The 72,089-nt window shown below is 38.0% G+C and overlaps 1 protein-coding gene across 1 annotated transcript; it reads right to left on the reverse strand.

The window, feature by feature from the left end:
• Positions 1-27,401: 27,401 nt before the first annotated feature.
• On the reverse strand, positions 27,402-48,831 carry LOC128868875 (serine proteinase stubble). The gene is made up of 8 exons (XM_054111431.1): positions 48,714-48,831; positions 46,350-46,545; positions 45,006-46,265; positions 43,738-44,268; positions 32,862-33,039; positions 32,645-32,797; positions 27,703-27,974; positions 27,402-27,568 (listed from the first exon to the last, which is right to left on the reverse strand). Exons 1-8 carry the CDS (start codon positions 48,801-48,803, stop codon positions 27,405-27,407), a joined length of 2,844 nt encoding a protein of 947 aa, XP_053967406.1. The 5' UTR covers positions 48,804-48,831; the 3' UTR covers positions 27,402-27,404.
• Positions 48,832-72,089: the final 23,258 nt, after the last annotated feature.

A 72,089-nucleotide genomic window follows, 5' to 3' on the forward strand; every position in this document is an offset into this window, starting at 1 on the left:
TTGTTCGCATGCCATAAAACGGCGTTCAACGTCTCTTGGCTTTAATTCATACGGCACCCAATGGCCTACCTTTCGGATCATTCCCATGGCTTTTAAACGTTTGGAAATGGTTGATTGATCAACTCCCAAAGTTTTTGCAACCTCTTCTTGCGTTTGAGCCGGATCTTGATCGAGCAATTCCTCCAATTCTGTATCCATGAACTTTGGCGGCGCACCCTCGCGTTCTTCGTCTTCCAAGCCAAAATCACCACTTTTAAAGCGTGCAAACCACTTCTGGCACGTTCGCTCAGATAGAGCATGCTCACCATAAACTTCCACCAAGATACGATGACTTTCGGCTGCTTTTTTCTTCATATTAAAATAATGAAGAAGAATCCCCCGCAAAAACACATTATTAGTAAGTAAAAATTACTGCAGGAATTTAAATTTCAGTACTAAAAATATCTGATGGACTGAGAACATTCAGCTGCTCCATTACTTGGCAGCCCCATGCTAGTTTATATTAGAGGTTCAAAGATGGACTGCGTGCGGAGCCGTCAAGTTGTACTCTACCTTCACTCTATGAGCTATTCATATAGAAAATAAATATTTGGAGCATGAACGACTGTGAGATGGCGAATGCATTTTTCATATATAAAAAAAATTATATACCTTCAACTGCATTGCCCAAGAAAATAACTCGGAGTCAAAACTTTGGTAATACAGATTTCCTTTTATATTCCAGTAGACAACCGAAATTCCAAGTATCAAACAAAAGCGCCCACTTAGATTATTAATTTTTCTCTTTACATAACTTTTCCAAGGAGATTGACAAAGCGTCTTAGTCAAAGATCCACGAAATTGGGTTTTGTTTTTGCTTGTTCACAGGCAGAATTCAGGCGCGCTTTCTGCATTCACTAAAAGATGCAGTTATATAGAATGTGGCAAAATAGCCGCGCAATAGCCGGTTAACGAACTAAGAGCTGGGCTTTCAGTTTTCGCACACGAAATTCGCTAACAAAAGACTTAAGCGAGGAACTTGTTTGCCAACAGATGACTGTGACCAGACTGTGGTGGCTGGTGCTCCATTGCGCAAAGGGCAGATTTTCAGTGGCAACTACTAACAGAAAAGCTAAATGAATTTTGCATGAAAAGTGAAACAAGTTCAGTGACAGCAAGCCCCTCTCTTCCTTCCTCACAATGCATGTATGAGTGGTGTGCGGAGGGATACAGCTTCCGCTACGGCGGCACATGGGCAGACTATTCGCTTTATTACCATGCTTTATTCGTTATTGTTATTGTTAACTCAATTTTACTTTACTACACTTGTTGTTTGTCTCTTTCTTTGGTATCTGTCCCGTGGCTTCCGATCAGCTGGAAAGAAAGTTAAGAAAGTGCAATTTTATTGATGTTGTCTGCTGCTTATTTCATACACACCTACATAACTGTACCTTATTGTTGTTGCCTGTGATGCATTATGTGATTCTTATTTTGGTTTGCCATAATTTTTTCCCACTAAATTTTTATCAAATGTGCGTTTATTTTTTGCTCACTCGCACTCTTCCGTTTCAGTAGGTGAGTAATTTCTTTTTAGTTGCATTGACCTTCGCTATTAAGTTTGCTGTATATATGTACTATAAGCAGCAACAAGTTTACATAAATATATTTCTAGGCTTGACCGAAAAATTAATTCGCGTAAAAAATAGTGGAGCGTCAGTGTACTTCGCCACTTTGGTCAGTGTGAAATTTTACGCTATGTTGCTCGTGTCAAAAGAAAAGATGTTGAAGAGTAACCGAAAACTGTTACTTGGTTGGTCTTTATCGTCCGAAAACAATAATAGTAGTAATATTAATATGAAAAGGTTTGTGAGGCATTGCTTTTGTTTTCTGCTACTTCTTTGTTCTGCGTAGAAAGTGAGTTTAACTTACAAGCGTGGCAAATCGCAAAATTTCATAACAAATATGCAATTTTGAACAAAGTTTAGGTATTTACATAATTAACTACATTTATAAAAAGAATTTGCGTATATGAAAAGAAAATTTGCTTTTAAAAATGTTATAAAAAGTTTTCGCTATGAAAGGTGTAATGAAATGATTTTCGGTATATTGTCTTTAATTGCAGTATTATTTAATGTACAAGGTGTCGCAAAAGTAACCTTGCGATGTTTTTTGGCTGAAATTAAAAAAAAAAAAATGAAAAACTTTGATTCTTCTTATGGATTATTTTTATTTGGTCTTTTAATTTTTTTTACATCAAGTCGAGAATATGATGTAATGTAAATGGCCGCCGCCACAGTTGATTGCCATTTGAGCCTTTTTTATGGCATTTTCCATCACTTTGGCCAAAACTTCCGGCGATAGGTCCTCACATTCTTGACGGATAATGCCTTTAAGAGCTGCAAGAGTCTGAGGCTTGTTGACATAAGCCCGCGACTTCAAAAAGACCCACAAAAAGAAGTCTGGAGCGGTCAAATCAGGCGATCTTGCTGGCCAGTGCAAGTCTCCAAAACGGGAGATTGGGCGCCCGGGAAATGCATCCTTCAGCATATCGGTTGTGGCACGGGCAGTGTGCGCCGTTGCACCATCCTGTTGCAATCACATTCATCAAGTTGCGGCAAAAAGAACTCGTTGATCATTGCTCTGTAGCGCTCACCATTCACAGTAACCGTTTGGCCCGCGACGTCTTCGAAGAAAAAAGGTCCGATGACTCCTCCAGCGAAAACAGCACAACATACAGTGACTTTGAGCGGGTGTAATAGCTCTTCGTGGGTTACACGCGGATTTTCAGTGCCCCAGAAGCGTAAATTTTGCTTATTTACGTACCCGCTAAGATGGAAATGGGCCTCACCACTCATGATTATTTTTGATGAAAAATCATCTTCCACTTGGTGGTGATTAAGGATGGCGTGAGCGTATGTTAGACGCGATTGGCGGTCAGCAGCTAACAGCTGATGCACCGTCTGGACTTTGTACGGAAAAATCTTCAAATTTTGTACCAAAATTCGCTGTAAAGACCGTCGACTGATACCCATTTGCGTGGCACGTCGTCTGGTAGATGTCGACGGCGCTTCCATGACATCCTCGGCTACAGCAGCAGTATTCTCTGCAAAACGGCTACTCCGGGGTCTGCCACGCCTGGCAGCATCTCGTGTTGTGCCAGTCTCTTCGAGGCGAGCGGCTAAACGTCGCAGTGTTTCACTAGTAGGCATTGGACGGCGAGGAAATCTGCGACGAAATTCACGTTGTGCCAAAGTCACCGACCGAATATTGGTCAAATAAATAGTCAGCATTATTCCGGGCATGAGCAAAAAATTGTTTCCAGCTCCTCCTCATTCCTGCAGCTACGACAGAAATCATGCGTGTAAATGCCTAATCTCCTTGCATGATTTCCTATGAGACAATGCCCTGTGAGGGCCTCTACTGAGGTCCTGATTTGAAGTCTACTCAGTTTCATAATACTCTTGGACAGACGTAAATTTAGCCTTGGCCATGTTTGCCTAGCAATTTTACAGGTGTTAACGCATCTTTGATTAGCAGAACTGATTACTGCGTCCTTAAAGAGAAGCTTGCAAGTTGCGGGAGGTATCTCCATAAAATTACTTATGTGTGGCATATAGGCACCTTCTCTTGCTAGCTGATCTGCCCTACAGTTCCTCGGTATATCTCTGTGGCCTGGAACCCAGCGTAACATAATACGGTATTGTTTGGCTATCTCATTTAGATATTGCCAACAACGTAATACCCTCATTGATGTTATTTGGAATGCATCCAGGGCTCATAGGGCACCAGTAACGATAGGGTTCAAAAAACTTTCATTTTCAAACCGCTGCAGCAGCTGAGAACACACATTCCCTCTCTGCTGAAGGTTGGCGACGGAAAGTCTATGTGAAACCCATTTGCCCAGCTTTGAAGCCTTTCCCAACCGAACTAGGTGCCTGTGAACTGTTCAATGCGATGAATTTAACCTCTGAGCTATCAAATCGACAGTGAAATTTGGCTCATTTGGTCGGAGTTAAAGACTTCAGGACGACCAGCGCGCGGAGCATCCTCCTCTCCGTGAACAGGGTTTATTTCTGCAGCAGCAGTTGTTGCATTTTTACCTTTTATAAAAAAAATACAAAATATGCCTCTTATACGCGTTCGAAGACTCCATTTTATTTTTGAACAACAACAACTTCAAATCTACGTTCAACTCATTGGCGAAAAGCCAGTTAGGTACATGCAAAAAACCAGCAAAGAATTATTGGATGACAGATGAAATCTTACAGCTTATGGATGAACGTCGCAATGCGATTGGATGCCGGAACACATCGAATCAGATGTAATGACGAGCTCGATTCATTGATGCACCATGAAAGTGCGATGCATTTCATTAAAACCAAAAAAAATAAGATGATTAAGGCATACGTATAGAATGCCTAAAAACAGAGCTGTCAATATAGTGTAGCAAGGCTACCGATGATCTTTGATATCAAATCCAAAATAATCCAAAGTACATTCAAAGAAACTTGTTGGATACTTTTTTTACCGATGGGTCCAAGAATAAAGTTGGCTCTGGAGGAGGATGGTACTTAAACGATTACGCTATGGGAGGAATGGCAAGTGTTTTCCAAACGACAAATTTTTGCCATTCTAAAAGTAGCAGAGCGAACAATTCAGAGTTGATGGAGGGGTAAGCAGATTTTCGTCTTTAATAACAGCCAGGCTACACTTAAGGCCCTGGAGAACGCGAAGCAAACCTCAAATATTGTTCAAGAATGTAAGAAGAAGCTTAATTTAGTGGCAAGATGGAATAAGCTTGTACTTATACGGCTTCTAGGACAACGTGGTGTTCAAGGAAAAGAAATTACTAATGAATTGGCCAACTGCGGTTCAGCGGTTACCCCACAGGGAATAGAGTCAATAAACGGATTCAGTTCTGCAGGAATCATGAACTGGAGCAGTGATTATGTATGAAGTTTACATAAAGAGCGTTGGTCCAGTTTAGAATGCCGCAGAACTGCAAAGAGTCTTGTGACAATCCCGAACAGGAAACTGTCGAATTTTCTTGTAAAACATGGTAGAAAAGACGTTCGGTTGATGGACGGTATTAATACAGGACACAAAACAATGTGGTCTGCATGCGATCACTATTGAAATCATTGAGGACCCGATTTGCCTGTCTTGCTTAGAGGAGGCGGATAGCAATTGCATTTGCTAAAGCAAGGCTACAAATTTTGGCTTCCTATGCGTGAGAACGAGTAAAATTCGTTCACTCAAACTGTAGAATATTTTCAGATTTGTCGAAGGATCTGCACGATTTCTTTCAGGAAAACTCATCTCTGTATTTGTACCTTATTCTATCCCACATATATCGTTCTTCATGCTACTTCTCTCCTTTCTTCCTTGACTATCTACCCTTTTACTTTCCAGAGCTTTGAATACGACGGACTTTTTAGCTTGAGTATTGTAGGAGTTACCAATCTCTTGGCCCATCTTGTTCAAATTTCATTTCCAACATTCTATTAGCTCTTGTATTTGTGTATACCTCCATGTGTACATATATAATTAAGTTTTTGTTTTTGTAATATTAGGATGTGAGTACCACGCAAATTACAGTTGAGAACCTTTTAACTAAAAAGTATACTTTGAAACTCTCTGTAACTCGTTTGCACTTATTTTTTAATATCATACAAAAAGCATTGAAGTTGTCTTACATTATAAAATAGGCACACACACCTACTTTCTGAGACTTCACCAGATGGACACACTATCGAGAAGAGGGTTCTCTCCTATAACTGCTATCGACCTACATTCATATGAATATTAACGCCGATAAATGAACACTCAGCTATAAGAAACTCCATAATTGAGGGGGAGAAAAAACGGACATGAAGTGGCCTACACTTTGTTAAATGAGCCAACTGTGTATTCAGTCGAGTTTTTAAATATCCTGAAAAATTCAATTAAAAGCTCTTCCCTTTCAAACATTTATTGCTGCTAAGTGTTTTATAGGTGTTGAATACACTAATTATTTCTCTTTATTCACAAGCGAAGCCGCGAGCACCTCGAAGCACGCATATATAGTGTATTTTAAGTTCATCATGGGTGACGTTTTTCTTCTAACTTTTTTTTATTCGAGGTGTTAATTATCCGAAAAATGTGTAATAATTTCACTTTTAATATATTTCCATTGAAGTGCCCATTGTACAATGAAGACGCATTCCTTATTCAATAAACATGTTTAGGTAAAATGTAAACAATTAAATTAGGTAAGTAAATTAGATAATAAACTAGAAATTTCTTTTCATAATGTATAATTACAGACATATTTATATACGCACTTTTTTATGTTTAACCAATAAAAGCCAAGTTAGTGGACATGAAGAAAAAAAATGTTTAAAAGAAAGTTCCATTGCAGTAGCCAACAAGAAGTGGAAAAAAGTGTTAAATGTGTGAGTAAAAGAGAAAAACCTGCACGACAATAAATTTGTGACAAGACCGCAACTTGTTTTAGTCAAAAAAGGTAAAACACGCGAAAAACAAACAAAAAACAATCCAAAAAATGTCGAATTTATTTGCGTTGTTAACTATGGAAAAAAACATACAATTAACTTTTGCTTTTTGGCGAAGGAAATTGGTAAGCCATAAATGAAAGTGTTGTCTATTAATTGCTTACATTTGGCAAAGCCAATTATATGGACATAATTTGTAAATATGTGAGCGCATTGTCCAGCGCGGATGGTATAAAAAAGCCTGCGTAATAATTGCACACTTACACTTTCAGCGAGCAGAGCACGTATGCGCATGCGCAGTGCAGTCACCGCCACGCCAGTAACAATCATGTATGTTCAATTGCTTCAATTACTTGGATAGGTAGTTAGACATGACGTTGCATGCCACAAGGCGGCAGCATACTTTCATGTACATCATAGCGATGTACCAACTTTTCGGTTCTTACGATCGCCAGATTTTTGGAATTGAACTTTAAAAAATTGCGGCAAAATGTTTGAGGAGCTGTTTTACCGCTAAATAAATAATAAATAAATGGCTTGTATTATACCTTCCTATTTGAAGTGAAAATTATTTCATTAGTACAATAATTAACAAAAACAATAGATAATTATTACAGGCATTGAATAATCTTTATTTGGTATATTGAATAATCTGATTAAGTACTATGAAGTTGTGATATGTTGTGCCATGTTATAGTTTATTAAATTTTTATTTTAACTTATCCTCCAGCAACCTCATACGACATATGTGCGCCACTAGCGGTAAGTAGGAGGCAGCGCAAACGTTCGCAGGTGTTATGCTGTATTATGTAGTGTTATGTTACAATTTTATTTTAAGTTTTCATAAGCAGTTTAAGTAGTTTAGTTGGAGGATGGTTCCATGTATAGAAGTCCACGGAAGTGGGGAAAGTTACTGATCGTCATTCACTTGGGAGTGGCCAGGACGATTCTTCTACACATGGTTCAAGCAGCTCACAACGTCCGGGACTAGCTCACGTATCCTCTGGGTAGCTTCCGAACACCCGTTCGGGAGTGAGCTAACGTGAGAAGGCGGAACATTCCAGGATAGCTGGTTGTGCTCTGGGTTTGGGACCCGCCACTTAACGGACAGAGGCTGATCGACTTCGCCGGGGCCCGAAACATGGTAGTCTGCAGCACCAGATTCCACCTTAAATAGATACACCAACCTACCTGGCTGTCTCCTGATCGAAAAACGCGAAATCAGATCGATCATGTTGTGATAGATGGAAGACACGCTTCTATTGTATTAGATTTACGTACGATCCGAGGACCCAACATTGACTCGGATCATTACCTTGTTGCAACCAAACTGCGCACACGAATCTGTGCAGCAAAAAACGTACATCTACCTACGCAAAGAATGTCCAACATCAAAAAACTGCAATCGCAACAGACAACCAGAAGATTCATGACTCGACTCTCACTCCTGCTCTCAGAGAGCACTACCCAACAAACCGGCATGCACGAGCAATGGAGCAACATTTCTCGTTCCCTACGTACCGCCGCCGAAGAAGAAATCGGATTTCGGCGAGCCCGAAAAAACAGTTGGTACGACGAGGAATGTCATGCTGCCACCGAGGGAAAGGATGTCGCCTATAGAGCTACGCTGCGATTGGGAGCAACGCGAGCCATGTGGGACCGCTACAGAGAGCTAAAAAGGAAGAGAGACGTATTATCCGAAAGAAGAAACGAGAGTCCAAAATACGTGAAAACGTGAAACAGAAAGTTCGGCGGCTCATAGAAGGTTTTAAGACCGGGGCGTTTTCCTGTAAGAACAAAGACAGCGAACTGACGTCCAGAGCAATCTTAAATTATGGAGGGAACACTTCTCGAACTTGTTAAACAGTGAGAGCTGCGCATATCACAGAGAATGTGAAGATCCCGATACCCCAATCGTCGACGACGGAATTGACGTTCCGCTACCCGACCATGACGAGGTGAGAATAGCGATAACGCGGCTAAAGAACAACAAAGCCGCCGGTGCCGACGAACTGCCGGCTGAGCTATTCAAACATGGCGGCGGGAAGCTGGTAAGGTGCGTGCGAAAAACCTTTGGGTCTCTTCGCGTAGGCAATAATGAGTTCCGTATCCGATGGAATAGCGAGCTGTATGAGTTATTCCGAGATCTGAACATAGTGAAGCGTATTAAAATACAGCGGCTACGCTGGCTTAGCCATGCCTCGAGAGAGACCCACTGGGGGACGTCGAGGAAGAGGAAGACTCAATCTCCATTGGGGAGATCAAGTGAGGTTTAACCTGGCAGCCCTCGGTGTCACCAATTGGCGCCAGCAAACACTTAAAGAGTAAAATCCATTAATACTCAAGACAAGACAACAATAGATTTTGAAAATAGATGCGACTAAAAGAAGAATCAACACAGCTATTCATTTCTTTTATACTAAACTCAATTAAAGATCTCGCGATTGGTTCGTTCAAGGTATAGTTAGATTTAGCTTCTTCCACAATTTTTCACCATGCATTTCTTCAACGTCGTCCACATTCATATTTCTCGCGGAGATGACCAGGACATCAGCAAAGCTACATATTTGGGAAGTTTTCGTAAATATAGTATCTGATGTATGAACATCTTTAATTGCATAGTCTAGGATCAGATTGAACACAAGAATAGACAACACTTCTCCCTGCAATACTGCTGTTGAATAAATCAGAGTTGAATAAATCAGACGCTTTGCCTTATACATAGCATAGCTTATAGCATAGATCTCAGCGAGTGTTAGAATTATTAGCGAAGTCATTTTTTCGCATTAACATAAAATGTGTTAACTCCAACAAAAGAGGGCAATTAGTGTTACTATTAAGGCTATCATAGATAAATTTAACGAGATTGTTCCTCTACTTTGAATGAATGACTGAAAATGAGGCTTGCACTTCGACCTCTTGTTCTTTTGTGCCCTCTACTCATCCCAGTCTCACCCAATCCCATATAACTTAATAAACCTAAGACCCGGCTGGATTGGGCTGAGTGTAAGTGCCTTTCTTGTGGCGGCCGAGATATTTCAACCTTCTTGGCGTTATAGTGTCACTATTAATCCCGGAATTTTCGGGACCTAAATACATCACTAGCACATATGTATGTCTTTAAGCAGGTATGTAGGTAGTAATGTGATTGTTAGCGGTAGTTTAATATATCACGATTTTTGCCATTTACCCAATTGTCAGCACGTAGTAATGAATCACTGAATGAGAGGTGGTCAATGTATTGAGATTTGTCAATGAAAGTTAAAGAGAAAAAACAAAACAGTGAAAACAAAGTAATCAACGAAAGGAAACTAACAAAAAATATGTGGTAATAATATATGATATTCCAAAGTTAGTGATTTTACTATTGTATTTGTATTGGTTTTACTATGGTAATTCACGTGGCAATGCATACGAGTATTAATCCAAGTTATGGCTGGAGGCGAGAATAAATAATATTGACACCCAAGAGGATGGTGGTCATCGAAGAGCTCTTTACAAAAACCATAAATACCAGATTAATACTGAGATTTTACGTGCCGAAAGATACTAAAAAAAATAAAAATAAGTAATCGTAAAAACATGAATTTTCATTGCATTCCACAAATAACTAAGTTATATATTTACTATTATACGAGGGGTGCCTTTTATATATCGGGATTTGGTAACCCTGGTGTTGCAATCTGGCAACTGACAGCTGTATCGCAAAGTTTGACATTTTTTGGCTTTTACGTACTCACAACGTTTTGAAATACCAGCGCTATTTGTGTTGTTTACAGTAACTTAAAAGGTTCATCTCGGTCCAAAAATGGAATTAAATCGTGAACATTTTCGTGCGATTATTTTTTACAACTTTCGATGTGGATTAACTCAGCAACATTGCATGGATGAGCTTAATTCATTTTTTGGCGATGAAGCTCCATCAAGGACCAGTGTTTATCGATGGTATGGTGAATTCAATCGTGGTCGTAGTTCACTCCAAAACGAATTTCGTGAGGGTCGTCCAAAATCAGTTGTTGTTCCGAAAACCATTAATGCTGTGCTCGAACTGATATTGCAAGATCGTCATGTGACCTATCGTGAAATTGAGACAATCTAGGCATTAGTGGGACCAGCATACGTTCAATATTGCATAAACATTTGACTGTCAAAAAAATTTGTTCGCGTTGGATCACACACAATTTGTCAATCGCTCAAAAAAAGGCTCGTGTCGATTGGTCGAAGGAAATGCTCAAAAAATACGATCGCGGGGCTTCGAAACACGTCTATGACATCGTGACAGGTGATGAATCATGGATTTACGCGTATGAGCCCGAAAGTAAACAGCAGTCGACTGTATGGGTGTTTCAAGATGAGCCAAATCCAACAAAAGTTGTTCGCGCACGAAGCACTTCCAAGCAAATGGTCGCCTGTTTTTTCGGAAAAACTGGACATGTCGCAACCGTACCACTAGAACAACGCAGAACAGTAAATTCTGAGTGGTACACAACCATCTGTTTGCCAGTTGTCTTCCAAGAAATCAAGAAAACCAATCGCCAAAGACGGATCACTCTTCACCAGGACAATGCGAGCTCTCACACATCGGCTCAAACAACTGCATTTTTGAGCACCCAAAACATGGGATCAATAGGTCATCCGCCGTATAGTCCTGACTTGGCACCGAATGACTTCTTTTTATTCCCGTCCGTAACAAACAAACTGAGAGGTCAATGTTTTTCGACACCTGAAGAAGCGGTTGCGGCATTCAGAATGCATGTTTTGGAGGTACCTCATTCAGAGTGGCAAAAGTGCTTCGACAATTGGTTCAAACGCATGCAAAAGTGTATAGATCTTCATGGAGAATATTTTGAAAAACAATAAAGTGATTTTCGATGATTAAAATTTGTGTTTGTTCTCTAATCCCGATATATAAAAGCACCCTTCGTATAAATGCATTGCCTATAAAGATGGGCCGATGTGTTGTATTTGAATACCATTTTTAGTCTTGGAGTAGAAAGTTATTATCGAGCTTCTTAAATGCATGTCAGGGTGCCCCCATTGCTCTGAATGTATTTGGATATGAGGTCGTCGATGAGCAGGCACGCAAAAGATTGGCAAAAGTCTTCATGGCACTCGAACCTCACTGCACCTTGACCCACAAGCACCTTATTTTTCTATCGTAGTTAAAAAGTCATGTAAGACCTAAATTTTGTTTATAGATAAAAATGTTTACGCTGGGTATTTTTTTTTTGAATAAAACATTTGTTTGACATCGGGTATTGTTTCATTCATTTTTATACTTTATGAAATTCAAAGGAAGAAGCTTCTGAGCCTGAGTTTCAGTCTAGAAACAAATCATTTTCTACATTACTTTGATAAATCTGTCCATTATTTTACATCAATGACCAATCTGGTTGTTACGCACATCATTAGTAGCGAAATAAAATAAATAATTAGTGCAGTGAAGCAGGATGGACGAACTCGACCACGAGATTGGACCGAGCGAAATAAGCGCATTGATTCAGCCACTTTACTACGCAAGTTAGGCAGTAGGTAACGTGTGTTCTCGCGTGTGTGGAGTCAGTGACAGAGGACATACGAATTTACCAATGCCACACGCAAGATATGGCGAAAAGTTAATTGATTAGTCTACCTTCCGGTCTTCACACGTGTACGATAATGATCCATAAGCTCATTCAAGCATTTCTTTGGGGCCTTGTTTTGTTTGATGTTTTTTGTTCCCTTGTAAGAGGTTCAAGTCGGCGTTTGGAAGCACCTGTAAGTCGGTATTGGCAAAAAATCTCCTTTCATACCTTTTCACTTTTCCTTTCATTATCTAAGTAAATTAAATAATATGGAGTGCATAAATTGCAATACCTGATGACCATAAAGTCATAAACTAATTCAAATAAAATTTAAAAATAGCAAAAATTGCTGCCATTACAGCAGGTGAGTTAACAGCGCGGCTTTTTAAAAGCATAAATTATGACTATTATTACTACTTTTATTATAATAAACCCACAAAGTAAAAGGTGGCCCATCAAGCGCAGTTCAAAAACTCTCGTTTTTCTAAACACCTCTTTTTGTGTTAACAATTTTACAATTACCTACATACTCGTATATGCGGTTTTTTAGTTTTACTTGCTCCTCTTCATTCAGCCATTTAGAGATGTTGGATGGTGGTGGTTTGCGGTGTGCGCGCATGCCCACAAACTGTAAGCTGGTTATTGTGTGAATTCTTTGTATTTTGTAATTTGTTCACTCTCATCTTCATTTGAATTCTTTTTAACTGCAGTTTCAGTATTTTTCTTTTATGAATTTTCGGTGAAGTAATGTAATAAAAATTACAAGAAAAAAATTTGTTTCACTTTCCAATTAAAATTCGCAATGAAAAAGAAAGTATTTTTGGTAAACGTGCCACAGCTTGATTAATTAAAGAATGGCCGAGCGTGCAATTGTTGTGGTTTTTGAATTTGAGAATTTGCAGAAATCAAAAGTTTGCTGGATTTATTTTCTGTCTTAATTTATTTCAAATCAAATGCGGTTGTTTCTCTTAGCTCAAATGAGGCTCCCGGCTATGAGAGTTTTAAAAAATATTTGTTCATAGGTTTGTTTTTCAAATTAACTTAAGTATTTTTTGCGGTCAATTTCAAGTAAAGATTTTTCAAGCTAAAGTACAGCGCAATGCTATATGTTAGGTCTATCCTACAAAAAATCGAGCATGGCAGAAAAGGCGTATCACCTGTGTTTGAGAAGAAATGGTAGTGGTACGAATTGAGGCCCACGCCTCATTTGAAATGGTGTTTTTCGGGTGTTTCTTTAAAAGCTTGTAAAACTGAAATGGAAAAAGATGTTTTATTTTTGTTGCACGTATTTTATTGCTTGATCTATTATTAAAAAATTAAATTGTTTTTTTGCCCATACGAGGTTCGTTCAAAAACTTGTCAGCCTTCAAAAAATGGTCTTCGAAAAAAGGTACGTCGCTGCGACACGGATTCCGGTGTCTGACTTCAAAACGAAAAAAAGTTCAGTACAGGGTGCGCCATCTTTTATGTCGATATGTAAACGCTGAATAACTTTGTCATTTACCAACCGATCGACTTCAACCTGCATGTTTTCGATACGTCAATTCAGTACAATTTCAACCATGGATCGCTTTACACCGAAACAACGGGAAATCGACGCTATAAAACCCGAAATACTTCACAAGATGATAACCAAACACCAAAGGGGGCCACTTGGTTGATATTATATTCAAAAAATAGCTTTAATACCTTGTAAATAACCAAACCAAATAGAAATACCTCACTTACACAAATCAGTTTTTTTTTCAAAGTTATTCATTGTTTTCATACCGGCATAAAAGATGGCGTACCCTGTATGAATGTCGTTAACGTGTGAATGAGGTGCGGGCCTTAAGAGCTGTTAGGGTAAGTAAGGTAAATGGTTTATAAATCTACATCTAAAATTGAAAAAATCACTGACGACCATTCGAAAATAGTCAATACAGAAATATTTTTTATAGAAATACCTGTGGGCAAAAAGTAAGGTGAATTTATTTGTCAAACTTCGCGGGATTCCAATTTCGCTCTAGTTATTTTTTTCATGAGTTGGCAGCACTGTTAATAACATCTGGACCAACTTTCATGTGAATGTCATTATCAGTAATATATTTACGCTTGTGTTTACCAAACGACAAATTTTTCGATTTTTACAATGCCTGATTTGATTGAGCAGAGAAGTGCCATTAAATTTTGTTTGCGGAATGAAATTTCGGCTGCGGAAACGTTTAGAATGTTGCAGAAGGCATTTGGTGATTCGACCATGTCGCAGAAAAATGTTTATAAGTGGTGCAAAGACTTTAAAGAGGGTCGAGAACGTGTTGATGACTTGGAGCGCTCCGGACGACCATCGACGTCAACAGATGACCAACACGTCAATAAAGTGAAGGAGTTAGTGCTCAAAAATCGCCGGTTGACTGTTAAAGACCTTACTGATATGATCGAAATATCAGAAGGGTCCGTAAAAACCATTTTGAAAGACCATTTGGGCCTACGAAATGTCACTCTCAATTTCTTGGAAAAAAGTCGTCGCGTTGATGTGTGTGAAACAATGCTTTCAGGCTATCGGGACAAGCTCAAATGCATCATTACGGGAGATGAGACTTGGATTTATGCTTACGACCCTGAAACAACCGACCAACCAAGCGAATATCGTGCTTAAGGCGAGGCCAGACCGAAAAGAGCACGTCAAAGTCGTTCAAAAATAAAGGTCATGATGACAGTTTTTTTCGATTTTCGTGGTGTGGTGCACTATGAATTCCTTCCACCTGGCCAAACTGTTAATAAGGAATATTATTTGAAGCAATTCGTCTAAAAAGACTAGAATTATGGGCCAAACACTCTTGGTTTTTGCATCACGATAATGCACCGTCTCACACTGCACTCGTTCTTCGTGACCATTTCGCCAAAAATTCCACGCATATCGTTCCGCAACCACCGTATTCACCTGATTTGGCTCCGTGTGACTTCTGGCTATTCCTAAAACTCAAGAGACCACTCCGGGGAACGTGTTCGAGTCGATTGAGGAGATAAAAGCTGAATCGAAGAAGGTGGTGATGGCTATACCAGAAAAGGACTATTTGGCATGTTTCGGGGATTGGAAAAATCTTTGGCATAAGTGAATTTCATCGAGAGGGCATTATTTTGAAGGGGATGAAATTAATTTACAAGAACAAATAAAGATTTTTCATTTTACAACCAAATTCACGTTACTTTTTGCCCACAGTAGTATGTGCCAATAGTTGTTGAATCATGAATTTTTATCATGTCGAATGGTCGGAGCTCTGTAAATACGTCTTCTACAGTGAGCCACACTCAAAATTGGACACTCCAGGGAGAGGAGCTTTTAGTTTGAATAAAAAAAAATCATTTTAGGCAGTTTCATGACCTTTCCGGCCAATGGGGCTGCTTCGTCTTTTTTGGAGCAGATTCACCGGGAGACATCCACTGTTTTGTTTGTTGCTGTTGTTGTTAGCTGTTAGCTGTCTAATGTTTAATGATGAATCCAGGCCTCACCAATGGTGACAACTCGACACAAAAATTCCTTCGGATTTCACTTATATTGCTCCAAACAATAATTCGAAGTTATCAGCCACATCCGCTTGTTGCCCACCGTGAGTAATCGCTGCACCAATCGGGGCGACAATTTTTTCATCATCAACTTATCATGTAAAATATTAATTGCCATTCCGGTCGTCACACCTATGACCTCTGTTACTTCGCATACTTTCGTTCGTCGATCACCGAGAATCATGTCGTGGACTTTTTGAATAATTTCCTCGGTAATCACTACCATTAGATTTACACATTAAAACAATCGCTGCTTGCAGCGCGGTGAGACTCAGAGACATAGGAAGCTGGACGTACGGTCACAGTAAGATCCTCCTACAGGGACCCTCGCTGTTCAAAAATAGATCAGTCTGCCCAGTCCCCGACCTTAACTTCAAAAAAGGCTTCACGGTACGTTTTCCACCGAGAGCCGAATGGAGCAAAGGGGAGGTGATTGGAAGATACGATATTGAAATCTACATTGACGAGTCTAAGATGAACTGTGGTGTGGGAGCTGGCTTCCATTCGGAGCCGTTCAACCTATCTCAGTCAATTCGTGCTCCTGACTATGTCAGCGTGTTCCAGGCAGAACTGTTGGCGATCAGAGAAGAATCCAAATCACTAAAACTCTACAAGGAAGTTGGTGCAAGAGTAGCTATCTTTCAGACAGCCAAGCAGCTATCAAGGCCGTAGACTCCAACTCCATTTCATCCAAACAAGTCTTACAGTGTGGAGAGAAACTAAAATTGCTTAATCATTGGCTTGAAATCACTCTGATATGGGTTCACGGTCGTAGGAACATACGGGGTAATGAGATAGCGCAGATGAGCTAGCAAGAAAAGATTCGACACTAGACTTAGCAGAGGCGGTAGCAGTCTTCACTCCACTGAACACACTAAAAGCATTCATTGCTTCACACTATCATACTTTAGCCGAAAGAAGATGGAAGCAACTAACTACGTGTATTACAGCAAAAGACACATGGCTGTCATACTAAATCCAAAGGACGAATCCCCTGTTAGGATGTTCTCTTCACTGCAACCCTTACAGGTCATTGGAAAGTAGGGGAGCATGCAGCCAGACTCAACCTCCCTTTCAATCCGATCTGTAGAAGCTGTCAAGCGGAAGGAGGAGAAGGAAAGACTTTTCCACTATTTATGTGAATGTGCAGGGCTACCTACGGCACGACTCCGCTCCTTCGGTAAGCCTTTCCTACAGCAAATTAAAGGAGATCTCAGACATCGAGATCAAAGATTTGTTGTTATACTTGGACCTCACCAAATGGATCTGACTTGGAAACAAAAAAAAAAACAAGACATCATCACACGAGATGGTAGTAAAGCAGTGCTGGTCACGAAATAGGATTGTTTCAGTCGAAATATTCAACTATTTCAACAACAACAACAACAACCACGTCTGCAGAGCGTCCTAGTCGCTCCTCATCAAAAACTGATGTTCCCTCACGTTTTTATAATTGTGATCATAGATGGCGAAGCTAAAACTAACGAAGCTTTCCTCGTTTATTAAAGCTACCGGATGGATTGAAAAGGAAAGGAAAAAAAAGAAAAAAAAATATTTAAATTTTGTTTTTGAGCATTCGTTGCGTGAAGAAAACAAAAAATGTAAAAAAAATGATCAAACATCAACATGAACTTTGAGCAACTTTCAACTGTCCCAATATTATGTCGAAATTAAAAAAAATAAAAAAAATAAATAAATAAATAAAATAACAAAAAAATAAAAAAATGGCCTACAAAACTGCACACGTACGATATTTTAAAAAATTCTGATTAGAAAATTAGAAATTTAGATATAAACTTGTTATGTTTTTAATTATTTAGTACAATAAAAGAATTAAAAAAAAAAATGAATAGAAAATCAATAAATATTCAAAACACAGGCATAGGCACTAACCTCAGCGTAGAAAAACTCTTGCTTTTCACACTTTCACCTTTCTTCTGAGTCATCGAAAAAGTCCTACACGCCTCTCAGACACACACACATGCGCGCTTTTTTATTATTCGTAACTCAAGATAGGTATGCATGAGCGCACTTACAAATATTTGTAGGAGTTATGCAGCATTTCACTAGGAAAATAAGTGCCGCTACATTGCCAAACAATTCTGCTTATCAATGCAATCAATAAAAACAAAATAATGAGTAATGAAAACATAAACCAAAAAAAAAAAACAAAAAATATTAACTAATAAAAAAGCGAAAAATAGAAGCAAAGTAAAATTGGAAATTACATTAAAACGCTCATTCATAACGCATACATGTACTCGTATGTTGGTATGTGTGTGTGTGCGTCAGCACGGAACAATAATGAGGCACGAAAAATTCACACGTACCTGTGGCAACTTATCGATAATCATGAGAAAGTGTTCGCGCCGCACATATGCACACACACTTCGCACATATGTGTGCATGTGTGTGTGCACATAATAAAAATAAGTGATGGCTCAAGTGCCGGAATTGAGATGCCAAAACTGCATTTCTTAGCCATTTGATGCTTGATGCCCGCATCCAAGTCGCATTGAGTCGTTTCGATTTTCGTTTGGTCGCACTTTGACCAGTACAATTCATCACTATGACGCCGTCGCTGATTAAGTCGATGATGATTATTTATACATAATCGCGTTGTAATGTTTTTGTTGTTCAAGTGGAGGTGCTTATTATGATTTGCCGTACAAATGTTGTGACTCGGACAAATGCTCGTATGTTATTGCTTTGTTGCACTCTGCGGTTGGGTTGCTGCTATGGTGGTATTGTGGAAATCTTCATAGTTGATTCAACATAAAGACAAAGTATTTTGTGAATGATAAATTGATGCTTGTTGCTTGATAAAATACAAATTATTATTGAAAAATTTAACTCACTTTAAAAACTATTAATAAAATGGAGAAGCAGCGGTGGGTGAGTGAGTTGTGAAAGATGGATGTAACCTTTGGGGTAAGTTTACGAGTTAAGATGTTGAGCTCTTAGGGTCACGTATTAAAGAGTTACAGATATGGCACTGCTTATATTTAGGCTTGAATTTTACGAGCAAACCTTAAGGCGGGGTCCTGGTTTATGAGGTCTAAAAATTGCATCTCTTTGCGATTTTTTTTTAAAGAAAAAATTAATTTAGCACTGCAAAGTTTTTTTTATCTTTTAATGAACATTTAAAAAGTATAAAAAATTTTTGCACTGGTTAAAATAAGTTGAAAAAATTGTTTAACATAGAAATTAGTAGAGCGCTGCAACGCTGGAGTTTCCAACTGGCGTACAAGATACGGCTCGTAATTATTATCTAAAGCAAAAAATTCAAATGGATTTCTAATTATCATGATTTTTTATTCTACATGAACTAAGAAAACTGAGAGAAATTCCAAAATTTCAACTCTTTGGAGGTTTTAAAGAAAAAAATGCCTTTCTATAAAAAAAAAATTCACCTCAATTTGGTATAAAAATCTTGAAAAAATTTTTTTTATCTATTTTGTTAGTTCAAATAGAAGATAATTTAATACTGAAGGGAACAAGCTATGATTCATTTCAAAAGGTTCATTAGTTTTTTTTTTCATTCATGTACGCCAATTCAAAGAAATCATAAAAATGAAAAGTCGAGAAAAGAAGATAAAGTTTGTACTCTAGCTGTCCGGTCACAGCGTAACTACCTAACGCTCGCCTACCTTTGGCTTTGTATCTACGGAAATATTGAGAATTAGGCTCTGTAACTTTGTGTGAATATTCTGAAATATATTAGGTATCACTTAAAACGAAAAAGAAAAATTGATTTTTTTGACCTTGTAAACCAGGCTCCCCCTTAAGGAGACCCAGTGGTCTAGAAATTTCCAAAAATCGATTTTTTTTGATATTTCGAAAGTGTGGTATCTTAAGAATATACTGTGAAATTTTCATGCGGAAACTCACAATATTATAGCTTCTCCAGCCCATTAACTAGGTATAGAGCGGTCCGCGCGCTCCTGTACCTCAACTTATTTAACTCGAAGCAACTTGAAATGTGAATATGTTGTTCACAGCATGTACGATTAACGTCGGAACTAGAATCATAATTTTATTTAAATAATTTCTTATTTTTTACACTAAAAAACTAGTGAAAAAATAACCGATTTTACGAGCTTTTTTTCAAAAGCGCGTCATTTTGTCAATTTTTAATTTGAATAAGAATCTTCTTGAATTGTGTGTTTCAGATGAGTAGAAGTCTCGAAATCACCTATGCCGTTCGGGTCCGATTTTTCGATGATACAATTTTTTTTGTATGCTCAGTAGATGTAGTAATAAACACAAAAAGTTGAAATATCCAAGTTAACACCACAGTTAACTCGCTCACCTGCAGCAGAAGCACACCTGTGTATTGAAATATGCTGACAGTGCGTCTGCTTAATGCAATGTGATCCACACGAGCATCCAGCAGACAGCAACTTCACCTGAAATGCACAACATCGTGGGAACCGCTGTGTCAGCAGAGTTAGGGTAGGAATAAGGCTAGCTTAAGTATAAAAGGTTCTGAGTGTGGCGCTGCGCGAGCAGTCTTGAACCAGTAGTATTCAATCGGGATTCTATTCAGCAAATATAATAAAATATATTGTTCAATACATACAATAAAAAAGGAGAATTAATTATAGGACGCAGAAAGTAAGTATAACGTAACGGGCCAAGGGGTTGGCCCGCAACTTTAATTTTTTAAACGATGTCCTGCGGGACACGTTAACTTCCATTTTTTAATTTTTAATGACAAAAAAAAAAAACAAAAATCGTGAAAATAGGTGAAATTTTCGTGCTCTAGACCACTGGGTTCCCTTAAGCAAATGTGATTGATGTACAATATTTTCTGAAATTAAAATTCATATTTTATACATTTTTAAAGTTATAGAAATTTGTATAAGAATGTTGTGCCAAAATTTCAAGAGAAATGGATCGCAACCTCCTTAGGTGACTTTAAATTCTCATCAATATAAGTAGTAGATTTAAGATAAGATAAGATATAAGATTTGGCTGAAGAGATTAAATACACGAATGCATATACGAGTACATAGGCATTGCCTTTATTTTACTTTACTTCGTATAGAAAATAAATTTCTAAATACCAGGTATTAGAAAAGCCTGAATACACCATTTTAAATCGATTCTAATAAAACCATATACAAAACAAACAAAATAAAATATATCGAACAAAAAAATGTGGTTCCAGTCCTGTGAGCCTGAGTCAAATACAGAACAGAAACTACGTTAAAGATTTGTCTTTCACGTCTGTGCCAAGAATGATAGAAACAACACTAACATTGCGCCCATCAGAGAATACGTAGCGTCACATTACCTGAATTGTGCAGAGTTACCAACCATTTGCTCTTCGCAATAAATTTAGTGATTTTTTTATACCCAAAAAGCGAAAATTTTTAAGTTTGGTATTTGTTTCGTTTTACTTTCAAGCTACCGAAACTGTAAATTAAAAAAACAAAACTGTATTGTTAAACAAAAGAAGGTTAAAAAAGGTCGCTCTGAGAAGATTTTAGTACTAAACAAAATTTGTTGATTTTTATAAAATTTGATATTTTGAAAGTGGAAATTTAAGTTTTTGCTCCTTTTAAGGTTATGCAAGAATATTAAATCTTTTTCCCTCAACTTTTCTTAACATTGGAAACCGTTTTACACATTTTAAAAAGGCTTTGAATGTACTGAATGCGAATTAAAACCATAGAGGTGTATTCGTTTCGTCCGGTCCTCAATACTTAGTGGGACATAAGGCATCAAGAGAACATAGTTAAAATAGGTAAAATAAGCAAAAACAAAAAAAAAAAAAACAAAAAAATACCACAAAATACTGAAGGAACCATAACTACATTTTCGCAAAAAGAGTTCCCTTTCTTGTTACATAACCTCAAATATAGCAAAAAAAGTCGTTCTCTTAACAAACAACTCATAAATTAAATTGTACGTAACCATAACACATTTATGTAAAAAACGCACATTTTAAAGACAATTTGTTTCGCATACAAAGTTCTTTAAGTAATTCCAAAAAAATTTCCTATTTTATTTCCTTCAAATGGGCATTTTAGTACGTTTTTGTACCCAAAGCTAAGCAACACTGTAGCAGCGAGAGAGACATGTGACTGTTGAAAAGGGAAGAACAGCAACAATAACTGCATTCGCGGGCAATGTGACCAGATGTTAAAAACAAGTAAACCTTAATAAAAGTGAGTGAACTATTGAACCAATTTTTGCAAAATGTATATTTTACAAAATTATAAACACTACATTTTAAAGAACAAAAAAAAGTTAAATCAAGTTACGAAAATGATAATCTGGACATATTGATCAATAATTGTGCTAATATGGCGTCACTCTTTGTCAAATTCGCTGACACCAATGTAACGGTACCACGATAGGCGTCATCTCATTATTCTTTCCACCATGCATCTGTGCTATTGCCAAATTTCTTACTGCACTTTTTAAACAGCCCATTTATTCAATTCGCCATGAACATGTGTTGAATCTGAACTTCTCTACTTTAGTGGTAAGTAAAAATCTGAAATCCATTCATTCATTCTTTTATATCATCACAATCTCTGATTTAACTTCCCTATAGCTCTCAAAATTTTGTTAAACCGGTTGCAAACGTGGCTATTACCAGTGGGCCCAAAGAAAGGCTCAGCCTAAAAGTAGGCAAGAATGTGTGATGCAGAAGACTTACAGTAGCGGTTGGCAAACTGAAGCAATTAAGATGCAGTGAATGATCGAAATTACATTGTATAATAGGTCTATTTATAAGTTCGTGCGGTTTTACAACAGATGGCGTAACTTGATTATTATTCCATCGATCCACATTTCCAAACATTCATTGGAGAGCTACTGTCGTAAGGCACAAACGTCAGTATAAGTTTTTTATTTGAAGCGTAAACAACAATATTTTTACCACACTTGAAAATGTCGAATTTCGTGCCAAATAATGTGTTTTTGCGGGGAATTCTTCTTCATTATTTTAATATGAAGAAAAAAGCAGCCGAAAGTCATCGTATCTTGGTGGAAGTTTATGGTGAGCATGCTCTATCTGAGCGAACGTGCCAGAAGTGGTTTGTACGCTTTAAAAGTGGTGATTTTGGCTTGGAAGACGAAGAACGCGAGGGTGCGCCGCCAAAGTTCATGGATACCGAATTGGAGGAATTGCTCGATCAAGATCCGGCTCAAACGCAAGAAGAGGTTGCAAAAACTTTGGGAGTTGATCAATCAACCATTTCCAAACGTTTAAAAGCCATGGGAATGATCCGAAAGGTAGGCCATTGGGTGCCGTATGAATTGAAGCCAAGAGACGTTGAACGCCGTTTTATGGCATGCGAACAACTGCTTCAACGGCACAAAAGAAAGGGTTTTTTGCATCGAATTGTGACTGGCGATGAAAAGTGGGTCCATTACGACAATCCAAAACGTCGGGCAACGTATGGATACCCTGGCCATGCTTCAACATCGACGTCGGCGCAGAATATTCATGGCCTGAAGGTTATGCTGTGTATCTGGTGGGACCAGCTGGGTGTTGTGTATTATGAGCTACTGAAACCGAATGAAACGATTACGGGGGATGTCTACCGACGACAATTGATGCGTTTGAGCCGAGCACTGCGAGAAAAACGGCCGCAATACGCCGATAGACACGACAAAGTTATTTTGCAACATGACAATGCTCGGCCACATGTTGCACAAGTGGTCAAAACATACTTAGAAACGCTCAAATGGGATGTCCTACCCCACCCGCCGTATAGTCCAGACCTTGCGCCATCCGATTACTATCTCTTCCGATCGATGCAACATGGCCTGGCTGACCAGCACTTCCGTAATTACGATGAAGTCAAAAAATGGATCGATTCGTGGATTGCGGCAAAACCGACCGAATTTTTCACAAAGGGAATCCGTGAATTGCCAGAAAGATGGGAAAAAGTAGTAGTAAGCGATGGACAATATTTTGAATATTAAATTTGTAACCATTTTACGTCAATAAAGTTTCAAATTTCGAAAAAAAACCGCACGAACTTATTCATAGTCCTATTACATTTTCTTTAATGTATTTATAGCAATTCGCTAACTCCCAAAAAGAGAACTCATGCGAGAATTTGAGTCATTGATTGGCCACCAGGAGGCAGAACCCGCCACAGGTAATGGTTTGGGCTACTTTTAACCGCAGATAGGCGCTCTCCAATCATTTTTATCGAGCCTTGCGTCAAGGTAAATGCGAAATATTATTGGGAAAATATTCTGGAGGTTGCTTTGAAGCCGTGCGTAGACAAACATTTCGGTGGCAGACCATGCACGTATCAACAGGACTCGGCAACGTCTCACAAAGCTCGAGAGATTCACCAGTCTCGAAGCGCTGAAAAAGCCACTGCCCGCGAGTAGGCCGAAATACCTGCAAGTCCATTTGGGCAGCTATAACCACAGTCAGATATTGGTTCAACGAATTTAAACGTGGGCAAACACCCGCTTTTGATGAGGAGCGACCAGGACACCCGGCAGACAAAAAGTCCACGACATGATTCTCGGTGATCGACGAACGAAAATCCGTGAAGTAACAGAAGTCATAGGTGTGACGACCAGAACGGCGGTTAGTATTTTACATGATAAGTTGATGATGAAAAAATTGTCGACCCGTTGGGCGCTGCGATTGCTCACGGTGAGCAACAAGCGAATGCGGCTGTTAACTTCGAATCAGTGTTTGGAGCAATTTAAGCGAGATCCGAAGAAATTTATGTGTCGAGTTGTCACCGTTGGTGAAACTTGGATTCATAATTACGCACCAGACAACTAATAACTAAGCCTGGTGAAGCTGCTCCAAAGAAGGCGAGGTAGTCCCATCGGCCGGAAAGGTCATGACGTCGATTTTTTGGGGTGCGAACGGCGGTATCCTCATGGATTTTTAGAAAAAGGAAGAACGATCACTGGACAATACTACAAAGAGTTATTGGACCGCTTTCACAAAAAATTGAAGGAGACACGGCCGCATTTGGCGAGAAAAATGTTGCAAGGCGAACTGAGTCTCACGATTTTGACAAGTCTGACGTCGGCTTAGTTCGCAATGGAAAACAAGTGAAGAAAAAAACAAAAATAGGAGAAATTACATGCTTGTGAAAATTCAGTGAATGGCTAGGTAATATTGAGATTTGTGCGATTTAAAGTAATCAAATTAATGAAAACCAAATGCAGTGTGTTAAATTCTGAAAGCACAAATTAATATAAAGCCTGCAAATTCAGTTGGTTTTCGTTTTTATGGCAAGAAAGTATGGGCGTGTGTTTATATAATTTCTTGTGTTTGGTTGTTTCCATTGCTTTTCCCTACTCTTCTTCTTCACAACCAAGTAATTCCTCTTCTTTTTGTTTGTTTATTCATCCGCTCTTACGACACGGCGAATTCGAAAGGCGCAATCGTTATTCTATCATTCTTGGGACAGATACTTATTTTGGAGAATTCGACAAATCTTATTTTTTTGAGGGGTACAAAAAAATGGCCGGATCATTGGTAGAAGGTTATTGTTCTAAACGGGGATTATGTTGAAAAATAAAATAAAAAGTATTTTTAAATGGTGACTTCATTTCTAACACGGGTACTTATTGAACCCCCCTCGTATATTACCTGGGTGTTGTTGTTTTAACAGTAATAGAAGCCCCATCAGTGTAGGGTATATCATAGGCCGTCTTCGTCTTGCTGTTTCGACAGGTTGGGTCCAGAGGGAGAGGGGTGTTAGATGAGTAGGTTTTAAAAGGCATGTGAAAAGGTGGTTAGTGTCGTGCGAGGTGCCTTCACATGTCGGACATATGTTTGGTCAAGGAATTTAACCTGCTACAGTATCCAGAACGCAATTGTGCCAGTGTTACGCGTGTCTCACGGGGAAGCTGGAGCTCTTCATCTGCTATAGGTGGTAGTTGGACTCCGATTACGGCATTCGGTGGTCGAGAGTTTAAGAAGGTGGTGACGGTGTCCCGGTGAATGTCGTTTAATATCTGTCTAAACACTGTCTGGTCCAGTAGATTTAGGCCAGTTTTGCCCTAGATCTCGTCGGCGTAGTTTAAAAGGTGTCTCCTGACGTGCCTAGGAGGCGGTCCTGGCTCAAGCAGGTGTCTGTAAGGGAGAAAAAGGTGAAACGGTAGTACCCTAACAGGAACTGCTTGCTGAGCAGTTTGTTGTGCTCCATTACATTGAGCATCTGTGCCTCATTGTGAAGGTGTTGAAGAGGGGACATCAAGAGGCAACCGGTCGCTATCCGAATGGCAGTATTTTGGCATGTCTGTAGCTTTATCCACTGCGTGTCACTGGTTCCAAGCGATTACACAGGCGCAGAGTTTAAAACCGGTTTATTACCTAGTCTTATTTGTTACTTCTGAACTTTTTTGAAAACCCTTCAAAGTCAAGAAAGTCAAAGGCAATATCTGTGTTAAAATTTCGTTTTACACTTTATTTGCAATAATTTAGTCAATATTCGTTGATGAGTAAATGCATTTAAAATTAGCCTTTCAACTTATAAGCTAATGATTTGTGTTTCTTTTTTTGTGTTTTTTTTTGTTTTTTTTGAAATTTTAGTTTGATTTTAATTAATAAATAACACGAAGGTGAATTATGACTGAAATATGTTTTTAGAAAACATTTTCAATGCAAATGCAATTAAAAAAAAAAATAAAAATAAAATACTAAGTACAAAGTACATTATTGCAAGATTTATGTAAGTATGTATAGAGATATTAATAACTAAATTTATAAAATTACTAAATATTTTAATATCGCATTAGAACTAAATTAATTTATTTAAATACAGCATTGGAATACTAATTAACAACTATTTTTATTTATATTTAAATATATACAACAAGGGTGTCTCTAAATGCCTTTTTTTGTTTGCTTTATGAAAATTTTTCGTGCATTTTCGGTTGCGACCAAGAATAACTTACGTAAAATATAATAATGAAATAAAAAATATGGATGTAAAAGCTATGAAATATCAACTAATTTGGGTGAAGCCCGAAAAAAACGCAAAATGCCAACAAATGCGCGCAAGTGTTGATTGGTTGAATTGGTTGGGCCAAGGAGCACCAAGAGATTTGGTGGCTCCTAAAACACTCAGGCTAAAAAGCCCATTGATTGGTTGGTAGATTGATTCATTTTTACTCGTAAATATATATTTATATGCTTGTTAAAAAAATTTTTTTTTTTTGTTCTTTTTGTTTTTTTTGTGAATGACATAAATTATGATTTAATGAACATTTCGCATCCACATCACATTTGCATTTATTAATTTATTTAATTATATGTAACTAAAACTATTCATTTAAATGCCTTTGTTTATTCTGAATCGAGCCTATAGATTTAATTCGAGGAGGAGAGGGGCGGAAATTGCTACAAGTCGTTGCTTTGATTATAAAACTGCGCCCAAGTGGCTATAAAAGCGCACACCAATGGCTGCGCCTATAACCAAAGCACGAGTTTTGTTATTTTTGTTGTTATGCTTTTCCACACACATACACACAAGTATGTTGCGCTAATTATAAAGAATTCGTATTTACTAACTGCATTACTCTACAAAAACCTTTTACCATTTTTTGTGAATTAAATGCTTGCATAGAAGCAGCAAATAATTATTTGTGTGCGTGTGTGTGTGTGCAAAGGAGAGTTACGTAGATGAGCAATAAAGTAAAGTGTGTGGGCAGTTGAACTACATTACATATTTAAAATTATTAAATAATACAAAAATCATTTTTACTCTATAAATACAAATACCCCAGTAGGTATGTGTGTATGTATGTATGTTTGAGTTTGAGTTTGAGTTTTCTACGTTATTGAAGTTTGCTCTATCCTGGTTTGAGTTTAGAATTGCAGAATTTGATTAATCCAGTCTCTAAATTCAGAGATGCGCGTGTAGACGCCTGGCTGATTGGCTTCCGCACAACCGATACCCCACGAAATGACGCCACCCAGTTGGAAACGTTTATCCTCCTCGCGCTGCAGCACCATTGGACCGCCAGAGTCACCTTAGCATGCGCGAAAAATGTAATTGAAGAAATAATTAATTGCCATTTTTACGCATAATTGTGATTTTTACTCATAATTGTAATTATTACTCATAATTGTGCATATTAATAAACATGTCCGTATATATACACACCTTCACAGGAATCGTAGCCACCTTTCTTCCATCCAGCACAGATAAAGATGTGTGGTATGTGTTCAATGAAGCCGGCCGCCCGATACATGGATTCGCAGATGGTGTTGTTGATGACTGGCACAGCAACCTCTTGCAGCACGCTTGGCAGCGGTCCATTCTCGTAGAGACGTCCCCAACCGGTGACGAAGGCCGTCTGGCCGACAAAGTCAATATCACTGCCGGGCACACAAACGGGTATGATGTTGGGTTGGAAGACTACTGGCTCATAGAATCTGAAAGTGAAACAACCAGTGTAGGAAATATTTAAAAATGCAGCGGCACTCGAATTTCGTTATGTTTGCAAATATTTCTTGTTGATATTAGAATATTTTTATACAAGTAAAGGGTGAGCAGACTGAAGGCATGTTTTCCAATATGCCTTTTTTAACAGATTACGCGTGACGTGACGCGTTTGATGTGACTGTCAAACTAAATAATGAATTCAGTATTCAACTCAACTACGTATGGAGGGACCTACAGTTCAAGCCGACTCCGAACGGCAGATATTTTTTATGAGGAGCTTTTTCATGGCAGAAATACACTCGGAGGGCGACTGTTATTAGAAAAATGTTTTTCATAATTTTTTCGTGTTTCACCGAGATTCGAATCTACGTTCTCTCTGTGAATTCCGAATGGTAGTCATGGACCAACCCATTCGGCTACGGTGACCTCAACTACGTTTACCAATCGTGCAATTGTTTTACGAAAATCGACGCTCTATGAAAGGTGTTCATCGCGCGCTCAGGCCAAAGCACAGTGGTCCGACCAGAAGGCGTTGGCGGACAAAATTCAAAAACTCATTTAATTAAGCTGAAAATATATATTTAGGGGTTTTAAGGATCAGTGATGACGAATCTGACCTTAGTTTTCGCAAATTTTAAATTCATTGAATACTATAAATACATTTTTACTTCCGTAATTAGCTGGTGAGTTCAGTTTTACATTTTTCACGATCCCAGAGAGTACCACGTGGAGGTTTACGGTAAGGTTATTTTCTCCTCATGTTTTTTTGTTTTTAGATTTTTTTTATTTTTATTTTTTTAAATTTTTTTTTTTAATTTTTAAATTTTTTTTTATTTTTAATTTAAAAATTTTTTTTTTTTTTGTTTTAGTTGTCTCTTAATGCTGATGGGGTCTGTGATGCCTTTTTCTGTCTTTTACCCAAAATTGCATAAGCCATATGTAACGTTTTGCCTGTGGGTAAATGCACAAAAGCTACATTATTTTTAATTTGCGCAACAGGTTTCAGTTTAAGATCATAGCTGAAATATGTGGCTACATCACTCATGTTGTTTTCAAGTGGACCGGGGTGGACCACTCGAAAAAATGATCTTTAAAAAAAAATTTCGAAAAATTTTAAAATTTCAAAAAAAAAAAATTGGATTTTGTACCACAACTTAAGAGAATTATTACTGTTTCCGGTAATATATTCAATTATCTTCTTTTTTCAATATTTGGTTAACAATCAAATGGTAATATTTATTTGCAGACATGAAAATGAAACTCTTGTATGAAGTACGATTTGCATACAATTTCATGTTTAAAGTCAAAAAACTACAATGAAAAATTTTTTAAATTAAGTAATATTTTCAGGAAATCTGCCTTGAATATTTAAGAAAACATCTGCATTATCAAATTTTTATTTCAAAAATGAATTTTGTCCGGCCGCCGGACCACTGTGCAAAGCGATGATACCCATTTTTGGCTTCATGGCTACCTCCATAAGCAAAATTGCCGTATTCGGGCTGTAGAGCAACCCCATTACAACTATTTAAAACAACTATTTAGTGCAGCCAGTTGACCGGAAGAATCATCAGTCCATACTTCTTCAAAGCCTAGGCTGGCGGCAATGTAACAGTGAATGGCGTTCGCTAATAAACGGCGTTTTGATGCCTGAAATTGAAGCCCACGCATTCATTCTTCACAACATTTGGTCTCAATAAGGCAGCGGATGGCGCTACTTGTCATACAGCCAGTGAAACAATGGATTTACTGCGTCGTCGTTTTGGTGAACAACTTATCACTCATCTCGGACTAGTGGGTTTTCCAACAAGATCGTGTGATATCACACCCTTGAACTTTTATCCGTGTGGGTATGTAAAGTCTAAATGTTTTGTGGATAAACCAGCTTCGATTGAGACATTGGAAGCCGATGTAAAGGAAAAATTAGTTATTAAGAAACGCATAACCTCATATCCTGGACAGTTCTAAGCTGCTTGAACTGCATGCAGAAGATCGTCCTGGCTACTTCCAGGTGGGTAGCGATCAAAGACTTTCCCACTTGCGTGGACTTTTACACACGGATCTATCTTGCGAATAGGTCTGGTGGTGAACGAGGACGAGACAAAGTAACTCCTATCGACAAACAAACAGACGGCGTACACGCGTATTGGCGCCCACGTCACTGTTTACAGTTAACATTTTGAAGTTTTACGAGAATTGTTCATTTGGTTTTTTCACAGGAACCAGTATTAACACCGATAATCATATCAGCCTTAAAATCCAACGGGGAATCTTTCTTACCAACAAGTGCTACTTTGGACAAAGCAGACAATCGATTGGTAAAGTGCTTTCGCGTTGAACAAAGCTGAATATCCTAATGAACTTAATAGCTTTTGCTGTCACACGGTGTAATACGCAGGATGTAGCCTTCAAAGGTTTATAATAATAAAAATAATTAGTTGCTATAGCGTCGTCTGGTGGGCGCATAGTGTCTTCACAAATGTTTTAAAATCGCTTTGGTTTTCAGCCTTTGCCTGGACATGAGACCACGTCGTATTAAGTTCGGTGGCGCTGATTTCATTACTAAGACTGCGTTTCTGTGAGCCCCGAAATCGTCCACTTCTGCGCAATCAGCTTGGATTTTAATCGAGATCCAATCTGCTTACTTCGGAAGCAAGTTTCCGTAGTTTATGGCCTATTCAACTCCATTTGCGCTCTCGGATTTACAAATGAATCAGCTGTTGTTTACCACCATTTCTTGGTTTGACACCCAAGTACTATCTGGCCACCATATACAGAAAATGACTCTGAGTCATCGATTGATGAATGCTTGAAGTTTTCTGGTGCTTGCCGCCGACATGTGCCATGTTTTGCCCCCATAAACCAAAGCGATTTCCCATTTGAATTGAAAATACGAAGTTTGGTCTACTTTGAAATATTCGTAGCGTACCATATTTTATTTAAGGAGGTAAAAAGCGCTTAGCTTTTCTTATTCTGTTCTTAATATCTTGATTTGCACTGCCATCTTGCGTATATTGGCTTCCTAGGTATGAAAACTCGTCTATTTTTCTAACAGGTTTGCCTAGATATGGCACAGTCTATGTGCTGCTGAGTATTCAAGTTCATAGATTTTGTTTTAGAAACGTTTATTTTTAATTCAGTGATCAGCTCATCGACCTGCTTCTGCATGTTTGCTCTGGGTTTGAACAGCAGAGCTGAGTCATCAGGGTGCCAAAGTATATAGTATTTATTTTTGGTTCTTTATCTAGAGCAGCATTTAAGATGTCGTCCATAACAACTAAAAATAGCAAGGCAGGAAATATGGGCCCCCTATACTTCAGCAGTAGTTTTAATTAAGTCCGACAAGGTGTTATTATTAAGAATTATGCATTTGATTTTTTCCTTGTTCACTCCTCTCGGGAGCATAGAGCCTCGACAAGACTCAGTCTTGCGTTGGATTCGTTAATCTATTTTGATTTTTGACAGGGTAGGTGATTAGCCTGCCGCTACCAGTCCTAAATAGCAGGAATGCCCACCTGTCCTTGCTTAGGAGCAATGCCTTCTCACTGCTTGGAGAGCCATCTGTGTTTCACATTTTTCTGCCAGAAGGATCGCACAGATGGTTGAGGACTTCGCTAAATTTGCTGTGTCTGTGCTATTATCGCGGTTGCCCACTTTCTCTGGCTGATGCCACTGATGCAATGTGTAACTGTGTGTTTTTCTTTGTTTCTTTTCCTTAACAGTCACAATGCAAATAAGGCGCTGACTATTGTGCAGGAATAAGGATGGAAGGAAAAGTTGTTCGGGTTGAGGAATGAGATTGTTGTTTTTTAGGAACAGCTAAATTTGGAAAAGTGCGAGGACCGTGCTGTACTTGGGATTCGAACCCATAACCTCTTGAGCTCCAAGTATTGTGTTTTAATTAGGTTGCATATTTTAACCGGTGTACCTCTGCGTTCAAGTGAATCTCATGTGCTTTTGCTTTTTCAAAACCCACAAAGATTAGGCGCAGCGGCTGTTGCAGTTCATTGGTTTAGCGTTGTTATTTGATCTATAGGCGCCTTGTTTTGATAAAACGCAGCTTGCTGTTTCCGTAAGGCGGCATGAGGTTTTGCACTACTTCTGTTTAAAATTACCCTACAGAGAACCTTAAGTATCGCGTAGAAAAGTATTACACCGCGCCAATTTCAACATAGAGCTGGATGTCCTTTTTTCGATACTTCATTTTAAAAACCTTGGCAACATTTTGATGGAAACGACACACTGTTCCATATTTTCTTGAATAGGTCATATTCAGAGGCATATACTCGTAGTAAAACTTCAAATGAATTTCTTGTGTCGAATATTTAAGCCCACTAGCTGCTACCTTAGATGATTTTATCACTCTTTTTTTTACAGAAGTTGACGAAAAGTTCTTAAAAAGGGCAATTAGAGGATTCCAATGGTCTATTTGTCTGCTTGTAAACTTTTTTTTTTCACCAGGGGTACCCGCAGAAGAAACACTTCTACAGATGAGTAACCTACTGAAAACCACCAGATCATATTTGAATATGGCCAAACCGGATTTCACCTCAAAATTCCATGTTTACTCTTTTTTAGATACATTCCAGTTGAAGCTTTTTAGATTTTTTCATAGGCTCCAGAAGATAGGTGCCAAGTACAAATATTTGAAATCACTAACCTCAGTAACGCCAAGTCATATTCAAAAGTTCTCGCATCGAATTGCGGATGTGAAGCCACAATTTGTACGCGTCGTTCCTGGTAGCCGTACGGCTCCTCTTCCTCTGCCAAATCGTATTCGCCCATGCGTAGCAACAGATCGGATGGTGGCACACTGAAAGCAATTAAATATTTGTATGCAATAAGAATTGTTTGTAAGTGAATTAAGCAATCATTACTTTTCCACACAATGCGCCGCCGTGATGGCCCAGTTCTCATTCAACAACGCAGCGCCGCATTTGTGTAAATAGGTTGACGTTCGCCACTGGCGCAGAGATATTTGCCACGGCCAACGTCCAAAGGCGGCATTCGAACCGCCCACAATGCGTGGTTCGGGGAACATGCGGCGACCGCAAACTGAAAATGGAAAAAAATAATAGAAATTATAAATATTTTTTTAATTTAATGGCAACAAATTTCTGAGGTGGATTTCATTAAGGTAGTAACACAGCTTTCTTCTAAATATGGTACTAAAAATTTACAAAAAAAAATGGGTTCAATTATTTTGATTTTTCATAACTATGCTTTGTACTGCATTGGCAAAAATTTACTATTCTTGCATTTCTAGAAAGAGTTGCTTCGCTTTTCCTCTTTTTCTATTTTCCGACTGGACGGAGATTACTTGAACAATATTACTAGGTTTGATATGAAGCTTCGCAAGTAGCCGCCCAAATACATTTTATTGCCATTATGCATAGATGCACACTTATCTATCTACTGGTTAGCGCTACGACCTTAAGATCTACTGCGCTCTCTCAAAGTTCCTTTGGTAAGCCCAAGTTGTTACTGGGCAGATTTAAGCGAGTTCACCTCTTTTCCGGTCTTACTTCAACTTCTCGATATGGCATTACATTCAAGAAACAGCTGTAATTGAGTTTCTGGGGACGGTTCGCATAATCAATCATTAGATTGCATCCCGAGACTGTGCAGATGACTTTGCAGTCTGCTATAACCGAAAGAAATGCCTTTGAGCATTCTCAATACGTTCTTAGAGAAGTTTATGATATTTGTGAGCCTCTTTGGATTGTACTCTAACAGTAAAGAATTGGCTTGGCGTAGTTCCACTGTGTGACACCAGCGTGAGATCTGCAGTCTTAGCTCCTCTTCTTTGAAAGTACTTATGAGTTATTGAATAGAAGCGATTTAGCAACTAACTTTTTCCGACGAAAATCTTACAAAGTTTGTCAACAGTGCACCATTTCTAAAAATATAGCTTGAAACCAAATATTTACATATTTTCAGATAGTTATGCGACTTTCAAACTCCTTCTATCAACTGTAATTACCTAAAAAATAATAAATGACTGCCTGAGACTTCTTAGCAAACTTCAATATAGTATAATTAGGTTGGGTTACTGGACACGAAGGACGTGAGAGAAACGAAATAGCAGACCATTTAGTTAAAAAAGGGCAAACATGCCCAATTAGTAGCCTTTCTGTGGACTTACAAAGACCCACATTATCGAAGAAAAGAAATTCGTTGAACACTGGTTTTCTTGACAGATCACTCGTGATCAGTCGAGTCAAATTCAAAATATAATTTTTTCAGTATTCATTCACATTGAATCATGGAAAGACTTACGCCTCAACAATGTTTACAAGTCCTGCAATTGTGTTACGAAAATCGACGGTCTGTGAAAAGTGTTCAAAGCGCGCTCCGGCCAACTTATGGTGTATGGAGACGAGGCCCGATTTCGGCCTAATGGCTACGTCAGCAAGCACAATTGCCGTATTTCGGCTGAAGAGCCACCCGAAGCCATTCAAGAACAGCCTTTACATCCATTGAAAACAACCGTTTGGTGCAGCCTATCGACCAGAAGAATCATCAGCCCATACTTCTTCAAAGCCGATGCTAGTGCCAATGTAACAGTGAATGGAGTACGCTTTCGCGCGACGATGAATTACTTTTTGATGCCAGAAATTGAAGACCGTGATCTCCAGAACATTTGGTTTCAACAAGGCGGCGGACGGCGCTACTTCCCATACAACCCGTGAAACAATGGATTTACAGCGTCGTCGTTTCGGTGAGTCAGTGAGTGGATTGGCCATCTAGATCGTGTGATATCACACCATTGGACTTGTATTGGTATAAGGGTCACTCGACCATATTAGAGAAATTTTCTTATATTCCTTGCAAAATCGAGTTTCGAACTATCAAGGATATGAATTTAAATAAATCCTTTATCACAATTTTTTCCTCGAAAGAAGATTGGGATAATAACCTTATTGAAAATAAAAATGAAATAAATATCTACACAGATGGCTCAAGATTAGATAACAAAGTATCTTACTTGTTTTAGCTCCAGCAATCATTCCGTCTATTTCAAGCGGAAGTCACTGCTATTAAGGAAGGGCTTACAGCGTTAAATACAAGAGTATTATCCACCAGGAAAGTCGTCGTTTATTCAGACAGACAGACAGTAATAAAAGCGCTAGAGGCCTTAGTGTCTCATATTGGCTGCCACCAGACCTACCTACCCACCGAAACCGCTCCATATAGTTTGGTTAAAGTTATTCAACAATCAGTCAAGCGTACCATACTGAATATTACCAGGTAAGGCTTCAGGATAGGAAAAGTGATGTCATCTAAAAACATGGAAGAGCTAAGGCTGCGGCTCCTACTTACACAGAGATGATATCACTAAGGTGATCGAATTCGAAAAGAAGTTCAGATTTGAACTGAACTCTAAGCTAAACTGGATTTGAAAAGAAACTCCAGGAGGCGCTGGAATTTACGACCCCAGAGCCAAGCGCTCTGTGCCGATGGGCAGTTTTTCAAGCATCTTCCAATCGGAGAGGTATGCCATTTGTCTATGTACAGATATATCCGGAATAAACGATTTGCCATTCTGAGTGACAGTCAGATGTCACTCATGGCCCTATCGTTCTGTGATATTAAATCCTCTCTGATCCTTGAGTGTATCGAGAAACTTAAGTTACGAGGAGCGCTAAATTGCAGCCGTATAATTTGGGTCCCTAAACACCGGTCGCCGTAGCCGAATGGGTTGGTGCGTGATTACCATTCGGAACTCACAGAGAGAACGTTGGTTCGAATCTCGGTGAAACCAAAATTAATAAAAACATCTTTCTAATAGCGGTCGCCCCTCGGCAGGCAATGGCAAACCTCCGAGTGTATTCCTGCCATGAAAAAGCTCCTCATAAAAATATCTGCCGTTCGGAGTCGGCTTGAAACTGTAGGTCCCTCCATTTGTGGAACAACATCAAGACGCACACCACAAATAGGAGGAGAAGCTCGGCCAAACACTCAAAAAGAGTGTACGCGCCAATTATATATATATATGTATGTATATAGAGGCTGCAGCCTTGCCTTTAATAGGACCCGAGTCCCTTCTTGCTATGGGACAACACTCCACCAAGGAGAAGTTCAACAGCGAAGAGCTAGGGTTAAGGGAGGTTTCCAGGCACTAAACTATGAGGCTACGCCGGGCGAAGTCCTTACTGGGAGGATACAACCAAAAGAGCTTTAAAAAGCTCATAACCCTCCTTTATCCTTGAACTGAGAATGTTCACGAGCATTTTCACAGGCCACTACAGACTGCGAAGTCATCTGCACATGAACGGGATTTGGTCTATGGACTCTTGTCGTTTCTGTGTCCAATCTCAGGAGACTCCAATACACTTGCAGCGCTACAGCGCCGAGAAGGTTGAGACATCTTGGCAATTTTTAACCAGAAGAAAGGCACATACGCTCAGTGCAACCCAACTCTATCTTAAGTCTAATAAGGGGAACTCTGTTTGGATGAGGTACTGTGATGAGTAGATCATGAGGTCGAAGTGCAAACCTCTAATCTATCCACCTACAACCTATGGGACTCATAGGAACACAGCAATGAAGTCATGCATGAGGTTTGAAATAAATAAGCGTCGCATCATTTTAGAATGATTCTATTTCTCTGCATGGCTTATATAAATCCAATTTGCAACACTTCCAATTTGACCTGCTTCCACAAACACTCCGGCCGGCGCTCTTTATACTCCTCATTTTCAACATGCCTTGTACGCTTACGCACAAACATACGAAAATGTGCACTAATATCTACTTATCCATATGGAAATATTAATATGCTAATGGTTTTGCTGAGTATATGCGCACATATGTACAATGCGTTTCGTGCTGCATGTGGCATGCTACATGCCCGTTTCCTTCATATGCCTGCGTGCAGCAATATATCGTTGAAGAGGCCGCACAGCAGACCGTTGCCAGGTTCATAATCAATTAACCTTATCTGCGGCATTAACGATCGCAACAGAGCACCGTAGCCTGGTTTACAGTTAATGCAAAGGAGCGGTGTGGAAAAAGTGCGGCAAAAAAAAAAATAAATGCAGAAAAATTCAGGACCAGATAAGAAAATAAGCGTTTTTTTTTTAATTTGACTGGTAAATATGCCAGTCAGTTGTTGTGAGTGGTGCTTTGGCGTTCTGCTATTTCGCCAAAGATTTCTTAGGTGTGCGTGTGAGAGTGCGTGCCAGTGATCTGTGTGCCATAAATGGCAAGCCATACAGGTCAAATGTGCGTATAATATACACTATACTTTTTCTCCATATAACAGCGTATTTATGTATGTGTGCACATCTGTGCGCCTTGCATTCGCGCATAAAATTTAAGTCAATGTACAGAGCGTTGGCTGTCGCCTCTTTTAAAGTTGCCATAAGCATGCGCCATCGTCAACCCATCAACCAATCAACCCACCAACCAACAACCGAACAAATAACGAGCGCCTGACTGACCGATTTTTGTTTTGAGGCAATTATTGCGTTGCATGAGGACCGCCAGCTGAGGCTGCTGAATGAACAGAGATACTACTATGACTTATTTGCCGAGCGCAAGACAAACGACGAAAATGCGAGACAAGCGTGTAATCTTTGTGGTGGACAGTCAAAGGCACACAAATAGACGGTCGCTCACGGTGCTGGTTAGTTGATTTAAAAGTTGCGACCGCCGCATAAAACACCATCAATGTGGCATGTTGCATGCGTGCAGTAAGGCAGACCAGCAGACGTATGAGTAAATGGCGCTGGCAGGCGTACCCATACCGCGAAAAGTTGACTGTGCGTCAGTCGCCTACAGTGTAACCCAGGCATAGCCGGCCAAAGTCAGGTTTATTGGGCCAATTTTATGTATTCATATGGATTTGTAAAGCTTTTGTATTTTTTTATTTGGTTTATGTTACGTTGGGTAGGCAACATTAGCTTACATACCTGTGCGATACTCGATTTTTGACCTCACTTTAAGAAGAGTACAAAAACACACTCCAAATCACTTCTGACAACGCGTGTATGCTGGGTAAAAACAGCACAAGTAGAAAATCTTGGTTTCAAAATATCTCTTCCTTCTATAAAATAAAGTCCTTAAATATTTGTATAAGCTAACACAATGGACCTGCGAAAGGTCGAAGTGTGTCTTTATGACAACCACCCTACCTACCAAATAATTTCAGCATGCCTATCACAGTGGAAAATCCTGTGAGTCCGCACTGCAAAACCTTGTTGCTATGGTAGACCAGCCATCGGCAGGAGGGACTACGCTATGGGCATCTTTTTGGATATAGAGGGTGCTTTTGATAATACCACTCACGACAGTATATGCAACTCTGCCAGTAGGCCTGGCGTAGATCAGGTGCAAGTGAATTGGATTCGTTCAATGCTAGCCCAAAGAATCGTCACAGTGCGGGCGGAGGAGGATCTGCTGGTGTCATCCGGGTTTAATAGAGGCTGCCCACAAGGTAATGTGCTGTCGCCATTGCTCTGGTGCATGGTGATCGATCCTCTACACACCACCTTAAACGATTCGGGAGTCTACGCTCAAGCATATGCGGATGATGTTGCCTGTCTGATAACGGACCCTTCGCTTTTGAACTTCTGTAGAAAATTGCAGAAAACTCCGGATATGATTGACACACGGTGCTGTGCTAGTGGACTATCGGCAAACCCCACCAAAACTGGTATTGTCTTCTTTGCCAGAAGGAGGAAGCTTGATGGACTCGTTCTGCCTAAGCTAAAAGGAGTCACAATCTAGCTATCCAAAGAAAGCAAATATCTTGGAGTAGTCCTAGATAGCAAACTTCTTGGGAAGACACACGTTGAAACAAAGATATCCAACCAAAGACGAGTGTCTTTGGAAAAACATGGGGTCCTTCTCTCTAGCAAAATCCTATGGATCTACTCAACTATGATAAGACCTATTATCATCTATGAATCAGTGGTCCAGATGAGTAGATTCTCTTTCGTGAAAGTCAGGAGAACCTTAGACTGGTCTGGAGTAGTGAAAGTTAGGAGAACTAGAGACTACAACGCACTGTGGCCATCTGTTGCACCGAAGCTTTTCCAACTACTTCATGCCCGGAATTAGATGCTGTGGTTAGTCAACCACCACTTTATGCTTTCATCCAAGGAGAGGCCTTAAAGGCCATCTGCAGGCCGAAACACAATGAGAATTGGTGCGGCTAATGTCCGGCATTGGACAACAGAGAAGGCATCAACTTCAATCCAACGATTCTCTCCATATCTCTTGACTCCATGCCATCAAGAGTCGCACTTGAAAAGGGATACAGTGTGGAGCTGCCAGAGGCTCATTGTGGTCAAACTCTGAAAATGAGCCGTGTTTGCCGACTGTTTTCGTATTTTCACGGATTGCTTCGGAACCGAGCACGGTTCCGGCTCTAAGATCTACAAAACAGTATTTTGCTCTTGGAAATGTCTTATCTTGCAAATATTTTTTTCGAAGTTATATATATTTGACGCTTGCACCCTTTTTAGCTTTTTGACCGAGCTCCTGCTCTTACTTGTGGTGTTGTTCGACAAGCCGACTTCTTCATGTTGTTGAAGAAGCCGACCAGTCAACTTTAAGCCGACTCCGTACGGCAAATGGTCTTTTATGAGGACATTTTTCATGGCAGCAAAACACTCGGAGGTTTGGCATTGCCTGTCGAGAGGTGACCGCTTTTAGAAAAAAACCGTTTTTATCATTTGAGCTGAGCTGAGCATGTCTGCTGAGAAAACTCACCTTGATTTTTATAGGTCTTCAGATCGAGAAAAAGAAGTAAACATTTCGGTTGAAAGAGAAGCACAAATGCGCGTGCTAGCGCAGTACCATCTTAGATTTTTTTAAATCAACTGGGTTTGGTAGAGATATTGCGAGTGTTAGACACCAAAATAGACGCTAGGATCAAAGTGTGTAACTTTCTTCTCAAATTTTATCTCATTTTACAAAAAAAGTTAAGCGGCGCATTTTCTTCTCGGCGGTTACGTTAGCAGCCAGAGTCCAGATAGAAGTTAATGTATATTGAGTGTGGTTCTCGAAGCGCGGATATTAATGGCCTATTTTTATATATTTCTATCGACTAGAAAAACTCTAATAAAAGTTATTTAAAAAAACAAAAAACTCAATTTCCTGCGGCACCTTAAGGCCCATAACAGAGTAATTGTAAAAATATTTGAATCCTTCGTTTTACTATACTTGTAAATAACTACCAGCAGAGAGAATACAGTACAAACCGAATAAATAGATTATACTTTCACTTCTCATGATCTTGGTGGGAGAAAAAACGATCACACCAGTTTTAGAATAATTTGCAAGAACTGTTAGTTTTTATCGACTGATGCCTTAATGCTTTGTTTGCTGCTTCCACAGAAAGAGGGTCATCAATTTTGTCATTACTCTGCTCAGAAAACAACATTAAAATAAATCTTGCTGGCGCTAAGTGGGTTAACTGATTCATGTCTTCATCGACCAATTCCCCTATGCATTCCACTACAAATCTTATTCTTTGCCCAATTAACTACAAATAAAAATTAAGTCAGCCTCAGCACGAATTCTAGTATTTTTTATTCTGTGTCAATTTGTTGCTTTCTGCTAGCGTGTGGCAGCTAAAACTTGTTCCACTTGCAATGCCAAATGCTGCTTAAACGATAACAGCAATGCCTAGCTAAAAAAAAGTTAGACAACAACAACAAAGAAGAGCAGAAGCAAAGAAGAAAGGAGAACAATAAAAAAAGGAGTGCTTAAGTAAATGAAACCAGCAATTTGCTACCAACAAAGCCAACAACAACAAATAGCAGCAACAATCAACGTTACGACTGCACCTTAAGAATACCCATTACAATCGCAACAAGTTCTTGCAACAAAGTGGCGCTGCAACGCAAAAGTACCAAAGTGCAGCTAAGTAGTGAACTCCTAAGGGCTGAAGCGGAAGCGGCGGCTGAAATGATAAGACAAAAAATACAAAAGCAGGGCACGATTTGCACCAAAAACAAAAAAACAAATAAAAAAAAAAAAAAAATAAATAAAAAAAAGGGAACAAACGAAAGCTTAGTAGAATCGTCGCTTATTTCGTTCTTGTGCTCTTGTAATACGTGCCGCAAGTGCTGTTGCAAGAATTGGCTGTAAATAGAGTAAAGAGCAACAGGATTGGCTGGCTCGACCTTGATGTAGACCTTCAAACCGTTCCGTGGCGTAGAAAATCAAGGCTGACAAAGAAGTCAGTGACCTTTCTGTCTTAAGCTCATCAAAAAAATGCATTCATGCATGTATGTGTGTATGTCTGTGTGCATGTCTGTGTGTGTGCATGAATGTAGCACCAATTGCAGCTGTGCGGTGAGTTTTCGAAAGCCCACTACTCATCGCACGATTTTCTTGTCGCACTGTTTGACTCACTCAAATGTCGGCTCGAATTATTCGCATTTGTAAAGGCGTAAAGTAATTTCAATGCCTTTGTCTTACTTTGATTTGTAATTCTTACTTTCAGAATTGGCTTTTCATACAGGAAGCTCCTCTTGCATTTTTAGCTTCATAATTGTAATATCAGCTAATACATTTTATTGTTCGTTTTTATCAAAAATGGTATCGTAATGGTAAATCAGAAGTAAGAGCAATTTCTTTATATGGTTAGGTTAGTTCATGTAAAATGTTTGATCAAAAAGAGGGCCCACTTGGACGAAAAGAAATGAATGGTTTTTGAATAACTTTTATACTAAATAAAAAAATTAGTGTAATGAGTAATAACTGACTATGAGTGATGGACATCTTTATTTTGGCCTTTACGCGCTCTTTTATTTGTCTGTTGGTGTACTGCAGCTTTTTAGTTCACAAGATAGATAGATAATACTATGATTGTCGTACGACATCATTTGAAAAAAATGAGGAATCTTCGGACAGGCTGATTAGTTTTGCCCCACCTCGTGTCATCACTGTTGGTACACAAGTTCTATAGGTAGCCTCAAGGTTACGAAATTCAAAGCGATAAAGCTGATAAAACTATTTTTATAAAGATAGTTTTTCCACTTCTTAAAAAAAACACGTATTTCAAATAAAAGTTAAAGAATCTTAGAATAATTTAAATTAACCGGTAGTTAATTCTTTTTTTCGCTAAGTTTTGACGCTACTCAATTATTTTAATTGCTTTGTCAAATTTCTTCACAGCAAATATGTTCTTAGAATAGGTGAGCATCAACACAAATAAAATCCGAAGGTCTTCAGGTATTTTATTAAGTCTAAAAAAATCTAAATCTTCTATACCTTCAACAGTTTATTTTGATAACAAGTTTCAGTTCCAATTTTGTTCCGAATGATAGGAATTATTCGCCCGACTTTACTCGTAATATTCAAGACCTCAAAGATGGCATTCGTGAGGCTATCGAGGACATAGGGCCGCTAGATTGCAATTCGATTATGGAAAATTTCATGAAAAGGATATCTGTAAGCGTAGTCGTAGTGGTCAAATCAAATAACTTTTGAAGGAGAACAGTCGCCAAACCAGTCGTGAATTGGCGGAAAAAATGAACTGCGATCATAAAATAATTCTTAATCACCTTCATTCAATGGGTGCCTTACGAGCTCTACGAAAAAAAAGTAAGGAAGGTCGTCTTCAAATTGTTTCTCAGCATCTTGCCTACCTTCGAGCAACACGTGGTCATAAACAGCGCTTTTTGTACCAAATCGTTACATGAAATGAGAAATACATCTATATGAAGCAAAGAAAAGAGAGAGGGCTCTAGGAGATACGCCAGCGCCGAGAATCAAGCTGGATCTTGATCTAAAGAAAATCATGACATGTGTTTGGTGGGACTGGGAGGACATGGTGTGCTGGGAAATGCTCGAAAAGAATGCCACGGTCAACAAGAAGCTCTAAATTGCCCAGTTACACCGCGTGAATGAGGCTGTTCAACCGAAAAGATGTGATCGACATAGGCAAACCATACCCCATGACGTCATGTTGCACAAGTCGTCAAAGCCGCACTCTAAGAGCTCGAATGGGAGGTTCTTCAGTATCCGCCGTATTCTCCGGACCTTGCACCGACCGATTACCATCGTTAATTTCTATTTCATATTCTAATATGCTCTGTGCGAGTTCTGACAAATGACGATTAATAAAATGGAACATTTTTTTTTGTTTTTCCTTGTTCACTCCTCTTAGGAGCATAGGACCTCGACAAGACTCAGTCTTGCGTTGGTTTCGTTAATTTGTTTTGGGTTTGGACAGGGTAGGTGATTGGCCTGCCGCTATCAGTCCTAAGTAGTGGGAATGCCCGCCTATCGTTGCTTAAAAACAACGCCTTCGTACTTCTTACTGCTTGAAGCACCATCTGTGTGTCATATTTTTCTGCCAGAAGGATCGCACAGATGGTTGAGGACTTCGCTAAATTTAGTGTGCCAGTGCTATTACCGCGATTGCCCGCTTCCTCTTGCTGGTGCCACTGATGCAATGTGTAACTGTGGGTTTTTCTTTGTTTTTTTTTTTTGCTTGTTTTAGCAGCCACAATGCAAGTAATGAGCTGACTATTGTGCGGGAGTAAGGATGGAAAGGATAAGGTTTTGTTGTTGCGGAAAGGAATTGGAGGATTTTTTTTATAGAACATATATTCTCAAATAATCTCGATAAAGTTTTAAGAGCTTCATTATGTTAAAGTTATAAAGTATAAAGTTTTAAAAGCTTCAAATTATATGATTAGTAACTTCCATTTTGTATCCCCCGATTCTCATAAGCGCAAAATTGTAACCTAATTTAGAAATATTTAAAACTTTTTATAAATCACTCACTTTGCCTGTAGTCCATGCCTTCCAGTGTGTTTGCTGGCGCAGATGTGGATGACGTCAGAGTGTTATTAAAATCCTCGGTGCTGTACTCAGTTGTGCCAAAGATACCACCGCCTGTTGTTGAGAAACCTTCTGTGCTATATTCGGCGCTCGTCGTCGAGGAGGATTCCTCCAATTCAATAGACGGCTCAGTTGTTGTCGTGGTGGTGCTGGGTGCTCTTGTTGTAGTACTCGTAGAAGTGGACGTCGTGGTTGTAGAGGGAATGGTTGGTTTTGGTTTAGGTTTGGCAGTTGTTGTAGTTGTAGTTGTTGTTGTAGAAGTACTGGTGCTAGCTGTAGTTGTTGTGCTGGGCGTTGGGCTCTCTGTTGTTTTAGTCGGCTTTGGTTTTGGTGGACGAGTACTCACTACCGATGAGGGACGCTCAGGCTTGGGCATTATTGAGGTTATGTTGCTCAATATTTCACTAATACTGGTTGAAACGGATATGAGGGTACTGGTGGCGGGTGATGCTGTTGTGAAAACTGTCGAGAATATATATTCGATTATTTTAAAATAATGGGGTTTTTAGTTAATTTTTTTTTAATTTTTTGTTTTAATTTTTATTTAAACTTTCTTAATTTTTTTTTAGTTTTTTTTAATTTTTTTTTAAGTTTATTTTAATTACTATGGAATGCCTTATATACATAACTGTAAAGAGGCTTAGATCTAAGATAATGGGGGGAAATAGCTGAGCGTTTCCATGCCAAATGATTCAAACATTTTGGTCAGTGTTGTTAACTCTTCCAAACACTGGTTTATTGGTAGGCTTGACTATAATAAGAAGTAAACTGAAAAAAGCGTTTCGCTAGAGCGGTATTTTTAACTTCACAGAGCTACATATTTGGAACTCGAAAACTATTATTAAAAATAACCAAGAAAAACCGTCTAGGGGTTTTAGAAGATTACCAAAACACATTTTTCCCCAATGATTTAGATTAAAAAAAAAATCTGCCCTCAAAAGAATTTATTTTTAATGCTATCCCTTATCCAAAAAAATAAAAAAAACAAAATAATAGTTGCAAAAATGTTAAACAGATATTTCATACCAAAAAATTCTACACCATAATTTTCAATATTGAAGAAATCTCAAAATTATTAAATTTTTTTCAAATTTTCTTCAGTTTGCTTCTTATTATACTCAATCCTACAAATAAACCAGTTTTCAGAAAAGTTGAAGATACTGACTAAAATACTAGAATCACTCACCTAATTCACCACTTTTACCACTTACATGTGCCGTTGCCTGCGGTTATAGTTCCTGCAGTTTTATTGCTAATGTCCAGTTCCGAAATAGTTGGCCCTGGTCCCCATTCAATGGTGGCATTTATAGTCGTCGGTTCGTTATCAACATTCGTCCACGTTATCAAACCGGGAGTTGTTGTTGTCATTTCAACCTGTGGTGGCTCTATTTTAGCGGCCTCTGTGGTAAGTGTTGCCGATTGTGGTGTGGTGCTGCTAATGGGCGCTTTTGTAGTTGTAGTGGTAGTGGTTGTCTTGTGCGGCTTCGGCGTGGTTGGCTTTGTCGTTGTTGTTGTAGTGCTTGTGCTCGTGCTCGCCGCCGTTGGTTTCGTTCTTGTGGGCCCGGTTGTAGTGGTTGGTCGCTTGGCAGTAGTTCTGTTGAAAATCGGTGCACTGGTGGTAGTTGTTGTAGTTACTGTTGTTGTCGCTGGTGCAAATGTTGTAGTGCTTGCACTCACTGTTAGATTGGGCACTTTCACCACCTCAGCTGTGGGCTTGGGTCGAGGTCTGGGCGCATGCGTCGTTTGTGGCACCGTTTCGCTAAGTGTGGGCACCTTTGTTTCCTGCATTGTGGTGAGTAACTCATCATTATTCAATGTTGTTGTTGCCACCGTCGTAGGTGCTGGTCGACGATGTACTGTTGCACCCGTACCACTGGGCGCTGAGGTTATGTTTGTGAAAGTGGGTTTAACTGCTTCATTGGCATTATTATCCACCGGACGTCTGGTTGGTTTAACCGTACCCGTTGGACGTGGTCTTGTCTGTGCGGGTTTCTTACTTGAGGTGGTAGGCCGGCGTGTAATCAAAGGTCTCGGTCGAGTCGTTGTTCTAGCTGGCTCAGCTGGCTTTATTGTTGTAGTTATGAACTGCGTGGGCACTTCGGTGGTAGTTGGCCGTGGCCGATAACGGTGCGTGGTGAGTAATGGGCGCTTTGTAGTTGAAACTTCATCTAATTTAAAATTGACTTCCGTAGGTGTTGGTGTAGTGGTCTCAACTATTTGAAATGTAACGAATTTCGTTGGTTGTGTAGTCACCTCTTCGCGCGTATCGACTTGGGGCCTAGATGTTGTGGTGAGTACTGGCCGTGCTATGGTAGTTTTGCGTCGTGGTGGCTTAATTGTTGTAGGTGCAACAGTGGGCTTGGCAGTGGTACGTACAACAAATTGAGAATTTTTATGTGTGGTGTGTGCTGGTGGACGCTTCGGTGCCAATGTTGTGCTCAATTTGACTGGCTTTGGGCTGCTAGTCGTGACGAGCGGCGTCGTGTCAATTTTATTGCTATTACTAGTGCTAATACTACTACTACTTTCGCTGTGAATGTGACTGTTTTGTTGTATGTAGCTCTGTGTGACATTTCGCACCGTTTCGCTAATGCTGTTGCTGCTACTTTGTACTGTGTGATGTGGATCGGCAGTGGTGAGTTTGAATAATGTGCTGGTGGGCAGTGTAGTCGACTCGTGTGGAAAATGTGAAATTGTGTTTTGGTCGATGCTATTATCACTGATTTCAGGAGCGAAAAGCGCCGCGTCGTCCTGTGGGAAATGCAGGAAGAATTTTAGGAAATGAAATTTGGGTATCTATTAATGAACATATATTGGTAAATACAAGGTGATAGCAGTAGTAGGGAAACCAAGGTATATTTTGTAATATTGTGGTTTGAATGTCAAAACTTCAATCAACAAATCAAAAAGCAACAACAAAAAAAAAAACAAACAGATCCCTCTGACATTGAAACTGTCAAGTGGCAAGAAGAAAACATCGAAGCAGGTTTACAACCGATTTTCAAAACTTGTACACGGTTGGAAAGCCTGTAGCCTTAGCTATCGTACAAAACGTGAAAGCAATCTGAGCAAAGACGAGGGAGTTATGGCATTTTTACTGAAAGAGGATAATCAGGCAACTTCAAGTTAGAGAGCGTTTTTTCTCCTTCAGCTGCTTAACTGATATTACCTTATAAAGACTGGTTAAATTTCAAAGGCCGATACTGAATGTGAACCACACCTAAGCCTCAAGTCTTGTTCTGCATTTCATTAGACATTTTTCAATCTGAGACTATCTCAATTTCAACCATTGAAAGATTCACAATCGAGCAACGCTTTAAAGTTATTCAGGCTTATGATGAAAACGGACGTTCAAATCAAAATGCATATCGCGCACTTCATGACTTTTTCGGTCAATTTAATCGTCCAAATGTGCGTACAATCGGAAAAATTGTGCAAAAGTTTGGGCAAACCGGGTCAGTAGGAGATGTGAAAACACCAGTGCCTGCTCGTACAGCTCGTACTGCAGAAAATATTGCTTCTGTTCGCGATAGTGTGGTTGAAAAGCCGTCCACCTCAACTCGTCGTCGTGCCCTACTATTGCACCACTCACGCTCACCCTTGATGCGCATTATGCATAAAGACTTGCATTTAAATGCTTACAAGGTGCAATTGACCCAAGAACTAAAACCTCTTCACCATTTCAAGCGTCGTCAATGGTTAGAATGGTGGCAGGAAATGGCAACAGTGAATGACCAATTTTTGAAGAAAATCATCTTCAGTAATGAGACACATTTTCACCTCAGTGGATTCGTCAATAAGCAGAATTACCGCATTTGGGCGAATGATAATCGAAGACTGATTGCCGAAAAACCAATGCACCCACAAAAAGTAACTGTTTGGTGTGGTTTATGGGCCGGCGGCATCATTGGGTCGTATTTTTTCCAAAATGAGGCCGGTCAGGCAGTTACTGTGAATAGTGTTCGCTATCGTGAGATGATAACGTACTTTTTATGGTCCGAATTGGAATATATGGATGTGGACGATATGTGGTTTCAACAGGACGGTGCCACTTGTCACACAGCTAACGAAACAAACGCTCTTTGGCGCGAAAAATTTGATGGCCAAATAATCTCACGTCGTGGCGATGGCAATTGGCCGCTAAGATCATGTCATTTGACACCGTTGGACTTCTTTCTTTGGGATTAATTAAAAGAAAAGGTGTACATCGATTAGCAAGCAACAATTCAAGAGCTAAAGGATGAGATAATTCGGCATATTAACGGCATAGAACCTCAATTGTGTCTCAGCGTCATCGAAAATTTGAACCATCGGATGGAGGTGTGCCGACGAGACCGCGGCGGTTATTTGACCGATATTTTGTTTTATACGTAATTGAGCTATATCAATATTATCATAATAAAGAAAAATGACAATAATTTAAAAAAAAAAATTGTATTTTCTTCAAAATCGACACCGGCCCTTGAAACTTAACCACCCTTTCATTAGTTCTTTATGATTCATTAATTCAATACAAGTTTTTACAATAAAATAAGAAATGTCGAGCATTCTTTGTAGGGAGAAAATTCACAATACCGCCAATAAAAAAAAAGTAAAGCCACTTGAGCCACTGTGTCACAATGCACTATAAAACTGCATACCGCTTTTTGGTAGAAAATTTTTTGTGAAATTTATGTGAAAATTGGTTTAATTTTTATTTTTCAATTTTGTTTGAAACTTGGACTTATATGGTTCTTGTGAGAAAATGAATTCTATTTCCATAAAAATTTATCAAAATTAAATTAGAAAAGCATTGAATTGACAAAACGAGTCAATAAGTTCTAGTGACTTAGTTATTTAATGCCGTGTGGGTACACAAATTTTCTGAATAATAAAAAATTATATTAAACTTTGCTTAAGTCTTCTCCAAATTCACTTACCTTCAGTTGACAACACGAACCGAAATAGAAGCGATCAATGCACGTGCCCAAATGTGTGCCATTCTGTTTGATACAATCGATGGCGAACATACAGACGCCAGAGCGCCCCGATTTGCGTACAATGCAAGGTAAATGCCGTATATTTCTGCCCGATTGAACTGCAAGAAGACAAAAACAAAAAATAAAATAAAAATAGTTTCAATCTTAGAATTGCAAAAGAATAAAATAAAAATAAAGAAATTGTAAAAAAAATATTTCAATAAGGAAATTGCACATTAAAAAATTTATTGAAACAAAAAAATGTAATTCGAATTCAAATAAAAGTTGAACTGAGTAGAGAAGCGCACAACATTTTTTTATTTCTTTTATTTTTTTCTGCTAATATGTATGTAAATATGTAAATTAAATTGTTAAGTGATGAACCGTTTTCGTTTCTAATTTTTTTTTCTCCCCAAAACCCAAACATAACCTACTTAATTCCAAACAAAGCCAAAAAGCCACGCATTTCTACACTCGCACACACACTTCAGCAATTGTTATTGCCATTTGAGTAATATTCTCATATTTACATTAATTCTATTTTAGTATGTTTTTGTTGTCTTTCCAATTTGCGACTTCACAATTTCCGCTGCTTCGCGCCGCTTTTTAACGCCTTTATTTTTTAATGCCAATATGAGTATCGGTCGAAAACCGTTAGGTGTGCATAACCGTTAGCGTAAGTGAAAATGAACAAAAAAACAAAAACAAAAACGACGGAGAATAAATGAACAGACGACGCACCAGCCAATCAACTGTTGGCCAGTTTAGTTGGAATGACTGGCACGAAAACGTTGCGAAAGCAGAAGATTCAATAGCTGGGAATGTCATTTGGCTCTTGTTGTTCTTGCCAAAAATATGGGTTTCTTTGTTGTTGTTGCAAATATATTGTTTATTGGTTTTGTGCTGTCGAAGTTATTAACGTTATTGGTGTTTGACGTCTGTGTATGTAAGTGTGAGTGTCAGTGAGAAGCCTTGCACACATTTACACCCTCTTGGACCTGATCAACCAAAAGTGGCTACTAAGGTAATTCGAAACGCTGAATTAAAATGTTTAATAAGTTTTTTTAATTTGGTAAATTAAAAGAAATAAATAATTTTTAACTATTTATTACAAGAAAAACCCAAAAAATTAATAAACGATGAGAGAAAAATTAAGTGTGGCTTTACTTAATCGTGTTTGCATTGCTTCTTGTTTTTGTTCTAACAGCATAAAGATTCCCGATACATATACTTGGAATGCTGCTGAAGTTGCAGTGGTTGACAAGATATAAGCCACACGTGCAGCTGATGCAGAGGCATACTGAAAAACGATCTCAAAGTCAAGCTTTACAAGATCCAAAAGGCGCATGATCTCACACCAAAGCAGCAACAAATCACACTTGAGAGAGGGAAGGAGTTGCTTCTCTTGGCCGATTCAAGTCAATTCACGATCATTGTTATTTTTTAAGGAAAAAATATTCAAATTGAGCAATTCGTAAACTCCCAAAACGATAAGGTTTATTTGATCGACCGTTCATACGAGAATTTGAGTCATCGATTGGCCACCAGGAGGCAGCACCCGCCACAGGTAATGGTTTGGGCTGCTGTAACCGCAGATGGGTGCTCTTCAATCATTTTCATCGAGCCTGGCGTCAAGGTAAAAGCGAAATATTATCGGGAAAGTATTCTGAAGGTTGCTTTGAAGCCATGAGCAGACAAACATTTCGGTGGCAGACCATGGCCGTTTCAACAGGACTCGGCAGCGTCTCACAAAACTCGAGTGAACCAAGAAGAATGACTAAAAAACAACTTTCCGACTTCATAATCTCCACACATTCGCTCTCAAATTCACCAGACACGATTCCGATGGATTATTCTCTTTGGGCCATTTTTATTTATTTATTTTTTTTATTTATTTATTTATTGTCTTTGAATGGATACATTCTTACAGACTATATTAAGCTAATGTACAATAGTTTAGTAGTATACTAAGAAAAGAACGATTTAAGATGATTGACTAAGATGCCATACGGCCATGTAAAATCAGCACCAGAAGAATTGAAAAACATATTTAAATCTGCACATGTCCTAGGAATCGGAGCATTCACCCCATAGTTGGTTCTCGAGAAGCCAATTTTAAAGGTTTCATACTGTCGGAGCCTCATACTGGGTATATTAAATTGAATTTTACTTAAAAGGGAAGGACAATCAATAGATCCAGAAATGATGCGAATAATAAATGAGCACGATAGAATAGATCGTCTGCTATCAAGTGGTTTTAAGTCAATTAATAAACATCGAGAGCGGTACGATGGAACAGGTTCAGAAAAGTTTAAAGATCGGAGCGCAAAACGAAGAAAGACTTTCTGAACTCTCTCAATCCGATTAGACAGACCTATTTGGTACGGTCTCCAAATAATAGCGGCATACTCTAATCTTGATCTAACAAAAGCACAATACAATGTTTTGAGAGTGTGTGGGTTGGTAAATGCAGAACAATTACGGCGAACGAATGCTAGCATCGCATATGATCGTCTTATGACGTGGTTAACATGGCTGGTGAAATTCAGCTTAGAGTCGAAAATAACGCCTAAGTCTTTAATTTCCTCAACGGATTGCAAAGGTAAGCCAGCAATATTATACGAAGTATGCAAAGTATTGTTTGATTTAGCATATTTTACGTGAAAGCATTTGCTAATATTTAGTGACAAACGGTTTAAATAGCACCAGTTCCGAACATTGTGCAAGTCGGTTTGCAACTTTTCAGAGTCCCTAACACTGTTAATCACCGCAAATATTTTAAGATCATCAGCATACAACAAGTGGTCTGCAAACGAAAAGCAAGAACCAATATCGTTAATAAAAAGTATAAAGAGGAGGGGTCCTAGAATACTTCCCTGTGGGACACCAGAGGATGCAATAAATGCACGGGATGTCGTATTATCAACGGCTACAACGCAGTGCCTGTTGGACAAATATGATTTGATCCATGACAAAAACGTGGAGTGTATACCCAATGATGCAAGCTTCGACAAGAGTATCCGGTGCGATACTTTGTCAAACGCTTTAGAGAAGTCTGTGTAAATTGTATCAACTTGAGATCTGTTCTGGAAGGCTGAAATGCAGTAATCATTGAAAATAGACAAGTTAGTGACAGTGGAGCGACTTGCAACGAAACCATGCTGGTTGGTAGATATTAGGCCTTTGACAGCAAAATATAACTTTTCATTCACTGTTATCTCAAAAAGTTTTGAGACAGACGAAAGCTTCGAAATCGGTCTGTAGTTGCTAACATCGTTTTTATTTCCACTCTTAAATATAGGCGTAACGGAAGTAAATTTCCAGTCGTCAACAAAGATACCAGAGGACAACGATTTATTGAATATAATTGTGAGAGGCTCAGCAAGACACAAGCAATTCTTCAGCAAAATGCCCGAAAGGCCATCCGAGTCAGTTTTCGTTGTAGACTTAAGCTTCATAATACCCTTGACGACATCAGTAACAGATAGGCACAAAGTCCCAAAATTGAGAGGTGAAAAACTATTAGAGGGTAAACTAGAATCGGAGTCTAAGTCGGGTTCAAAATTAGAGCAGAAAAAGTCAGCAAATAAATTGGCAGATTCTATGGCAGAATTTGCATATTTACCATTATAAAAAACATTGTTTGGCACCATTGAGCAAGACTTTTTTGATTTGATGAATTGCCAAAAGGCCTTCGAATCCGAAATAATAGTGTTTTCGAAATTCAAGATGTAATTTCTATATAAGAACTTGTTCAAACAGTTAAACTCTTTTAAATGGCATTGAAATTTTGAGAAGTGCATTGGGTCTCCAGACCTTTTATACAGTTTAGAAAATTTGTTTTTTAGATTCTTTAGATGCCTAAGCCGTTTGGTATGCCAAGGTGACTTATATACTTTCTTACGATAAACAGGAATGTGCTTCAGACACAGCTCAGAAACCTTAGTCTTAAAAAAATGAAAACAAGAGGTAACATCATTGTCGTGGAAGGCATTATCCCAGTCAATACTTAATAAAATTTCGTTTAAAATTGAGAAGTCACATAAGTTGTAGTTGAATTTGATGTTAGGCTCATCGGATACCTCAGAAAACTCATAAAATTCCAACTCAAGAGAGAGAGGAACATGATGTTTATCAGTTAAAGATATGGGAGCAATGCCTTCCGACAACGTGTAGTTGATGTTATTTGAAATGAACACTAGATCTAGGATTCTATTAAGGCTGTTATAAAAACCATTAATTTGTGATAAATCAATGCTTAAAAAGCTATCAATGACATGAATTTCGGCTGAAGAATTTACATTAGAAGCCATAAAAGCAGCCGAGTTTCTAAGTGGGGACCAACTCAGACGACATAAATTAAAATCACCAAGGACACAAAGATGACTGTCACCAGCTATGCTTGATGCTAATGACACAACATTATCAGCATGTGCAAAATATAAACAATCCGGACTATTCGGCGGAATGTAGGATGCACACACATAAACTGATCCAGATGAGCCATAAACACGTACACAAAGCTGATCAATGAGTGTGTCAGAATTGGTAAGAGTAACCAATGATGCCCGAAATTTTCTCCGAACAGCAATGAGAACACCACCTCCTCTGGAACATCCAGATTTGACAGGGTCACGGTCTTTACGGAAAACATCGTACAAATTGAGATCAAAAATTTCACAATCGAAGAAATTTTCATTCAGCCAAGATTCAACGAATACAAAAATATCAAAATCTAAGAAAGAACTTTTCATATATACCGTGGAACATTTAGTCCGAAGTCCAGATATATTTTGAAAATACAATTTTAATAACTTATTACTAGCGATGGAGTTAGCTGCAGAAGTTGTTCTTCTAAAAGTGGCTAAATTTTCTTGTCTGTAGGCTCGTCCCTTTGAAAAAATTTAAAAGGACGGACCTTAACATCAGCAGGCCAAACCGACGGTTTGAGAATTTGATCATATAATGACGGAGGAACCCCTAGCTTAAAATTAATTTTTTTTAAACTATGGATATCAGTATCCTTTTTTACAAGTTTGAAACATAAGATAAGATTTCTATCAATGTTAGAATTTTTAGCAACATAGGTGATAATATTGTCCTCAGTAACAGATGGTTTAAAGGACGCTAGATGTAACCACTTATTCGTAGCTACTACATCTAACTCGGTAGTCGCATTAAGACCAAAAACGACCTTCCGAGATCTTTTACTATTTAAACGCCTACGCCCTTGGATAGTTGTCCACGTATTTTGATTATTTGTACTATCCTGTAGTATTGGAACAGAGCTTAAATTAACTTCCTCAGTCGACATGTGAGAAGCAGCAGCATCAGCAAAGAGAATGGGCGCAGTCGACGTGTTGATGTTAGCAGCGGCAGCAGTAGCAAAGCTGATAGAAGCAGTGGGAGCAGAAGTCGGCGTTGTTATGCTAGGTGATGATCTTCTCAGAGGCTCTGCCGGTATTTTAGCCTCTCTTGACATAGCAGCAGCAGCTTGAGTATTCGAGCAGTTCGAAACAATAGAGGCAGCAGTAGCATTGCCCGAACTCAAGGTGGGAGAAGAATGAGGAAGATGGGAAGTGACGACAGATGAAAAAAGAGCGGCATCCGTTGTATGCGACGTTGACAGGCGAGTAGCTGCACTTAATTTTTTTGTGCGTAGGTTATCATTACTCGATTTGTCTAATGATGATTTGACCACGGTATGTAGGTCTTTGACCTCCGCAGAGAGAAGCGCAATCGCTTCATCTTTTTTGATGAGGCTTTGTTGTAAAGTGATAACAGCTTCATACATAGTATCCATTTTTTTCTGCAGGTTTAAGTTATCACCATGCAAGGTGGATAGCAAATTTAAAAAGCGGGAATTCTCAGCACGAAGGGAATCAATCGAGACACACATAGATTCCAAAGAAAAGTCCTGTTTTTTGCTGTCATGAGATGTAGTTGCAGTAGGCTTCACAATAGTAGGCGATTTTGTACTCGAAGAAGTTGGCTTAGCAGTGGTCACAAATTCTACTGGATACACATTCTCCACAGCAGCAGATGGGGGAGGTGAGCGGATTGAATTCCGACGAGCAGTAGTGCAGAGTTTACAGAAAAAATTTTTGTTTTCACTAAGCATGAACTCCAAGTCTGATGGGAGTATGTCAACACACACGGTGTGGAAGAAATTATTGCACTTCGCACATTGAACTTTTGGTTGCGCGCGGTCAACCTTATTACCACACACACACGGCATTATTCAACTTTTTGGATTAAACGAATTAAAAAGAGTCACTGTCTCAGAAAATTAAATTTGCACCTTTGCAAATTAGTTATAATAAACTTTTATTTTCACTGGTTGTTTAATAGCATTTGCATTATTACAATTATAGCAAAATAAATTGAAGTAAAACGGAGTGAATAAAAACACGTCTAACACCATTGAATTACGCAGCTAATTTTGGAGCGCAAGGACCGAACTAAAGGATTCATCAGTCTCGAGGCGCCGATAAAAGCCATTATTCGTGAGTGGGTCAAAATACCTGCAAGACACATTCGGGCAGCTTGAGATTTGATTCTGGACCGTCTCAAGGCAAAGGATGGTTATATTGAGAAAAAGTAAATTGATTCTTAATTTTTTATTATTTTCACACATTTTTTAGTTTGAATTGAATAACAGTAATTTTCCAAACTAAATTTATGGCCGTTTTAATTGGCTGTCGTGGGAGCGTCTTTTGCATCAGCAGTAATGGCTCATTTGACTTTATTCTAAAAATATTTGGAAAAGGTTTTGTGATTTTCGTCAAATCTTTGTGTACCAACCCTTGCTATTACCGGGCTCAGCTAAATTTTCCAAACAACTTTCCGTACCGAAGACTATTCTTTATTTGATATTTGTACATAGTAGAACAATTTGGGGTACTATTTGAATAAGTTCTATAGGGGTTAGGAGTAGTCAGTATTTTCAAAAAATTAATTTTTTTTGCATTTTCTTTAAGTATAATATTTAAAAAATATTGTGTGAAAATGTGAAGTGAATCCGACGAATACAACAATTAACAAAGGGCGTTCGGGCGCTCCGAAGTGTTCGATAGTTTGGAAGCTGCTATGACGACTGAAGAACTATTGTATGGCCCAGGAATAGATGACACAGTGTAAATAATTCGAATAACTTTAAATGCGTATTTTGAAAATATGGTTTTTGGACTGGTGATTAGTGTATCTTAAAAACTGCTTTGTAGACTTCAATAAAATTTATACTGCTTTCAAAAACATAAAAAACTCGTGCCTGATCGAAGGATTTTTCTTTCAAAAATTTCGATTTCTTTTAAAAAATTAATTGTCGGTTTTTTTCTCGAAAATCTGATAAATATTTCCTGAGCACACCATATTGTTAATTTTGAAGGAAAAGCTTCGCTCAGGCACACAAACAGCGATAACTTTTACAATTATTAAATTTTTTTTTGAAATTTTGCTAAAGTCAAGTCGAAACAGGATGTATTAGTGCTATGTTTTTATTTTTGTAAAATAAAGCAATTGACTAGCAAACAAAAATGATTGAAAATCATCATTTTTTCTGGCCTCTGACTACCCCTAATCCCTTAAGAGGCGTTCTTTTATGGCTGGGTGCTTTAATGAAGTTCTTATCAAGAGTTAGTTTTATGTGAATAGGAGGCACAAAAATGTGAGTGTATAAGTAGAATGTGTGGTGTACAGCAAATGGGCCATTTTGTTTCATCCTAATCAAAGCAATATCGAAAATATTTTTCACATAATGAAGGTCAGGTCCACTAGCATAAGAAGTAGTAAAATTTGGTGAAGCTGTTTTGAAGCGACCAATGAATGAGATTTTTCAATTATGACTAAATCGGTAAGATGAAAGTTTTAACATAAGTTGTATAAGGGCAATTTTTATGGAACACTTCTGCCAACTTGACGTGCGCGCTGGATAAATAAATCTTTTCTGAAGCGGGTGTTATAAATTTAAGAAAATTTTGCTCGAAGTTAAGCGTCAGGAGTTCCCGGGCATAAAAGCAAAGAGGGAAATCAGACAGTGGATGGAATAGCTAAAGAAGGTGCGAGACTTGCAGGGGATCAAACAAGTCAAATACTTAAACCCCTGCACGCAATTCAAAAAGAACTAGAGGAATGCATGCTAAGAAAAGCAAAAGGCAGATGGCTTAGCTTAACCAATTGCAAAAATGTCAGGATCATGTTTAAGCACGTGTATATGATGACAAGTATACTAAATTGGTTATATAGTTCGATAGAAGGAACTGCAGAACTTTATTTGGTATACCCTACAATGCACTGCCTAGTTGCAGCCCACGCTTACAAGCTAAAACTAACCCCTAACTATGTTTGCAGAAAATGTAATGAGCCGGGTACAAGAGAAACTCTAGAGTATTTTCCATGCTACTGCCCGGCTCTCTCGAAAACAAGACTATGCTACCTAAGTGCTATCAGCCTTGAAAGGCTAGAAGCTATCCCTGAACTGGAGCTTGAGCGACTCTTAAAATTCGCGCATCTTGAGTGAAGCATATTTTCGCTAAATAGGACTCTGATTTGTTATCGCTATGAACCAAAATGATCTCTGTGTGGCCTCGGTCAGCCAGAATGAGCTAAACCTAAACCTAAACGTCACGAAGTTTTCAAAACTTCCTTCGGTTAGAAAGATGTTTAGCTAGAAAAAGTATAGAACATAAATACTTATGTAATAGATTCCAACATGAGTACTCATCACATACTTGAGCATGTACACAAACTTGTAAGGTCATGAAATCTTTCTGACCACGAGTGGATCGGAGGCGCTTGAAGGATCTTCTGCGGTTAACAAAATCTCAGCTCTCGAATTTTGTTAAAGTTCTTACAGGCCATTGGCTGCGAGGTATATATGTTGTGAGACTCGGCATTACTTCGAGTCCTTTTTTGTGTCAGTTGCATGGCGGATGAGGTGGAGTCAGCTGAGAACTTTCTTCTTAACTGCCTTGCTTTTGCAGGGCTAAGATTTAAGTATCTTAGCTCTTTTCACTTTGCTACGCCCGCTTTATAGCAGATATTGATATTAAAAACCAGAAGAATTTCATCAGTAATACGAAGCGGCTGAGACCACCGTAAATCAGTCAACTTTCCGGTGGCCTAACCTTTTAATTTAGCAGCAAATTAAAAATAAGAATTCTTCTGAAATGTTTGGGTTAAAATTATGATTTGAGTTTGTAGACTTGTGTAATTGTAAGGTTATGTTGGAAGAATAAAGTTCTTCTGTGTCACTTCACATTTTGCTACTGTTAATTTGTTTGCTTTGGCCATCTACATGACAAATTCGCTTGCGTGTATGTATTGAAAATACTAGTAAAAGCTTAAGAGTTCACAAATATACCTGTAGGAAAATGCACTAGTGGTAAACCAGTGTGCTTTAATTGAATTTTTGCCCATGAATAGTTCGCTTTTTTTCTGTTTCTCATGTAAACAAGTGTTGAGTTTTACAAGAAAATATTCTAAGAAGTGTCAAATGGGGCAAATAATGCCTTTTTCGATTTACTGGGGCTAGTAAAGAACTTGGTAATTTCAATCTAGTAAGCTGTACATCCCATTTTCGATAGTACCTAACAACCTTATATATGAGAAGCAAACTGTAGTCGAGTGCACTTTGTTGCTAATATAATATTTCAATTTACAATAAGGTAGGGCACTAACGTACAACAGAGAAGATCTCAAATAGTTCTTAGCAGACATTGGTTCTTGGGGCAAGCAAGAAACTTTTTCCACTTTAACTTTCAAAAGTTTGATCAAAATTTAAACGCGACTAAATAATTAACTACTATGAATTTTAAAAATTTTGAATCTTCGACACGACCAATCAACTTTGCTTGAGATACCGTAGTCAGAACACAAGAAAGTTTTCGTGTATGATATTTTACTGCTTTCACTCTAAAACACCTCCAAGGCACATGCCACTACTTTCCAGTAAATAGCGAAGTGGTTCGCAGTTATCGTGGAAGCCTTAGTTGGGACTGAGATATTTTCTTCACTAGTACAGAATTTCTCTGCAGGGATACACCTTACATACATACATACACAGACAAACATTTATATATACAACTAATTCGTTAGAGACACGCGAAACATGAAATTGACGTGACACAGAGTAGCAGGGAGCGGAGAGAAAGTTAATGGTGGTAACTTACTTTTCTTCCGTTGGTAATCACTAATAAATTGAGTTGTTCAAACTCGGCTCATACAAGTTGATGAGTAAGAATTTTGTGTTCAGTTCTATTTGGCTGGCAGTCGAACGGTAAACTGCTGTTGGGTAAACACAACACACGAAATGGGTAAGTAAAGAAAATATGTCACTAGAAAAAAGTATTGAAAATAATAATTCGCGTTGAGTGATTGTCTGCTTCTGATGTAACTTTTCTCTAACGTTTCTTAGTTGTACGTATTTTTCTAACAGAACAAAAGTCTTAAGCAACAAACTTGATAATGATAATGACGAGGCATTTCAAAGAAGTGGTAGTCATATTACGAAATGGTTTTAAAGTTATGAGCGCGAAAAATGAAAGCCCGTATGCGGTAATGAGTAGGGAAGCAATTATTTTTCGGCAAATATGAGTTAATGAGATTTTGAAGATTTGCTGAATGAGGCATAAATTGAGAGTGATAAATAATGTAATGTGATTATTAATAATATAATTTTGATAATTAAATTAAAATAATAAAGTAAAATTAAATAGACTTATAAATTCTAAATATTAAAGGGGGGATTAAGAAAACTACTTAAAATTAAATTAAATTAAAAACAAAAATAAGACAGTATTAAGCCAAAATAAACAAAAAAAATTAGATTGTTCCCATGACAGTCGGTTCTACGTTACCGGAACGACTCGGATTTATAACCGGGCAAGGACTGACACTCCAGCAGCATTCTCCGTTCATGTATGGGGAATGTTTTTCTTGCTACAACAACAACACTAACAACAAAATAAATAAAACAAAAAAAAAAGTAAACAAAAATTTATTATAAACAAATTTAATAAAAAAAAAACTAATAAACAAAACAAAAAAATATAGAAAGTTAAATAAAAAATAAAAATAAACGAAAATTATACAATAAGATAGAACAATACAAAAAAAGCTCAAAAAAATAAGCAAATAAAAGTAAATAAAATACTATATATATGAAGGGGCAACCTTTTCTGGGTGTTTGGCTGAGTTACGCCTCAAATTTTTGGTGTGCGTTTTGACATTTTACATAAATGAAGGGAGCTACAGTTTTAAGCCGACTCCTAACGGCAAATGGTTTTTTATGAGGAACTTTTTCATGGCAGTAATATACTTGGAGGTTTACCATTGCCGCCCGAGGGGCGACCGCTATTAGGGAGATTCATTTTCAGGGAGATTCGGACCAACGTTCTGCGAAATCCGTATGGTTGCCACGCTCCAACCCATTCGGCTACGGTGGCCGATACAATATTCAACAATGAATAAAAGTTATTTTTAAATTAAATTCACAACAAAAATAAAAAAATGTATTTAAACAGGAAAAACAGAGTGCAAAAAAGAAAACAAAAACATATGAAAGAAGAATGTAATATTATATTAAAAAACAAAAAAAAAAAACAAATCTTAGTTTAATTAAATTTTAATCTAAAATAAATTTAATTAAATTTTATTATTAAATTAATTTCTTACAAACTCAAATTAAAAAATTAAAAATTGAACAAAAAAATATTAAAAAAGGGATAAAAAGGAATAAAGGAATAAATAAAATAAAAGAGAATGTAAAAAGGGAGAATAAAATAAAACAAATAAAAAATTAATGAAAGAATATAGTATTAAATGACAAAACAAATTATTTTATTTAAATTAAACTAAACAAATATTCAATTAAATTTTAGTGATAAATTTAGCATAAACTAAAATTAAAAAAAAAAACTTTATCCTAAAAAAAAGTATAAAAAATTTAATCACAAAGAATACAAGATAAAATAAAACAGAGTGTAAAAGGGAAAAATACACTAAAAACAAAAATAAAATAAATAAAATAATATAGTGTTAAATAACAAAAAAGAAAATAGTATTTTAATTTAATTAAACTAAAAAAAAATACTCAATTAAATTTTATTATTTAATAAGTGAATTACAAAATACATTTTTTTTTTTTTTTTTGTTTTCTTTTTTTACTTTATTTGCAATCTGTCATGTTAACATATGTTAGAGAAAATGCGACATGTCGATAAAATCACCGAAATAATCGTAGCTGACCAGCTTTTTACTAGTCATAGCATCGTCCGGGAGCTAAGGATCGACTATAAAATATTTTGAAACCATTGTTATATTTTACGTAAAAATAATTGACTGCTTTTTCTATAATATAACACAATAAATAACATGAATTTATGCTTTCAGTCAACCTATAAACACGCAACTCTCTGCATAAATTCCAGCATTTCTTTTCTCTAAATTTCTCTCTTCGATTGTCAGGAATTTAATTAGAACCTGCAATCCATTACCCCCATTCAACTCATATTAATTGTGGGTAAATCAACTTTACCTGTACTCCGAAACTTTGGCTTATTTGAAGATTACGCGCTTTCCCGCCGGAGGGAAACTCTTGCGCACTTGTTCGTTTCCAAAGATATGCAGAATTTATTGGATATCTACATACTTTGCACATTCACCTGAATAGTGTAGCTCTGCATCTTGCAGCTTGGCATATATTTGTGCAACAGCGGCAACAGGTGCATATCTATCAAAAAAATGTGGTCAAAGAACGGTAAATGGGTCGTTTAAAAGTACATACACTGGGTCACTCGAGACACACCAAACGTAATATGCACATACAGATACTGCTAATAAGCAGCAGTGAAGCTTATAGTTATGGCCTACGAACGGGTGTAATTTGCTGGCATATGAATACGAATAAGCGAATTGATTGATAATTATAATCTAAGTAGGACTTGAGAATTTTCACAATTAGCACAAAGAATGCTTTTAGATGTTGAAGAAAAAACAAAGGTTAAAAATGCATGCATAATGAAGGAATGATAAACTGGTGAAATGGAGTGAACGCAAAGAATTTGTTAGTCTGACTGATGAACGGAGGGAATTTGTAATTAAACACTGTTTGAGAGAAATCTTTCAAGATGTGCCATATCAGTTGTCGATGTTATCGTGGTCAGCAGGCATACAGGGTGTCCATATTCGACGGACCCGACGGATTTCGATGAGTCTTTGGGCCTATTCTAATCGACGAGGTTTGTCCGCAGGCAACAATCTTAGCGTCAATTGAATCTTATACGGGAATGCAAATCAATGCGGATAATTCATTGCAAAGTGGTCCGAGCAATGCCCAACTGCTGAGAACGGCGATTTTGGGATGTCCTTGGCGACGCCTTGGTCGGTTTCGATTTGGCCTCTTTGGATTAGAAAGAGCATCACCAGTCGAAAACCTTTCGTACAAACGTTTAATGGTGTTCTTAGAAGGCGCACTTTTCACATTATTTAATTTTTTATACGCACGTTGAATTTTCACAATTGACTTCTTTTGTTGAATGTAAATTTCAACAATTTGGGAGCGCTCGCGTGGCGTGTACTGTTCCATGGTAAAAATTTGCTTGGACTGACGCTTCCAACGCGGTATGTCATTAAGCGATCGGACGTCTCTGTCAAAAGATACATGGTTGCCAGATGGGTCCGTCGAATATTTGGAACCCTGTATAGTTACCGAAAGTTGTTTTTGTTTTTTTGTTTGTGTGTAGAACTCATATTACAATATTCGCCGTGTAATTATATAATATTTTCTTCAACTAAGAGTTGAAGAATTTCAGTTTTTTCTACTTTTGGAAGAAATGAATTTGAGTAACGATTAAGAGCCGAGTTCAGTGAAAAATAGGGATTTATTAGCAAGCCTACTCTTATCATTGCCCAGGGAAGAGTGAAAAATATTGGTTGGAGTACGGGATACTGTCTCTCCCCACATTACGCAGACAAAAGGGGACTATTCCAGAGCGATGCGTGCAACGCATGCAACGAAGCGAATACTAGGGGTGTTTTGGCGCACCTACTTTACCACTCCCTGCTCGTTCTAGAACTCGACAAGTGTGCCTAGAAGCAGTATATTTTTAAACCTTGAAGGATAGTGCTGAAAAAAACCTGAAAGGCTTGTTCAAACTCGCGAAGACGTGCATTAAGAATTATCTAAAATAATACACTCGATAGCAAATATAATAAATAGCACTGGCAACATAATGTACCCCATGTGAGGTCTATGAGAGATCTTTTTACAGATAAGCCAGCCTAATCTACTAAGTCTACATGCAGTAGGCCCAATATATAATCTACACTAATATTATAAAGAGGAAAACTTTGTTTGTTTGGTTGTAATGAATAGGCTCAAAAACTACTGGACCGATTTTAAAAATTCTTTCACCATTCGAAAGCTACATTATCCACGAGTAACATAGATTATATTTTATTTTGGAAAAAATAGGGTTCCGTAAGATATTTGGATTTTTCGGACACAAACTGAAAAAAATCTTATATATGTACAAATAAAATAAAGTCAACTTTTTGTGTGTGTTCGCTAACCGGCCTCTTGGCACCGAATTAAACCAAACTTACACACATTGTTAAGAAGGTATTGAAGATGGTTTCCGTATAGTTTGGATACCTATTGGTGGATAGGGTTCGAGATATAGGTCAAAACGTGGACCCGGGTAACCTTCGGATGTGTATGTACAATATGGGCATCAAATCGAAGCTGTTGGTGAATGCTTTAGTTCAGAGTATCTTTCATGCCGCTCCGTGACTAGGGTCTCGAGATAGAGACCAAAACGTGGACCCTAGGATGTGTTTGTACAATATGGATATCAAATTGAAGCTGTTGGTGAATGCTTTAGGACAGAGTATTTTTCATGCCGCTCCGTGACTAGGGTCTCGAGATATAGGTCAAAACGTGGACCCGGGTAACCTTTGGTTGTGTATGTACAATATGGGTATCAAATGGAAGCTGTTGGTGAATGCTTTAGTTCAGAGTATTTCCATCCGCTCCGTGACTAGGGTCTCGAGATAGAGACCAAAACGTGGACCCTAGAATGTGTTTGTACAATATGGGTATCAAATGAAAGCTGTTGATAAGTGCTTTAATACGGGGTAATTTTCATACCTATTGATGACTAGGGTCCCGAAATATATGCCAAAACGTGGACCCGCCATGTCTTTGAACCGAATTAAACCAAACTTACACACATTGTTAAGTAGGTATTGAAAATGGATTTCGTAAAGTTTGGTTGTAATTCGGAGCACTGGCAACGGGTACAGCGTTCTTTTGAACCAGCCATAATGTCGCTACTTTTTTAACGCTTGGGGCGGAACTGAACTGTCAAATTGACAGTGTGAGTTACAATGTGTCAATATTTCTTTCTGATTTGGATGTCATAAGGAAAAAACGTAAGTGCAATATGCAAAAATTGTTTGTGAATTTTTTTGGAGTGGATTTTGGAACAGTGAATAACTTCTTACGAAATTTGAGAATTTAATGTGAAATTCGAATGAAATTATGTGTTCGTGGAAAAAAAAAATTTTTTCGTTTTTTTTTGCAAAATATAAATGGATAATGGTTAAAAAAGCTCCAATGCTTAATAAAACATATAAATTGAAACGAAAAATTCATGGATGATCAGGAAAAAAGACGATTGTTTCTTAGTTATTCATATGCGTTGATTTGAAATTTAAAAACAATCTTCGTTTTTCCTGATTTTCAATTTATATTTTATATTTACTCAAAAACAAATAGAAAAAGAAAAAAAATTGTTTATGCCAAAGCGCTTGAATAAAGAATAAAGAAATAAATAATATGAAAACCATATATTTTCTGTTCTAAGCCATATCTATTCTATTTTAGTGTGCCCAGCGAAGGGGGCCGGGTTTGCTAGTATAAATATATAATAACTGAGTGCTTCCTGATTTTTTTTAATAGCTACCACGTTTTTCGGGATACACTTTGTTTGAATTGTTTTTGTTTTTTATTTTTCTTATAATTTAAACTTTTGGACCTTATAAAATGTTTAAAAATTTGCTTGTTTTTTATTTGTTATTTTCCTATAAATTAAAATTGTAGGCCTTCTAAATGTTTAAAATAATTTTAAAAATGTTCATATAAATTATGAACTTTTTATCCTGAATTCATAGAAAATTTTTTGGTACGCAGTAAAATGAGTGCTACAATTTTGGTAAGTAAAGGCACATTTCAAAGGTTCAAAAATCGACTAGATTTACAATAAATTTTTTCTGACGACCTTTTGCACTTTTTTCCATATAGTACAAAACTGAAGTGCTTGTGAAAAAAATATGTAAGAGCGTTTGCAAAGAAAGTTAAAAACAATGAAAACTGTAGTTTTCATAAATGCCACATATGGAAAAAAAGTTCTAAAAATCAGCGCGAGGCAGCTCACAGCTTTAAACTTACAATTAAAAAATCAGATTAAACATTTTTTTGACATTTTTTTTTACTTTTCGCTAAATTTTGTATAAAATATCATCGACAAATATCATCAAGCAACCACCGTATTTACCGGGTTTAGCCTCCTGTGACTTTTCCCTTTTCCGAAAACTTAAATTGCTACTCCACAGACGCCGCTTTGAGCCGAAAGAGGCTATTAAAGAGAATTCGCTGAAGCAGCTGAAGAAGATCATTTCAAACGCGTTTGAAAGATGCTTTGATGACTGGACTAATCGTTGGCCTGTGTGTACTGCTTCGAATGGACCCTATTTTGAAAGCGACAAAATAAATTTTGATGATTAAACAATTATTTTTCGTTTTATGGAACAATTCCCGGTACTTTTTTGACATAATGTAATTTGACTTGGGCAGGTATTCCTATTGACAATCTTGTCGGCGATCTTAGGCCTCGAACCAGTTTTCTGAATTTTTCCATATTCATAAGGATATTTCAAAAAGCTGTGGATGGTATTTCGATTTCGAATTACTTTTAGCACTATTTTGACTTTAACTGAGACTCCCGATTCACTTCCAGCTGGAATACTAGCGCGCTTCTCGGTAGATAGCTCCGTTTCTTTCGGCTTAGTGCCCGAAAAAGTTATTTTTCTCGCATGAAGATTAAAGAGTTTTTAATAAGAGGTGTTAGTTTTATGTTCAAAGAAAATTGCTATTTTTTGATATAAATTATCGGATGTCTATTTCATTATAAAGAGGAAGGGATGCCGTTAATAGTGCAAAATAACATCAGGCAAATCACCACCACGGCCACGCCTATAGGACAATATCCTTTTCATGAAATTTTCCATAACCGAGTTGCAAAGTGGCTGCCCAATGTCTCCGATAGCTTCACGAATTCTATCTTTGAGGTCTTGAATTGACCCTAGGCTGTTGGCGTAGACCTTCTCTTTCACGTGACCCCAAAAAAAATAGTCACAAGGTGTTAAATCACAATCTCGGTGGCCAATCATCCCTTCGAGGAATAACGCGGCCCGGAAACTTTTCTCGTAAAAGATTTCGTTGCTTGTGCGGCACCTAGCGTCGTCTTGTTGAAAATAAACGTTGTCCCGATGAATACCATCCAACTCCGGCCATAAAATATTGTTAATCATCTGTAATCTAATGTAAATAACACCTGATATTGGAAAACCCTTTTCATTATAAGGCTTTGAAGAAAATATTATGCAGTTATTTTAGAAGACAAATTATGAAGTTCTTTTTTCCCGCTTAGTGAACAACTGTCCAAATATGTCAACTAATGGCAACCTGAGTGTATAACACTACTCTCCAAGCCCTCCAAGCTTCAACAGCTCCAAGATTTGATGATATTATGTATTGTATGTATCTTGCCAAAATGTGTAAAATAATATAGGTTTCATATTTTCTAGTTTCAGAGAGTGGGAGAATATTTAAGATAACTCTGAAATAAAACACCATTCACTACTACCTTTCAGGCAACAAAAATCGCTGGTAAAAGTGTTAAAATGCTAACGCAACTGCTTGGCTTAAAAAAAATGATTCACCTGAAACCAAGTAATGCACGGCATTTGACTAATTTTCACTGTCTACCGCAATGACCTACTTTCCAGCTCACCCACAAATGTGTTTGTTTTTCAGCTGGCTTTGCAGTTGGTTATCTTCTTCACTTTTTCACACCAACAAAATACACAAAACATGTGGCTCATAGGCAACAGGTCGCAATTAATGGCTTGGCCAGAAAAAAGGAAAATAAACTAGTTTTTTACTCCAATATATGCACTTCAGAAGAGACAAAAAGAAACGAAGAGGAAACCATTCATTCGGGAGATGTATGTCTTTTAAAATACTGAACAAAATGGACTACCAATATGAATAATGATGAAGATCTTAGAATAATGCACCAAAAGTTACGTACTCTGTCCGTTCTCTGAAAACTTAAAGATTGGCTAGAGCCGCTTTGCACCAGCAGCCTGGTTGGCGTGCAGCGCTGACAAGGCGGCCAAATAAGCTGGTGGTCGCAGACAGCAACAACATTCATTCACTCAAGCGTTGACCTAAATAAATATTCTAAAATACAAACAAATTGAAAGACTCTGCTATGCTGCAACAATGCAGCTGACCACATAGGTGACATTGCTGCTGATGCTAGCGACAGCAAAACCGGGTATTTGTTTAAGACTTATAAAAAATACTGGCCACCACAATAATCTGCTCTGAACAAAAGCAATTTGAGCATGCGAGTCATAAAAGAGTGGGAAGTAAATGGGGCGTATTAAATGGGAGGATTAACATTTGATTTGAATGAATTATTAATTGAAGAAATTGCCATTATAGCAAAAACTATTATGGTTATACGTTTTCATTTGAAATAATTAGGAAAAATAAAATAAATATTTAAAAAATAAAAATAAAATTAAAATGCCTTCCTATTCAGAAAACTAAAGAATATCTAACTGAGAGAATGAAATGTATGATAATTTATACAGGGCTACCTTAGAAACTTCGAGTTCATCCCTCTGTCAACGGGTCAGTGTATACCACCGTTTAGTCCAACCGGAACCTTCTCCACTCATATTCCGTCAAGGGAAGAGTGGACGGGTGGCAACACTTGGGGACAGGGCCCGGTGAACTTGTTCACGGATGGATTGAAGTTGGAAGGAAAGGTTTGCTGGAGGTTGAAATTCATCAGCAGCACAAAGCGGTTGACGCAAACGCAGCATAGTCATCGTTCGTAAATCCACACGCTCCTAACCATCCCAGCACTACCTCGCCCCACCCTCCCCCTGTATTCCATCGGTCTTTCTATTTCACCTCACCTCCTTCATAATGGTTCACAAAGGACGAATCCATTATTATTAGACCAAGTGTGCTCATTTCTTGGGCAACCATACCAACCTTACCTATACAGAGCTAATGGGCTATCGAACTCTTTTTTTAACACACTTTTATTAGGTCGGGTTGTATGTATGTATGTATGTATGTATGTAAATATGTATGTATGTATGTATGTATGCATGTAACGGAATCTTTGAGCTTAATTTTCACTGGCTTCTAAACATCTGATCGACTTGAAATTTTGCACACCTATCAAGGACCGATAACAATGCAATAATTTGATAAAAGTTTTCCATTATCCTTATTAGGATTGCCAGGATTAATATTTTCTTTTTTTACCTGTGGGCAAAAAGTAAGGTGAATTTGGTTGTAAAATGAAAAAATCTTTTTTTATTCTTGTAAATCAGTTTCTCAGGCTCCCTCCACGAAATAAGTTCTTCATCCCGATTACTTCTTTTATCACGGCCGATAACTGCATAGCTTTAGACTCACAGTCGATAAGAAAGGAATTAAATATAACACGAACATATCGAATCATTTACTTACTGACTGCAATGATAACAATAATTTTCATTCATAATAAACAAAAAATAGTTTAAAGAAACTAAAAAACACGCTTTTTTGCTAACCGAACTAAAAAGTAGAAAATAAAAAATAGTTTAAAAAAACTAAAAAACACCCTTTTATTGTTAATCGAACTAAAAAGTAGAAAATAAATTTTAATGACAAAGAGACCTATAATGAAGTAATAGCAAATCGAACGATCAGTCATAGTCAACTACCTCAGAACAGAATTATAACAAAAATTAAGATACAAGTAGAATAATTCAAATTAGAGTTAAAAGCGTGGGATGCATTTTGTTTCACTTTCATAACCCTCTGTACATTGGTAGTTGCCAATAGAATGATTGTAATATTTACTATATCAAGCATCCCACGCTTTTAACTCTAATTTGAATTACTCTATTTGTATCTTAATTTTTGTTATAATTCTGTTCTGAGGTAGTTGACTATGACTGATCGTTCGATTTGCTATTACTTCATTATAGGTCTCTTTGTCATTAAAATTTATTTTCTACTTTTTAGTTCGATTAACAATAAAAGGGTGTTTTTTAGTTTTTTTAAACTATTTTTTATTCATCATCATTCTTGGTTTTCTTATCTAAACATTTCTTTAAAATTTTTTTATTTTCCACTATGCGTCCATGGAAGTATTTGAACAGCGGCTCCACTCTTTTATCTCCGCCATTTCTGCTTCTGTTGTTGCAAAAATTAAGCGATCTATTATATATATTTTGTATTTATTCTCATTTGCCTGCAAATGGAAGGATTATATGGAACCATTGCAGAAGAGGGGACGCTGCTTAAATCCAATATGTTACAACGCGGGAACAGTGTCAGGAACGTCAGGAGGCACCTCTTCAATTACGCCGACGACGAGATCCAGGATAAAACGAATCGCCAATACTGAGCCGGACAGTGGACGTGTATCGGGAGATCCGTAATCGGAGGCCAACCACCATCCATAGCAGATGAAGAGCTCCAGCTACCCCGAGAGACCCGCGTAACCTTGGCACAACTACGTTCTGAATATTTTAACAGGTTAAACTCCTACCTCTCCAGAATTGAGCCCGATATACCCAACATGGGCTCAGCATATGAAGGCACCCCGCACGACACTAATCACATTTTCACATGCCCATCAAAAATATTCATCTAACACCCCTCTCCATCTAGACCCGACCTGTCGAAACAGCAAGCTTCCTGGGCCTACCGTTAGATGAGGTAGACGAAGATGGCCGCTGATTTACATTTCACATATAGGGTTTAGTATTGCTGCTATAACAATAAAAGTCACATGAATATCGAAAAATCAAAGTTACAAAACAAAAATGCAGCAGTTTTTTTCGAACTTTTAAGGTCGAAAAAAAGCATAAACGAACGGGTTTTCAGCTTAGAACGTCCACCATTTTGTCAAATTTCGATAAAAAAATGAAAAAGAATGTCGTTTCCGTTTTACACGGATTTAAAGAAACACCCAAAAAACACTATTTCAAATGAGACGAGGGCCTTAATGAACTTCTGGCCAAGGATTTCTAAACTATTATTAACCACCACATTCATGGTCTTGTACAGTCTGTTGCATGAGAGCGTGGTCACTGATAAATAATAACAACAATTGATTTTTGAAAAATTCGCAAATTTATTGATAATTTGGTCGTGAATACTCAATGTAAATACCTCAGTAGCAAGTCCAATCTCCTGCATGGTCAATTATGGCCTGGCACCGTCGGGGCATGCTTTCCACTAGCTTTTCTGCATATTCTACCAGAAAAGACCTCAAAAATTTCCGAATTTGTCGAGAAAGTTGATCTAAAATACATGGTTTGCGTCGGAAATGCCAACAACATTGGTTTTTCCAAAGTACTGCGATATTTCAGTTCATTGGCAAGCAAGTGCCTGCGAATCGTTCCGCAAGATATATCAACACCTTTTGCTTTCAATTTGACAGCAGCTCCACGTAAAGTCAAAGTTGGATCTTTCGAGAACAATGCAAGAACCTTTTTTTCGTCTACTTTTGAGACTTTACTTGCACTTTCGCGACCAGGAAAATCATCAACGTTACCGACCTTTTTATAGCGATTTATCCACTTGGGTCCTTTTTCATGCAAACATAGAAAAATTTGCCTCCAAGCGAGAGGCGTAAATAGCACTCATTTCGAAAAACCACTCAATTGAAGACTAAATTTGACAGACAGCTGAAAGCATGAAGACTGAGGTACCCTCTATGTCATAAAAAAGGAAGCAGACCGCTCTGATTTTTTATCAGTAACAGTGACACGCTCTTATGTAACAGACTGTACGAGTATGTGGCTTCGGCAAACTCATTTCCTATTCAATAAATTAAGCTGCGTTCTATGTAGCCTGAAATTACTATTCGTAGGTTCACTCAATAGCAATTCGGTAGTCTGTTTGACAATCCCATTCATAGGCGAAATTTTTGTAGTAACGAAAAACAAGTATCAGCTAAGCAGAGAATATATCCAGATTTTTAACAAAAATATCAACATTCCTTCATAATCACTAGTGGAAAATCAACCAATGCCTAAACAAGCAGCGCTCGTTCCACCCAATGTTTTTCACCTAATTGACGCTTATACAGTCATCCATCTGCACCGGTCAATTTTAACAGCTTTTTCTTGTTACACATCAGCCATAAAAAAATAAAAAACTTAAAAAAAAACTAACAAACTATTTAAATTTTTTTTTAAATTCTAAGTAAACAAAGCCGAGCATTAAACCGGGTAGCATCACCATGACATAACATTGTTATTCTAACGCTGCCAACGAAATTTAGGTTAATCCCTACGTGTGTTCGTGTACGCCGACGTTTGTGCCAACTCAGCTGTGGATTACAAGTGGATTAAATGTCAACGACATGCGCATCCAAGTGGTTATTACTCCATGCTTGGGGATTTCAAGTGAGTAGAAAAGAAATATTTTTTTATATTTCGCTTTTACAAACATTTACGGTACTTTTATATAACACTTGGGCTGAGTAAATATTTTTGGGAGAATAATGATATAATAGCTTTAGTTTTATCATTATTTTTTTGTCTGGTTATTTAAGCGCAATTTGGGAATCAAACTTTAAGCGGCTTTCTTGTTATGTAAAAACGTGAATAGTTGACTGTTATAAGAAAGCTCACGCATCGCTGATTTGATGTTCCCTAGAAAAGTTCTCAGGAAACTTCAAATGAAATATTTATGAGAAAAGAAAAGAATTTCCTATATTTATACATATATAAAAGTCGCAATTGAGCTCGACTGTTAGTTAGTGAAAATTAGGAAAAAAATGGAAATAGTTAAGAAACTTGCTCATATTCATATTCTCTGCACTCCAGCAATCCCAAGTGGTGTTAGCTGCAATTCGACAGTTTCATAGTTAATTAACTTATGCTTTTCAAAGTATTTTCTTTGGTAAGCAATCACACACACACACACACATGACCAGTGTGGTGCCAGAATGTGGTCGAAGCCCC

Source organism: Anastrepha ludens, chromosome 6, assembly GCF_028408465.1.
Source record: "Anastrepha ludens isolate Willacy chromosome 6, idAnaLude1.1, whole genome shotgun sequence".
Taxonomy (NCBI): Eukaryota; Metazoa; Arthropoda; class Insecta; order Diptera; family Tephritidae; genus Anastrepha; species Anastrepha ludens.

What these genes read in the sequence shown, in the direction of transcription:
- LOC128868875 (XM_054111431.1), bottom strand. Translation starts at nt 48,803, where the DNA reads ATGTTCGCCATCGATTGTATCAAACAGAATGGCACACATTTGGGCACG. An exon ending in AAATGTCACACAGAGCTACA is followed by an intron (nt 46,266 to 46,349) that starts TACAACAAAACA and finishes CGACGCCGCTCG; the next exon opens with TCACGACTAGCAGCCCAAAG. An exon ending in AACCGCAGGCAACGGCACAT is followed by an intron (nt 44,269 to 45,005) that starts GTAAGTGGTAAA and finishes TAATCGAATATA; the next exon opens with TATTCTCGACAGTTTTCACA.